Source organism: Stomoxys calcitrans, chromosome 2, assembly GCF_963082655.1.
Source record: "Stomoxys calcitrans chromosome 2, idStoCalc2.1, whole genome shotgun sequence".
NCBI classification, from domain to species: Eukaryota; Metazoa; Arthropoda; class Insecta; order Diptera; family Muscidae; genus Stomoxys; species Stomoxys calcitrans.
Window position 1 is genome coordinate 152,557,183 of NC_081553.1, and position 72,089 is coordinate 152,629,271.

Consider the following 72,089-nt stretch of genomic DNA (forward strand, 5'->3'; position numbering starts at 1 on the left):
AAGCACACATCGTGACCTTTCAAACGATGTATGGTAGTACCTTGTAGAATTCTTAGATGTCCTCCAGGAGCGTTGACCATAATCCTGTCCAGATTTTTTCGAGAAATTTTTTAAAAAAGACAGGAATTTAAAAAAACCAACTGCTCGATTTTCGAATGGAGACATGGTTTGGAAAGCACACATAGTGACCTTTCCAACGATGTATGGTAGTACCTTGTAGAATTCTTAGATGTCCTCCAGGAGCGTTGGCCATAATCCTGTCCAGATTTTTTTTTGAGAAAATCTTTAAAAAAGACAGGAATATGAAAAAACCAACTGCTCGATTTTCGAATAAGGACATGTTTTGGAAAGCACACATCGTGACCTTTCCAACGATGTATGGTAGTACCTTGTAGAATTCTTAGATGTCCTCCAGGACCATTGGTCATAATCCTGCCCAGAATATTTTTTTTATAAATTTGTAATTTTTCTTAGTACTACGGTACTAGATATTTTTAATTTGGTGTTTTTGATTCAAAGCATTGATATTTTACTCCAAATTTTGTTATGGTTTTATTTTTCATTTTACAAATATTTGCAAAAACTGATAAAAAGTAAGAAATTTAATTAATTTCTCTTGTTTTTTGGTTCTGTTAAGTATTTACAGAGCTCTGCTAACCCCTCAGTGGATCTCTGTTAATACTTCTGTTACTCTATCTCGCACTCTGTTAACAAAGCGGTTTGTGTCTCTGCTAGTTAAATTCGGAATTTATCTTCACACACATTTTTCCTTTTCCGGTTTGCAACCAAACTCTTTGCAACTTTGTAGTACTGGCTACTTTATTTTGGCAAAAGGCTAAATTATACCTGTAATTTCGCACATTACAATTAAACTCTGTTGTTTCAATGTTATGCTATTGAGTCATTGTGCCTTAGCTAATGATGTTATCTCCCTTTCTCCGCGACATACATAAAAAATATAAAATAAATAAAATTTCACAGATAAAGCATGAAAAAATAAATGAAATAAATAAATAAACAATAACGCATCATAACATTTATGTTAAAGAGTGAAAAAGGGCACATTTCCAAAACACCTCAACTAGTGTGAACGGTTGAGATGTTTTTCAAAACGACATAAGCAAAACGAATTAATGTAGACATGGCATTACCCTCATATTTTTGAATAAGAGAGCTCAACATGCACTTAATGCAATTTCACGAGCTAAATTTTGAGATATGAAACATACAAATTATTTTTGCAGTTTTTTTTTTCAATTTCCGCTCTTAAGCGACGTCCGGATTGAACAAGAATCCTTTACACGACGTGAAATATGGCGCCATGAAGGCATAAAAAACTGTCCATTCAAATACGTCCCGCCAATTACCTTTCAGCCTGGCCGCCACACGTACGACAGCAAATAGAAATAAAATATTTAATTAATATTGAGTGGATATATTTAATTACCGTAATATAGTGCAAAATAAGTGAAAACATGTGGTTACTTTATTCAATACAATGTACATACATATTCAGCAGTAAATAGAAATAATGACATAGTGGCGAAACTGCATTTAAAAGCAACAAATGATTGGATCGTGTACATTTTAAATTAAAATGGTATCATCAAGCTCGTCGTCCTTTCCTGCGGGATGTACAGCGGCTTTGCGAAGAACTTTAAAAACTACTTCGGATAAGGAGTCTCGAGCACCTGTATCCAGTATCTGGCATACATTGTTAAAAACGGCTTCATCATCTCTTAGTTGTAAAATTGTTATAAGAGCTATTTCAGAGTTGGATTTAACATAACCATTTTTTTCCTTCGTGCCATTTACAAGCATTGGAATCAGGTATTTAATCAGTTCTGGTGGAAGAGTTTTACTTTTTACGGATTTAGCAATATGATTGCAGCTTTTAGCCACCAATTGCTTTATTTCATTACTATTATGGTTCATTGCTCGTGAAAATGCATAGATAAGTTGCGGTGATATAGGTCTGTGCGTTAAAAGGCAATGTTCTATTAGATATGCAGCAGCCCGTATTCCATTACTTGCTATTGGAACTTTGTCGGTCGATATAAGTGATACGACACATGATAATATTTCTGCTTCGTGCCCAGAGCTTAGGACTACTTCTGCACTTTCTTTTAGGGAAACAAATAGAAAAACTGTACAGCCATGTTTTAAAAATGGATCGTCACATTCATACATTAGCATATTATTAAGTACAAGGTCTTGCACTTGATCACAGTGCAAATATTTGAGCAATGATCCCATGCATCCCCCTGCAGCGCTACGTGTCACATCTTCCTGGTGTCCGAGAAAGCTAACTAACGTTGCAGTTACATTTTTTTTTAATATCTCAGACATCTTATTACCAGCTGGTGTAATAACACTGCGAAGAGCATGTAACATTGTTTCTCGAATTGCAGGGTCATCACTCGATTTCAAACTATTGTGAATTTCATTGAAAAGTGGGTCTGCTCTAGTATGAATAACAACGAGCTCAGATAATGCATTTCCAGCTTTCATGCGAACCGTTCGATTTTGATCATACAGAGCTTTCAAAAAAGTAGTTTGAAGTTGGGGTAAAAATTGTTTTAACATTACACCAACTTTGTGCAAAAGTATTGCTAATGTCTCAAGAACAGCAGCTTTTACTCCAGCATTGAAGCGGTCACCCAAAATTCGAATTAGCGGACCTGTTATATGGACAACCGAAGGCTGTAATGATTGGGCACTCGTAAGAACAATTATTTCTCCTAAACCCTGAGCCGCATTTTCTTTTTCTTCAGGGAGACCGTTAAGTATAGCTTCTCGGAAAACTGGTAATAAAGGAGCAATACCCTTAGGCAGACAAAATCCTGGCAGTTCAATGTCCTTAGAATCACTGGCTGCAAAACGTACAGCTTGTCTCACATCCGACACATGCGCAATTTGCTGACAAGAGTCTAAACCTTTCACAACTGCATTCAATGCTTCCCATGATCGCTGCAAAATGTCTCGATCTTCATCTGCAAGTAATCGAAGAAGACATCGTAATAATTGGGGCACATATTGCCCATAGTTTCCAGGTGTGTGTATACAAAATGCAGACAATAAACACGCAGATGACTTTCGTGTGACTAAATGTTCAGATTTTGCGGATTCCATTAAAGTATCCAATATGGTTCGAATTCCAAAATCGTCACTTACTGATAAAACCACAACCTGGCAATATTCTAACTCAAGCGACTCATTTGAACTACCTTGCGCTTCAGACAGTGCTTGCAATAAAGCGTGAAGAATTTTAGGTAAATATTTTGTAAGTGCATCCCCTGCTACAGATACAAGAATTGAAAGTGCCTTAGTGTTAACAGGTGGCGTAGTTAGCTGTGGAACTAAATATGGAAGCACAACGCGAGACTTAATTGTCATAACTTGTCGAAGGCCGTCTAATGTGTATTCAACTATTTCAGGATTAGGATCTGAAAGACCTTCCAACATCGAAGGGAGTATATCATCCAAAGCTTTTGATCCAACTGTTGTGTGAAGTGAATCAAATGTTTTTGCTGCAGCTATTCGAACTTCTGGAAGGGGATCTGATAGTGCTTTTCTTACTGTAGGTACTAAGCTATTAACGAACGATAGCACCATTTCCTTAGACGTTGAAGCCATTATTTCAGACAGGCCAATGCACACACCCTGACGTTGATCCGCATGTTCAGAGTTTAGTCCATTTTCAAGAATAGGAATTATTTCTGGTAATACACGTTCTCCAAGTTTCCTTACTAAATCCCCCAACGTCCGCGCAGCAACTTGCCTTTTATCGTAGCTTGTACTGGCCAAACAACCTAATAACAACCCAAACAATGTAGGGAGAATCTCTCTCAAAGTTCTTGGCGTGTTTGTTACAACGACTTTCCACACATGCAGAGCTGCTTGGCGAACCATAAGTGAAACATCACTACGACCCATATAAAGTCCGGAAAGTACTCTATTGCGCCTTTCATTTCCCAAAAATCTTATAATTGCAGTATGTGATTGCTCAGTTCCAAAGTTATCATCTTCGCTTGCAGTCTCTGTAGTCATTTTTCCTGAAACTCCAGATATTCTGTATAACAAATCACCCAAAAGCTGCACAGAACTAAATCGGATACGCCAGTTGTCATCGAATAGTCCTTTTTCAAGCTCAGGCAATAACAAGGTAACGGCTGTTTCTGCATAAAGATTTACAATTCGTTGGCCAGCTTTTAATGCCGTGTCGCGAACGTACTCATTCTCATCAGCCAGGGCTTTAAGGATTGGATTTATGATTTGCCCGATGTAAGGTGTAAAATCTTGAGGAAATGTATTTGGCATGTATATAAACATCATTATGTAGCCGTCTTTCACGTGAGGAGCAATGTCATTTCTTTCAGCTGTAGCTATGATTTCAGGCATAAGCTTGTGTAATTTCTCTACGCCAAGACCGCCTACAACCTCCGAAAGACCTTGTGCGGCACCACTTCGATCGACACTACTTGATTCAGATGTAAGAGTTTGCATTAACCATGGAAGTAAATCTTCAAATGATGATTCACCCATCCCTCTCACCATAGCACCTAATGCACGGGCAGAAACTGCTCTTACCTCTGGAACTGGATCCAATAACGACATTTTAAGACCCGGAATTATATTAGGAAGATAAGGTGTCAAATCTTTTTGGTCTGTTAAAGAATACATGTTTCCAATAATTTGAGAAGACATTTTTCGAGTTTCCGTGGAACGATCCATGAATGCCCTTTGCACTACCGGCATTATTAAAGCAAGGGATGGGGCATCAATAAAATGAACAAATTTTGTTTGAAGCAAGCTTTGAAGACAAACAGAAGTATTCCTGGAGGGATCTTCTAGAGCTTTTAACAAAACCGGAACTAAAGCTTGTATTTCTGGGTTTTTAATAACTGATCCTATAACCTTAAGAGCATCAGCTCCAGATTCCTGTACTTTTGTATGAGAATCTCCCAACACTTCAATTAATTTAGGCACTATAGATGGTAAGCATGACGAAAGTTGTTTGGGGGCACAATAAGCCATCGCCCCTAATAGCTCCACAGACGCAGTTTTTGTTCTCCAAGAGTCTTCGTCCAATGCTTCAAGTAGTGATGGCAGAACCAATTTTACACCATGCGCTGATAACTTTGCCATTACAACTTTAGCGGTATCATCTGCGGCCTGTCGAACGTATTGTGAAGAATCGCCAAAACATTGTAATAAGTGGGGGAGTACATGGACTATATAAGGTTCAAAGAGCCTTCCAAGAGTAGTACATAAAATTTCAAATGCAAACAAAGCTCCTTCTCTTGATTTGTAATTTTTCTTTTCCTGAATATAGGTTGTAAGCTTGGTCATTATATCAAACTGTTTTAGGGATAGAATACCTAATCCTTTGACAATACCTGCTATACCATATGCAGCACCTCTACGTTCTCCATATTTTTCAGATTTTACTAGCAACTGCAAAAGACGTTTTATCATTATTGGAGCTTCATCTCTTACTGACGGCATTAAGTGTGGAAGGCAGTTTGAGACAGCTTCTTGTACTTGCTGCGATGGTGTCGATAAAGCTGATAATAACCTTTTAACTATTGGTTCAATTCGAGGATCATCCTTCTCCAAATGACGGGCTAAAGAACCCATTAAAATGACAACAGCTTGTCTTATATTGTCATATCTTTCCGATTTTGGTGCCTTATCAAGAAAATCCTCAAAAACTGGCAGCAGATTAATGATGGTTTCCTTACCATGAATATCAACAATAGTAAGAGCAGAAGCCAACATTTCTTTGTGGACGATCTCATCACTATCTCCAAGTCCTGAAGAAACCATGAATTGCATTACGTGGTTCACATCATCAAGTGAAAAATATATTGCAGCTTTTGAGATTGCTATTGCAACTCCTCTTCTTGATTGCCACTGGTCTAATGCAGGTTCAATTTCACGACCAAATTTGTCTAATTTTGGAGGAATTTTTGTAAGTTTTTCATTATATATTTTTAAAAGTCTTTTTAAAACTCCTTTTGTACGCGACGGATCTTTTTGCAACAATGGTTGCAAAGATTCCGAAGCAGCTTTTTGAATGCAAACTTCGGGATGAGTCACATAAGGTAATATTTGGGTATATTCTGGAAGGTCTAAATTAAGATTCTCCCAAAGTTCTATCCCTAGTAATCGGTTGTCTATGAATACATCAAATTTAGCAAGCCAAGCACTATTTTTTAAACGAACTGCAAAATCAACATCATTTTTACATTCATATTCTAACGATTTATGTAAGATTAGTAACACGCGTAGAGCTGCATCCCTAATGCCATCCATACTGTCCTCCAACGCTTTTAAAAATAAGTCGATTTCGGTTTGTCGTGCCGTTGTGCAATAATCGTCGCCCGTGTTGCATTTTGCAACTTCAAGTAGTGCATTCAAGGCTTTACTTCGTATTAGTCCGCAATGTACACGTATAACAAAAAGCAGCAAACTGAACATATCCATAACAGGCATATATTTTGGATGTTGGAAGTCAAGTAAGTCACCAGTAGGTGTAGTTCCTCTTTTTTGAGCATGTTTTTCAATTATTTTGATGCCAGATATTTGTAATGCTTCATTGTTCACAACATATTTATCCCGAAGAGCTCTTTCAATGAATTGGAAAGAATATGTAAATGCAGGACAATCCAAAGTTTTATGATCATCTAAAGTATACATTTTTAATGCAACCAAAGTATCCACAACGGCGTCATTCAAATTTTGAACCAACCAATTTGAATTTAGATCACAGCGAGGTTCGGCCAGACGTATAGTTGTTATTGCAATTTGTTCTCCCAATTTTGAATTAATAAAACATGCTTTGTGTAGATTATAATAAAGATCTACTAAGAGCTCTGCAGATAAGGGTGATTTCATTGCATTCAAAATAACGGGAAGTAGTTTTGGAAAGTGAAGAGAAAATTGTTTAGCATTTCCTTTTGAAGAAGCGCCCATCATTTTAATGGAACATATCAATTGATTATTTAAGGTACTAAGTCGATTTCTAATCAATTGTTCCTTTTCTGTTTGTGCTCTTATCGTTTCTTGTTGTTTTGTTGTTAACTTAATTGGTTTTCCTTTCCCCTCTTTCCGTTTCTTTTCCTCTATTTCTCTTCTTAACTGAAGCTCCTCCAGCTGCTCTTTATAACTATAAGCCTTATTCTCTCTTTTTAGGCCAGTTGTGCAATAGATTTCATCGTGGTTTGGATAGACGCTTTTGTCATACAACTCTCCTTCGGGTGTTAAAAAGGTAAAATATTCATCATCCGTTATATTAATTAAATTTGGCTCAATAAGTTTAGACGAAACTTCCGATATTAGCAGTGATAAAAATTTGTCAGGGCTTAATCGTGTTAAAGTGGCAATTGCATTCTCATATTGGGATGTTGGCTTAAATTTATTTATTGCAATATCGAATATTTTCTTCGGATTCGATGAAATAAATTTTATTGGATTTAGATGGAATTGATTTTTAAGCAAATTCTCCCACAAATCAGGTTCAACGTTTGCTATTAAGGGATGATGACACATAATTATTAACTGAAGTGATAAAGATTCGGCTTCAATGTTGGGTAGATTTGACATGTTGGAAATTAAATAAATTGTTTTAATTAATGATTTTGCGAGTATGTCAGCTTCGTTTGTATCCAGATTCTTTTCATATGTTGTTAAATATTTGTCTAGCTCATCAATAATTGATTTTGCGAACATAATGTTTTGTTTCGATGCTGCAAGTTCAACAACAACGTTATTAACTTGTTGCCTAACCTTTTCAGAACTGTTGAGAATTGATGAGACTATTATTTTATATAGAACATCGTGATTTCCCCTAATATTTTTGTAGTGGTCTACCAGCAGTCGTTCAGCAATTAGAATGATGCAACACAGTATGTCAGGTGAAGCAGAAGCTACAAAACGGTCTGTAAAAAATACAGATTTGTTTAGGTCCAAAATGTTATTCCAAAAACCAGCAAACATATCTCGTTTTTCCGATCCATCAATCTTCAAAAGAATGCATGTGGCAATAACCGCTTCTGACACAAATGCAATTTGTGATGAACTTTGAACTCCTTTCTCAAAAATCTGCAACAAGCATGTAATTAATTTGTCCTCGACAAAAATGTTTCTATTACTAGTCGTTAAAAGCCATTGTAGATATGACAAACGAACAACTTGAGTAGTAGTTTTCATCCCAAGACCTTTTTGAAATACATTGCACATAGAAATATAGAATTCATCTGGAAATTCTGCTGACCACATGCCATACGCTTCCAGGCATTTACATAAAACCTTTTCGTGGACTTCAGAATACAGGATTTTTGAAAAGGATTCTATCACAAGTGGATACATTTTGGAAATTTCGGATATCGGCACGCTGTTATATTTTAGAATTCCCGTACACTGAAAGCAAAAAATAAAATACATTTGTATTAAAATTTTATAAAAGAATCATTGTAGTAATTTTACAGGCTCATTTGATTTTTCAAATACTTGTTTTAGAAATCCCTTTTTGACGCTGATTGTGTTTATCTTAAAAATTCGTGCTACATTCGGTGCTCTTCTATATACACATCTGCGACAGGGAGTAAGTATTTTCCTGTTTCCGTTGTGTTCTCTTATACAACAAACAGATCAAAAATTGCCTTATATTTGTAATGTACCATATTGTAAAAAGGGAGAAATTTGTTAGTTAAATCAGCAACAAAATTTGGTGTAACAACAGAATGCTGGAAAAGTGACAGCAGTAATTTTTTCCAAAAACGGCAAACTACCGCGCCCGTCCACGCGTTGCGGATACTGGAATGCTCCATACAGAGAGGAGCGGATAGTCTCAGAGAGAGCCCGGGTGGTACCGGCTCTTGCACAAATATTGAGTGCCTATGATGCTCGATATGACAAGGCGAGTTATTGGCGCCTTTGAATAACCAATGGCCACCTTGTTCCCGCGGCAATCGGTCTTTTGAACCGGAATGAGCTTGCTCACCTACAAGAGTTTGAAGAGGACCGCCATCTCCACATGAAAATGTGGCTAAAACAACAACGTTATTATTCAATTATTTTTTTGAGTTTCAAAACTTAATTTCCCAATTTTCCTAAGTAAGATATATCTGGGTGACTTGTGGATGTTGGAAACCAATCAACGATTCTGATTGATTTTGACTTGGCAAAATCACCTGTAGAACGATAAAAATATGGGTTGGGGCGTAGGGTTAGTAGCTGATCCGAAAAACTTTAATAAATTACTATGAAAAAAATTAAAAAGATTAAAAACAGATCCCCCTATGTTGACGACCTCAGCAAACGTTTTAAGGACCATTATTTGCGGATCTGCACCTGGAATGTCCACCCTCTCTATAGTGCAGCTTACGCATTAGCAGAGATATTAGAGAAATACAGGGCAATTATTACTGCCATAAATGAAATACGATGGCTCGGGAAGGGCTCTACAACAAAAGGGTGAGGTGACGCCCTATATTATAGTTGCCATGAAACGAGGCATGAATTTGGCTGCGAATTTGTTTGTCTCCACGTTTACTCCGGTGGATGAGAGGCTAACCACAATCCGCATAAAGGTTAAATTCTTCAACATCAGCCTTATTTGCGCCCATGCCTACGAGCGCCTAGAAAAGAATATGACCGCTGCCCCGCCCATCATATTAAAATCGTTCTGGGAGATTTTAATGCGAAATTAGGGAAGGAAAATATTTTTGGCCCAACAGTCGTAAAAATTAGCCTAGACGAAGAAACTTCCGATAACGGATTGAGACTTCGCCGCGGTTAAGAACATGGTGGTTAGCAGCACCAGATTCCAACATTGAAGGATTCACACGGACACATGCTTGTCACCCGATCAAAACACGAGAAACCAAATAAATCATTTGTTATAGATGGAAGTTACTCAACCAGCGTGTAAGATGTACGATCGATCCGAAGGGCGAATATCGATTCGGATCATTACCTTGTTACAGCAAAGATTTGCACACGTCTTAGTATGGCGAGAAACGTACGATCTGACACTGCACGGAAGCTGGACATCGATTTCTTTCTTGCAATTTTATTGAAATCAAGCAATAAATGCGGCTTTCATGGGCTTAAGACCTTGAATCAGAAGATCGGTCTATATGGCGATTATATTAAGATATCGACCTAATCGGACCCTATTCGCCATGGATGTCAAGGATCTCAACGCAACTCACTGTGCTTATTTTCATCAAAATCTGGTACTAAATGCGCCCTTTAAAAGTCCACGAATTTGACTGGGAAGATAGGTATATATGGCAGTTGTATCCAAATATTGTCCGATAAGAACCGGTACGTATTTTGAAAAGCTTAGTACAACTCACTGCTACAAATTAAAGCGAAATCGGTCAAAAAAATATAGATCGATCTATATGGAGGCTATATTAAGATATAGAACTGAACAGCTAAATCGAATAAAAAATTCGGCTTTTATTGGCCTTATACCTCAAATCGGGAGATCAGGGCTATATTAAGATATTGGGGCTATATTAAGATGTTGACCGCTCTGAACCATATTCGACACATATGTCAAGGATCTTAATACCACGGGTTGTGAAAAATTTCAACGAAATCGGATATAAAATGGGGCTTTTATTTGCCTTATAAAAAAATCGTGAGATCGGAGTATATTAGGGCTATATTAAGATGTTGACTGATCTGAACTTTATTCGGCACAGATATCAAGGAGTTTATACAACGGGATTTGGCAAATTTCAGCGAAATCGGATAAAAAAATGGGTCTTCTATTGGCCTTATACCTCATTTCTTATTGGCTATATACCAGGAGATCGGAACTATATTAAGATATAGAATGATCTGAAAAATATTCGGCACGTGGTTAGGTTAAGTTAGGTTTAAGTGGCAGTCCTCCATCAGACTCACTTAGACGTTTTTGTCTATTGTGATACCTCAGGAACAGAAGAATGAAGACGCCTTCACCTTCAGTCTGTCAGCATGTTTTCCGATTAGAGAGTGACCTGTCATGGCGGACACAATGACTGAGACGTTTGTTCTAGCCACTGAGAGCAAGGCAGTAGACCTCTTCAAGTCTAGATTAGGCCACATAGTTTTGGAATGTTCACAGCCCCCTCTTTGTGACCATCTATCATTCGTTGTCCTTTGGGCCTGGTCCTGAAAACTTAGCTTACATGACGCTAGAGGCATACCCACAGATTTCAGTATCCCTGGAATGTGTAAGGTACTTCATAGTCTCGCCATCTCGTCCGCTTTACAATTCCCTGGGATATCTCTGTGGCCCGGCACCCAGAACAAGTGAATTTTGAACTGTTAAGCCATCTCGGTGAGAGATCTGCGCCTGTCGAGGACGGTTTTTGTGTTCAGAAATATGTTCTCCATGGATTTAATGACTGTCTGGTTGTCTGAGAAAATATTTATGCCAATCGCCGTTATGACATTATATCTTAGCAATTCCACAACTTCCTTAATTCCAAGGATCTCCGCATGATACACACTGCATTGATCGGGTAACCTTTTCGGTATGACAAGTTCTAGATCTTTAGAGTAGACCCCAAAGCCCACGGTCGTTTAGTTTGGAACCATCAGCATAGAAGTCTATGTAACTTCCGTTACCAGTGGACTTTTGGAGCGCTGTCCACCAGACCACAACACCATATTGCATTATAGGCTCTCTTGCAGGTATATAGGGCAAGAGTTGCCTTTCTTGTCCTTTCCAAAATTTTGAATCTTTTAGTAACTAAGTTTTAATAAATTATCTTACGGTAGAGTTGAAACTCCAACTCCTTCATGTTTGATTATTGGCAGCACATTCAATGTTCATTCCATGAACCATAAAAAAGCATATTTTAGATATGCACCCAAATTTCGTTTTCTTACACCAAATTATGCCTAAATACAAATTTTGGTAGAAGACGGTCCATAAACATAAAATGCATATATATCCGCTCTCTACTGATGATGGTATAGAATGTGTAGCACCTTGTCAAAACGACGTCCACGTAGCAGTAACCCGGCATGAAAACAATAAGGCAGCAGGACCCGATGGATTGCCGGTTGAACTGTTTAAGACCGGAGGGAACACGCTCTTTATTTCATAATCTCAAAGCGTCACACAGTTGATATTCTTCATGCTAACTTAGATACTTATTAGATCAACAATGCCACGGTTGCATCAATGTGAGGCACAAGAGTGCCACAGTCGCTGTGATCCAGTTCTACTACAGCTCGGCCAATCTGACAATCGTCGTCGTCATATTTGCCCTTCCTACCACCATTAGGAAGGGCAAATATCTGTGTCATCCTCAAAGTTCTTAGGTTTCCAAAGTCTGATATTTCCTGCCTCTATGTTGTTATCTGGCAGTTCTCAATATCCCTAATCACCGATCACCACCTTTCGCACAAAATTTGGGGACAGTAGGCTGATCCATGTGGCTTGAAAGTTGGTCACCTCGAGCATGTCAAATTTTGAATTGCTTGGCAAACCACTTATCATTTCATTTATGGGCCAATCAACTTGATTTTTTAAGAAGGATAGAGGTAGTAAAACCCTACAAATGTCTTGCTGAAATGTTTAGTATATCTCTAACGGTTTAGGAGTTAAATTTTAGACTTAATTTTTTTTTTTTTTTGAAAGTTGTAGTCAATTTATTGGCGGTATTTCTGAAATTGTGGGACCATTTGTGAACCGATTGAAAATTTGTACATCGTTAAAAAGGTTACAAAATTTTACGATTTAAAAAAAATTGTGCAAATTGTCCGTCCCTATTAAAAGTTATTAACCTCAGAATCTATAATTTCCGAAAAAATTAAATTTTTTGTAAAAAATGTAACATCATTATTTCCTTCATTATTTTCATTTTATTTTATTTTACATACAAGATTTAAAACCTTATAATTATAGTATGTGATAAGTATAGTCATTATAACAAAGTGAACTTTAATTTTAATAATAATGTACGCAGCATAAATAAATTAACAAAATAAATTGAGAAGAAAAGAAAAAAGATTTAAACAAATCATTTATAGACATCGGAAGTATTTCAAAAGATCTTTTTTGAAGTTATTGGCCTTGCCGATAAGCTGTATAGGTGGTGGTAGGGAGTTCCATAGACGGGTCGCACTGAAGAAAAATTGCCACTCTGATACTCGCATCGGTACATTCAGCATTCTTCTATTGGTTCTTTTCTCGTAATATACACATTTTTCCGAAATGCGGGAGTACTTCCGAATCGTCTCAGTCCATACCCATATCTTAGAATAGATTTTTATGCTACTTCGAATCGATTAATACCGGTTTTCATAGATTAATACTGGAAATAACATAGGATTTGGCCAAAAGTGCGCTAATGTGAATGAATGTAAAATGTTGGGTCTGGGATAACGTGATCAGCATGTCAAAGACTTTACCCATAACAGCAACAACCTGGCCACTCCATGTTAGTAATTCATTCAGTAAGACACCCAAGTTTTTTGGCTTAGGTAAGGTTAGGTTTAAGCGGCAGTCTGCCATCAGACTAACTTAAACGTTTTCGTCCATTGTGATACCACAGGAACAGAAGAAGGACGGTGCCTTCTAGTTCCTACCGTTGAACCACCCAGATCGCTTTAAAAAGCCCAGCAACTTGCGAATGTTCACTTCCGCTAAATCAGATAGGTTCTCAAAGATATGAGAACGTAAAGTGGAACTCCTTATGACTGCCAGAACCGGACATACACAGTCTATCAGCACGTTTTCCGAGACGCCTGTACTAGCCAGTCACAGCAAAGCGGTAGACCTCTTCAAGTCTACATTAGGCCACATAGTTTTGGAATGCTTATAGCACCCTCTTTGTGACCATCTATCATTCGTTGTCCGTCAGCCCTGGTCCTGAAAACTTAGCTTACACGTCGCTAGAGGCATTCCCACAAACTCCAGTTTCCTTGACAGCGAGAGAACCCTTTATGTAGCCGACAAGGTCGTGAAGGACTGTTTGCCTTTACTACATGCGTGCTGCTGACGCGACAGGCGATCTTCTGCCAATCTCTGAAGAGTCTTCAGCATATCATCAGACAAAATTTCCTCAATAACCTCCGACGAATGCCAGTGACAACCTCTTCTGGCGCCACGTTGTCCATTGGAGAATTTCCCCGGAAATGTGTAGCAACGGGTAGTTCTAGTGTTTCCTCACTAGGCATTATCCACATATTCTCTGACTTCTGAATATACCCCAGCGTAATAGGTCTCAAGGACAGAATCGTCCTTAGCCTAGAAGCCTCAGATGTATGCTCCACAGAGCTGCAGAATTCCACCAAGGATTGGTTCTGAATCTTTCCCAACTCACCCTTATATTTTCTTAGCTCAGCCTTAAAGTTGTCCCAATCGTGTGGTGTTCTTGTGGCTTTCGCTCTTTTGAAGAGCTTTCTGCAGTCTTTCCTTAGACCAACCAGTTCTGGGGTCCACCATGGCCGCTGTTTGCCCCTTGGCTTGGCGTTAGGATATACTGACACAAGGGAGTCAATCAGGGCCTTCGTGATTCGCTTGACCATTAAGTCTATACTCTCCATAACCACCTGTTACGGTAGCCCTAACAATCTTCTGTTTTATTGTAATAATCTGGCAACTTCAGGGCAGCGCAGCTGGCTCACAGTTTTTGTATTTCTGCACACACGCTGAGTCAAGTTGTAACCGTCAACCAATACGCATCTCTTAAAGATAATTTCATCATACTTGCTTAATTACCTTTTATTTTTCATTAATATCATTTAAAGTATTGTTTAAGTAAATAAATTGATTGTTATGTTTTAAACATCGACTTTCTATTGATCGACCATCTCGTAAGAACATAACAATTGTGACGACGAGGATTTGTTGAAAGAACCACTACAACCACAATAATAATTGTGGCGACGAGAATTTGACGAGGAATTTTCCAAAAAAAAAAAAAAAAAAAAAACAACAGGAAGGTGCAAACATACAATCGCACGGACAATAACAATTGTGGTGACTGGAATTGTCAACAGAGGAATTACGTATGGATCAGCACATACACAGTGGCAGTTGTGGTAAACAAATTTCAGTGGATTTTCATCAGGAAAAATTGCAAATTATCAGCAGTCTACCCAAAACAATTTGGTGACAGGTATTTCATCAACCACCAACACACACACACACCATAACAACTGTGGCAAGTCAACATACATATTTGCAGCATTGCAAACACAAGCAAACCCTAGAACAGTCTAGAAATGTCGAAAGATGCAAATATTGTGAAATTACTTTCAAGTCAACAGGATTTGTTAGTTAAACTCACACAACTCATTGCAAACCAAAACACAGATGCGAACACAGTCACGTCATCAATTCCAATTAAGGAATCACCAGTGGCAAAAGCTTAACTCATGGAATCTTTAGCTAACTCCATGATGGAATTTAACTATGAGCCTGATAGTAGTTTATTATTCGATTCTTGGTACAATCATTACAGACACATCTTTGAAAGAGAAGCCAGTGCTCTGGACGATGCAGACAAAGTTGGTCTGTTATGGAGGAAAATGTCTAATCACATTCATGAACGTTTTACAAATTTTGTTTTACCAAGACAACCCCATGAACTTTCTTTGGAAGACACACTCAAGCATCTTTCCAAACTGTTTGGCAGAACCGAAACACAAGTAAGTCAACGTTACATATGCCTTCAAATATCGAAGATGGAAAACGAAGATTTCAAGGAGTACGCAAGTCGAGTTACTCTTCAATGTGAACTTTTTAAATAAGATGAACTAAACGCAGATCAGTTCAAGTGCTTAATTTTTATCCTTGGTCTTAAATCATCCGATGACGGTGAAATCAGAATCCGTTTGTTAAGACACCTCAACGACAGCAATGAAATGGTCAAATTGGAAAAGCTGGTCGATGAGACACAAAGTATATTGGATTTGAAAAGTGACACAGCGTTAATCGAAGAGAAACCGAAACAGTGTAACAGAATTGGTAAGCACAAACAGAAATAGAAAGTACCGAAAACTTCTTGTTGGTATTGTGGAGAGTTGCATTATGCTAAACATTGTCCATACTCCAATAAGAAATATCCAACATGTCAACTGATTGGACACAAAGATGGTTTTTGCAACAGCGCTAACAAAGGCGGCAGAGCAAATCAAAACAAACAAAAGAGCAAAGCCAGTCATGATTCAAACTCAACGACTAACAAAACAAAGCATTAAAATTCCAACAGCAGCAACAACAACAACAATACAAGATTCAGTGCAAAATCAGTGCTTGCTGTAAATCAAGTTCAATTCAAGAAATTAAGAAAATACGTCACAGTGAGTATGAATGCAAAACAAGTAAAGTTACAGGTGGACATTACCTCTGACATAACGATTATTTCAATCTCGACGTGGAAACTTATCGGAGAGCCAGAAGCATTCTCTACGACAGGCACGGCAAATGATGCAAATGCTAATAAAATCAAATTATTGGCAATATTTTTAACGGAAGTCACAATAGGCGAAATATCCAAGATTGTGGACTGCTATATTTCAAATATAGAAAACCTGGATATCCTTGGCATAGACTGGATTGAGAAATTTAATTTGTGGGATATACCAATTTCAGCATGGTGTCATCAAATAAATTTCAATGACGAAATTTCAAATTTAAAAACGACATTCGAGGAAGTGTTTGAGAACAGCTCATTGGGCCTTTGCACTAAGACAAATGTGCACATCAAGTTACTTCCAAATGCAAAAGAGGTTTTTATACCCAAATGTCCAGTTCCATATGCGACACGCAGTGAAATTGAAATGGAACTACAACGTCTGGAGAATGCAGGTATAATTACTCCAGTGGACACATCAAAGTGGGCAGCTCCTATAGTATTTAGTAAACGAAATGGAAAAGTCAGGATTTGTGGAAACTATTCAACCGGTCTAAACAACGCTATAGAATCAAACCAGTATCCACTGCCTACTCCAGAGGATATTTTATCGGAATGTCATAATTGTACAATTTTCACACATTTGAACTTATCAGACGCTTATCTCCAAGCAGAGATTGATGATGAGATTAAGGAGATACTAACCGTAAACACCCACAAGGGACTAGTCAAGTTCAACAGGTTAACTCCAGGTGTAAAATGTGCACCAGGAGCATTTCAACGTATTATGGATCAAGTCTTCGCAGGCATAGATGGAGTTAAAGCATATATATATATCATCGATATATGCTTTAACTCCATTGCCAGTTCAAATATTGCTCAACATAAGTACAGCTTAAACACATTACTGGAATGTATCAAGGAGTTCGGATTTCGTCTAAAATTTGAAAATTTTCAGTTTTTCAAGAACCAGATCAAGTACTTGGGACAGATAATTGATAAAAGCGGTATACGTCCAGATCCAGAAAAGATCAGAGCAGTCCAGCAGCTCAAAGCTCCGGAAAACATATCTGAGGTAAGGTCCTTATTAGGTTCAATAAATCACTACGGGAAATATGTTCCTAATATGAGAAACTTAAGAAAACCTTTAGATGATCTTTTAAGGAAGGAAGCTCATTTTAAGTGGACAACCGAATGTCAGTCAGTCCTGGACAAATTCAAAAGCATTCTTGCATCAGAATTGCTTCTTACACATTATGATCCGAATTTACCCATTCCTATAGCGGCTAATGCCTCAAGCCATGGCATTGGCACAATTATTTATCATACATTTCCGAACAAAAGTATGAAAGCAATATATCATATTTCGAGGTCATTGACTCCCGCGGAAAATAATTAAAGTCAAATCGAAAAAGAGGGTATCGCCCTAATATTCGCAGTTCAGAAATTTCACCGTATGATATTTGGTCGCAAATTCACACTCCACACAGACCATAAACCATTGTTAGCCATATTTGGGTCTAAGAAGGGCATCCCTGTTTATACAGCGATTAGACTACAAAGATGGGCGTTAGTTCTACTAGGATACGATTTCGATATCAAGTATACGAATACACAGGATTTCGGTCATGCCGACGTGCTTTCAAGATTAATAAACTCGCATAAAAAACCCGCGGATGATTTCATAATTGCATCCATAAGTTTTGAAAAGGACATTGAACATGATTTAAACGAATCAATATCATCACTTCCCGTCACTCACAACATGATTTAGAAAGCGACAAAAACAGATAAAACTTTTCAGCAAATTTTATCATATATGGCAAATGGATGGCCAGAAAAGCAAAGTGAAGTTGAACCTCAGGTGCTACCATTCTTCAAAAGGAAGGATTCACTTTCGTATGTGGACGAATGTTTGCTTTTCAACGCCAAAGTAGTTATTCCACGAATCTACAGGAAGAAAATCTTGAAACAACTTCATAGCGTACACTTTGCGATTGAAAAATGCAAGACGCTCGCAAGGAGTTACGTCTCCTGGCCAAACATAGACAAAGATATTGAGGACTGGGTAAAAAGATGTCAAAATCGCCAGCTAGTTGTTAAAAATCCAGTAAAGACGGACTTGTCTTCATGGCCATTGATGACTAGACCTTTGGAAAGAGTCCATATCGACTACGCAGGTCCAGTGAAGGGACACTACTACCTCATAATAGTTGATGCATTTTCAAAGTATCCAGAAATTTACCAAACATCTAATATCACCGCTACATCTACGATCAAGCTAATGAACGAGTATTGCTCACATTTCGGAAACCCCGAGCAACTGGTATTAGATAATGGTACTCAGTTTTGTTCCAGTGTTTTTGAACAATGGTGTAATGAAAGAGCCATAACACATACTCGAACTGTTCGTTTCCACCCCAGCTCGAACGGTCAAGCCGAAAGGTTTGTCGACACTTTTAAACGAGCACTCAAGAAAATGGAAAAGGAAGGAACGACAGCGGAAATTCTTCAAAGATTCTTAGAGGTATACAAATCCATACCAAACTCAAATTCGCCAAAAGGTGCATCGCCAGCGGAAGCTTTTTTGGGGCTCAAGATGAGAACCATATTTGACGCTCTTAAACAGCCTTCAACATCGCTTCTAGAAAGGAACCTGAAAATGGAGAATCAGTACAACTGCAAACATGAAACTAAGTCAAAATCGTTCGAGCATGGAGATCTTGTTTATGCAAAGTTCAAAGGAAATAAGTCATTTTGGGTACCTGGAGAAATTCTAAGCAGAATATGCAACGTCACCTACAAAACATTGATATGAATAGGGAATCGGAAGAAGATAATTAAAGCACATTCAGATCAGCTTCGAACAAGGATAGCAGATGTGCAACCATCACCAGACAACACATTATCTCTGGATATTCTACTTCATGATTTCGAGATTCGACTAACATCAGAAAAAACTCACCTCTTGTATTACCTTCTAATGTTTCGACATCATCACCGCAGCCAACGGATGAGTTCATTACTCCTCCAACTTCACCAATCAAAAACCAACCAAAAAGGATCACCCAAAAAAGACAACCTGTAGAACCAATCTGCAGGAGCCCGGTTCAAACTTAAAAGGGGAGATGTTAAGGTAACCCTAACAATCTTCTGTTATATTGTAATAATCTGGCAACTTCATGGCAGCGCAGCTGGCTCAACAGTTTTTGTATTTCTGCACACACGCTGAGTCAAGTTGTAACCGTCAACCAATACACATCCCTTAAAGACAATTTCATCATACTTGCTTAATTACCTTTTATTTTTCATTAATATCATTTAAAGTATTGTTTAAATAAATAAATTGATTGTTATGTTTTAAACATCGACTTTCTATTAATCGACCATCTCGTAAGAACATAACACCACCATTTCCTACAATGAGGCTCTTCTTTCCTGCAGAAGCGGATTCAACCAGCAACTTAAGGTTTAAAGGCGGCATCTTTGAATCATGTGCCATACATAGGAAAGCTACTACTGAATCTTCAGTGCTTAGCGACGGAAGAAGAGAAACATTTAGACTACTCTTTGCAAGAATAAAGACGTTATGTCTCCCATTGCACGTACCCTTAAATAATTTAAATCCCGGAATTCTTAGTCCACAAACCATTCTTGCACACACCCATGGTTCCTAGATAAGAACCACGTCAAAATCCCCCTACCACCCGGAAGACCTTAAGTGCCGCCGAAGCGGCCTTACAATGGTGGAGATTTATCTGCAGAAACCGGACCATAGTCAGGATTCAGAACTTCCACCACTATTGCGTTAGTCTTGTCTTCTGATTCCACCAGAAGTTCATCCTCACAAGATTCGTTCAGATCTTGTCATGATGAGCTTCCGTACACATCCAGGGGCAGGTGAGAAAGCTGTGTAACCACTCTTCCTCAGGACACTTGCGGTATAGACGATTCCTCCGTAGATGCTTCACCAGCTGCTGCTGTCGAAGTACTTTTTGAGTTCCGTGCTTCCCCGATGGCGCGCACCTTGAACCCAGTCCAACTGGATTACCCACCCACACAGGGCTTGTCAGGCCCCATTTAGATGTCTCCTGTCCTGATTGTGGCAGGGGATTTTTCAGTCTCCTGCAATCCGCTGAACTTTAGAGATGCGGTCGATAGTTCCTCAGGCAAGTCTTCAGCAAAAACTGCTGAGTTGTCTCCTGATTCCCCAACCCCACCGCTTCTATAGACCTTCAGTTACAACTTGGTGAATCCGTAGCATACAACCCCATCAGACTTGTTGAAGTCTGCGAGACAGCCGGAGTTAAGTACGAATACTGCATGTCTCCGGTCACCATCATCCTCATCCAATCTTCCAGTCGGTGGTTGAAGGATTGGGATTACATTCCCTTAGTCTTCCAAGCATGGATTCAAGATATGAGGGAATCCTTGATATCCAAGCATGCGCTATTAGTCGAGAAATAATATCTTCCTTCTTGACCAAATCGAGTGCTGTGCCTGGCTAAATCTCACCAATCTTGTTTAGGCCGCAACGATACATTTCAATTGAGCGTTTATCCCCGAAAGCAATCAGTCTCTATCGTCCCCGATACCAGCCTGCACCGTCACAAACTGGTGGAGACCAAGGAAATTCCGCAAGGACATCGAAGTATACTGATGACAGTCCATTGACAATCACGCTGCCTTTTGGCTGACTGGAGAGTCTATTTCCGTATTAGTCAGAGTCTCAGGATCATTCGCACAAAGCCTCTCAATAAGCCTGAGAGCGATGCACCTTCTATTATTTCAACCTCTTAAAGAGCGTGTTGGTTTGCCGGGGAAGATCGATGGCCCAGGCAAATTATAGACAAGCGAAGATAGAATAGGTTTGGCCTTGTCTTTAAGACTCGAACTAGGTGTCTTCATTAAAAGCCCCTGCTGTACAGTCGTATTTTGGCTAGTGGAGCCTGGAGCTGCCGCTCCATTAGTTAGTAATTCAGTAGCAAACGACATGCTACGGCCTGATAGCACCACCGCAGCTTTTTGGTCTTTGGAGTCCATTCTAAGCCTACCCCGGGGCTCTAGATCCGCCGCTCCATTGGAAACAGACGCAGATCACCGACCGCCTGTCGTATAATGGCCTATTACGAGTTACAGAAAAATTATTGTGTAATTTTTTTAACTACCAATCATTACCAAGTTATCGGCAATGGTTCGGCTATTTATCAGCAAGAAGTTTGATTTTTTAGGGTTAATGCTAAGGTGATTTGATGTGCCCCGTGTGTGGATTACTTGTAGATCCGTATTAAGCTTCCGGTAGATGAGATTTGGGACAGATTAAATATAAATATAGCATTAAATGTATTTCTTTATTTAATCGTTTATTTTATATACAAGCAAAATAAAAGCGGCCCTAAAATAGATCCTTGAGGGACGCCAACTTTTACCCGCAACGGTTTGGTAGTAGTTCTTTTTATAACCATAGAATGAGTTCGATAGTTTAGGTAGTTTAATATCAGTCTCACAGCCGTAAACATCAATACTCGATCGTATGTTTTCAGAAGCATCAACTAAGGTCATGACACAGGTGTGTTTAGAACGAAATCCAGATTGATGTACAGTGAGTAATTTATGTCGCTGAAATATTCTCCTATTTCTATATGTATTGGGTTGCCCAAAAAGTAATTGTCGGTAATATAGTAGTAATATAATCGTCGTTGACAAATTTTTTCAACCGCTTGTGACTCTGTAATTGCATTCTTTCTTCTGTCAGTTATCAGCTGTTACTTTTAGCTTGCTTTAGAAAAAAATGTTTGTTTACATTGTTTACATTTGTTTGTTTGGCGTCAATTTTAATATGGGTACCACATGTATTGAAAGAAATTCATTTAAAAAACCGAATCAACGCTTGTGATATGCACCTTAAACGCAATGAATTCGATCCGTTATTAAAACGAATCATAACTGGAGATGAAAAAAGGGTTGTTTACAACAACGTTAGTCGAAAACGATCATGGTCCAAGTATGGTGAACCAGCTCAAACCACTTCAAAGGCTGATATCCACCAAAAGAAGGTTATGCTGTCTGTTTGGTGGGATTGGAAGAGTGTGGTATATTTTGAGCTGCTTCCAAGGTACCAAACGATTAATTCGGATGTTTGCTGTCAACAATTGGACAAATTGAATACAGCCATCAAGGAGAAGCGACCAGAATTGGTCAATCGTAAAGGTGTCATATTCCACCAGGACAACGCTAGACCGCACACATCTTTGGTCACTCGCCAAAAACTGAGTGAGCTTGGCTGGGAACTTTTGATGCATCCACCATATAGCCCTGACCTTGCACCATCAGACTACCATTTATTTCGATCTTTGCAGAACTCCTTAAATGGTAAAACGTTCGATAATGATGAGGCTATAAAATCGCACTTGGTTCAGTTTTTTGCAGATAAAGGCCAGACGTTCTATGAGCGTGGAATACTAAATTTTCCAGGAAGATGGCAAAAGGTTATCGAACAAAATTATATATTTGATTAAAGTTCATTCTAAGATTTATTAAAAATGCATTTACTTTCTTTTAAAAAATCCGCAATTACTTTTTAGGCAACCCAATATAATGCGTTCAAGCGCTGTTAAAAGGTACAGCAAAATGACTATTGGACGATAATCATTGCTTGAGTTTTGATTTTGGAATAGGGAGTATTTTAGCGTGTTTCCATGCCGTAGAATATTGTGTCGTTGTTATAATAATGTTGAAGAGGTGGGTAATATAGGGCACTATGCTTGGCAAGACGATTTTTACAAATTGAGTATACATGTTATCAAATCCAACAGCATTTGATTTAAAGGACAGACAGGTGCTAATGACATCACAAGGATACACACATGAAAATTCGAAGCTAGAAAAGGGTAGTTTTTGATATGGAATAGAATTGATAGTTTGAGAATGGGAGTTATGTTCGTTATTAGTGAGAGTAGATACGAATTTTTGATTAATTTCCATTGCTGTACGAAGTCTGTTCTCATAGTACGCTGCTTTTGATTTTTTTTATTGCTTTATTAACATCTATTCTAACGGTTCGGAATCATCAAAAAGTTATGAAGTTTTAAACCTTTTCCAACGTTTGTATATCATTTTGTTTTATAGGGAGGGGTTGTTATATGTAACGCATTGCATATATTGTTGAACAACCCATCTAATCTCTCCGCTTCATTGTGGGGAATTCCATTAATTCTAGGATGCATCTTTAAGTTTTCTATTTTAGTTTGCATGCATTCAGTATCTTCTCTTCACTTTCCATCAAAGTTTGAAATTGTACTGTCCTTATTTAGCCTCTCACAGATGTTGTCAACAGTATTCTTTACTTATTGTATTCGAGAGTTTAATGTGAGTAGTTTTGCTTCTAAATCTTCCTATCACCTACATATGTGAGAGAACTTCTCTTCAAAACCTTCTTTTATCGGCTAAAAACACTCTTCTCTATCTCCTTTTGCCGATGTCGTAAGCTTCTCCACAAATTCATTTTCCAAGAGATGGTTGGCGTGTATGAAGTCTGCCAGCAGATCCTCATGACGTTCCTCTGTTGTTGTTTTGATTGACATGTTTTATTTATTATTTCTTTTCTCTGTGAGAATGATAAATATGTGTGTGGCTTGGTTTGTAGTTTTGTTATTACCCTATAGGAAGTCTGTCACCCAAGTCACCACTTCAGTCTACAATGTTTGTTACATTGTCATCAAATTGTCTACAATCTTGTCTACATTGTTTTTATTGACAGTTGACAAACTAAAATTTATATTATTTTTACTAGTTTTCTTGAAATTGTTGTTTGAAAATAATTTTGCCGGATCATAAGCCCCGGTAGCCGATTTGGTAACGTGCTTGGATTACCAGTGCAGGGGTCGTGGGTTCGGTTCCCGCCAGAAGCCCTGGTCTGTCGCTACTGTGGTATCACAATGGACTTACAATTGTCTAAGGAGGCCACCGTAGCGCAGAGATTAGCATGTCCGCCTATGACGCTGAACGCCTGGGTTCGAATCCTGGCGAGACCATCAGAAAAAATTTTCAGCGGTGTTTTTCCCCTCCTAATGCTGGCAACATTTGTGAGGTACCATGCCATGTAAAACTTCTCTCCAAAGAGGTGTCGCACTGCGGCGCGCCGTTCGGATTCGGCTATAGAAAGGAGGCCCCTTATCATTGAGCTTGAACTTGCATCGGACTGCACTCATTGATATGTGAGAAGTTTGCCCCTGTTCCTTAGTGGAATGTTCATGGGCAAAATTTGTATTTGTGAGTCTATAAAGGACTGCCACTTTTACCTAATCCAACCTAATTTAAGTCTTTTCCAAAAAAAAACAATGAAAAAATTGCAAATTTTGCAAGTGATACTAATTAGCGAAATAAGCTAACCCATCTGTAAGTTTACAACTTTAGGACAAATATTGGTCATAATGCTGAACGCAACTGACATCAGTTATTTGGACACGACAATTTGACGGATCATTTGACAGCTATCCAAAGATTTACCTTTTTATAAAAGTTTTTTCTTTACAATATTTATTTTAAACAAATAAATATATGTTTAAGATAATTTGAATGCCTTATTTAGCTAGTTTCAAAATTAAGTGAAATGTTCGAAAATTACGGACTAAGTAATTTAAAAGGTCTGTATAATGTCAATGCTGACATACTATTGACAATGCTCCATATATCCGCAATGTCTGCAATGTAAAATGTCTATAGCAAAAAGCGTGGGTCAATAGTAAGTCAGAATAGATTTACTATTGACATTTCCTACAGGGTAGTTACAAAGTTCGCCTTTGAAAATTGATGAATCACAGTTATATTTCTGTAGCTTAATGTGTTTATTTGGAATTCACTGGGTGACACTGATTATGAACAAAATTATGTATGAATCTGTGACAAGATTTGTGAGACAAACAATACAGATCAGTTTAGAACAAGCAAAATTGGTTAGGTAAGAGTGGCAGTCCTTTACAGACTCACTTAGACAATTTTAAGTCAATTGTGATACCACAGTAGGGACAGACCAAAGCTTATGGCGGGAATCGAACCCACGACCCCTGCACTGGTAATCCAAGCACGTTACCAACTCGGCTACCAGGGCGCCCAAAAGCAAAAATAAGCGGAGCACAAAAAAAAAACGTCCGCTTTTGAAAGATATTTTGGTACCTGTTATTTTTTGTTTTATTTCCTTTTTTATATTTTAAAGAGGACTAAATGTACCTCTAATTGGGGCGATATCTAGGAATCGGCAGTACGTTCTGTTAAACTACATTTGAAACGCGTCATTGGTAACACTATCTAACTAATAATAACGACAATCGTCTTGATTATTGGCAACACATTGAATCACCATGTAGGCAACCACTCAACCCAACATTGAAATTGACAACATTGTTCTCGTGAAGGAAGACAACAGCCCTCCAACCACATGGATCAAAGGTCGAGTTGTTGAGACATTTCCCAGTAAGAATGGCCTAATCCGAACAGTCAAGCTGAAAGCGGCCTATGGTGAGATGACCCGACCCCTGGCCAAGATCGTAAGACTTCCTCAGTGCTGAAACATTGTTTTAGGGTGTTCGGGCATGTTGATGAATATACATTTTACTACTACGTTTTTGTATCATTTTATAATCTTGTTATTTGCAACTCATATTTAATAGAACTCTATAATCGTATGTTCGGCCAACAATTCTTTTACTCGTATTGAACTTTGGTCAATAAAATTTGTTGTTTGCTTAGTTTTTTTAGCATCCTAGTGATCTATCGGGCAACAAGTGAATTATCTGATATATCCTATTCTACATCATTTTGGTCCATTAATTGATTATTGTGTCAAATATGTGTGAAGATATCGTTTTACATAAAATATTTTGCTCGAACTCGAAAAATTAGGATACAGTCCATGGAAAAAATAAATATATGAAACATAGGAAAATTTTGTGTAGACAATTGGTGTTTCGCATTTTTTGTGCATACGTTTTTGGAAAACGTAACGGTACTCTGTTCGCCTGCCCGTGTGCAAGAAATTTCGTTTTTTGCTTGATATTCATTGAAAATACACATGTACGTACAGTAGCAAGACACGGTTCGGTGTTTGTGTGTACATTTGCTGCTGTATGCGAAACTGAAGCGACTAGAGTTTTTGTTTTTTTTTTTACAGTTACTGTCCAGCTGTCTCATTTTGTGTTGTTCCAAAACAAGCACTCAATTTGCTGTGATCGCTGCGCGTGTATGTGTACAATAATTCTCTGGAATGCAACACGCTTTTTAAGAGTTTGGAATATTAGAAGGCGCATCGCTCTCAGGTTTATTGAAAGGCATGATGCGAATGGTCCTAAGACTCTCACTAATAGTGAGACTCCCTAAATTGGGCTTGGGGATTCGCTGCACATGCTATCCCAAAGACTACACGTCTAAATTCGGAAACTGCACCGCAGTCAGCCAAAAGGCTGCGGTCACATGGAGGGCGTCCCATGCCTAAAAGAACTAGGGCGAACAGTAGTAAGATGGGTTCAAGAACCTTTGCTAATGTCGCTAGGGACAGTTTGGTAATGGCAATTGTCGACAAGGGAAAGATCAGGGCTGCATACATAGGAATAATTGGAGTGGAGCAAGCACACCGATGTTCTTTCGCAATATCCTGGTTCTCCTCTTGTTTGGGACGATGTAGGCTGCTATCGGGGCCGATACAGGACAATTCCCTTCGGAGATCCACGTATTGAGTGCGACTCTTTGTTTTACCCCAATTGTTTGCCAATTTTTTTCGTTGTGTAGTTAATGTGTTTTTTGAAATTTAGTTTTTGGTCGATAACGAAGCCGATATATTTAATATTATCCACATTTTCTATTACTTCTCCGTAAATTTCAAAATTTATCACACTTGTCATATTGATTTGCATACTTTTCGTCTTTTTTTAGTTCAGTTTAAGCCTATTCATTCTTAGCTTAAGGTACTCTTCGCATTGTTTCGTTGATTCTGCTTCTGCGAACAGAAGCGTATCGTCTGCATATAGAACTATTTCACACTTATTTAATATTTTTAGCACAAAATATTGGTGAGGTCGGGCCTGGTGCAGCTCTAGATTTAGTCAAGGAGGAAGATATTCCTTTTCGACCAATGGCGCATGCTTGGAAACCGTGTTTCACAGTGAAAATTAATATTTGTACGATTTCTTTTTTTAGATAATAGATTTTGATAGAACATTAGGGCATTCCCATTAGATCTGATAAAATTTTAATAAAATTATTATGTTATTAGTAATATTTTGCAGTTTTTCGTGAATTGACTCGTCGAATTTCATTAAATATTTTCGTACATAACACATAAAGAAATCGATATTTTTCATTGTAAAAAGACTTTCTTGAAAGAAAATCAAAAATTCAAAAAGTAAATTTTAAAATATTTTATATATTTCACTGTGCTCAAATCTACGACCAAAACCAACAGAACTAACTAATTTCTTCCAGAATTTTCGTCCCTTAAACGCTATAAGCTCCGTATTGCCTTAAATAATGTATTGTGAATTATAGAATTCCAAGAAAAAAACGAAATGGTTTTATTAAAAATAATTATTTTAAAATGTAAATTTATCTGGGTGATCATTTTGTGGTTTTAAAATTGTGTTTCCGAGTCCTTAAAATCATTTCATTGCTGATGTAATTCAAATAGTTCGTAATTAAATATTTCTTACTAGCTGGACAGGGCCCGCTGCTTCTTTTTCCTTGGAATATTTATTTTCGACAATTAAAAATCTTTTAGGGAAATACCATGCTACGAAAATAGTATATCGCTTGACAAACAGTTTAACAATATAAGTGCCTTTATCTGAATCCCATATGATCTTTATTGGTCTACGAATTTAAGTTTGGATTTAAGATGTACTCCATTCTTAAAATACTTTATTTCAGCCCGATATTCTCATAATATCTGATTTAAATATGCCTGATTTAGGGTGTTTTTGGGGATTGGGGTGGTCCCCCAAACACAAACCCCGGAAAATATATCAGAAACGTGCTCTATTCTCATATATATATATATATCATTTATTTTTTTTTTAATTAGTCTATAGATATTATAATCCTTACAGACTAGACTATATACAATATATACAAACTAAGCTTAATAACTACGAATTCAGCAAAATAATAATCTTTTTCTTTAAAGAATATTTGTTTACGCACAGATCTATATTATTGTAAAATTTATTAAATTCAACACATAAACGCCTAAATGGGTCATTGTTCGCAAAATTCGTACGATAGTATTCAACATGAAGAAGATTAAAATTTCGTGAAGGTCTCAGCGGCACGTTCAAGTAGATGTGGTCCAACAGAAACTCCGACTTCAAGTTTCCGTTTAGTATATTTAACATGAAATTCAGATTCAGCATTGTACGCCGACTTTCCAACGAAGGCAAATTGATCAAATTTAATCTTTCATTATAAGATGGTAAAGTATTAAATGTCCAGTTACGTCTACGTTAGCAGAATAACACGAACTGTTTTTGCACAGACTCAATTGAATTGCAGTGGATTTTATAATTTGGGCACCATATTATAGAACCATACTCCAGTATCGGTCGAACAAGGGATGTGTATAGATTTCTTGTGACGATTGGATCAACAAACTCTTTGCTCCAACGCTTAACAAATCCTAAAGAACCATAGGCTTTATTGATCGTCAAAGATATATGTGATCTATAGTTTAACCTTTGATCTAACAAGAAGCCAAGATCCATGATTGATTCCACAGTTTCTAGGGGCGAACCGTTTATAGAGTAAATTGTTGTTAGATGATTTAATCTGTAAAACGATATATGTTTACATTTTTTTATGTTCAATTCCATTAGATTCAGTTGACACCAATCGTATAATCGGTCAAGGTCGGATTGTAGTTTCAGTTGATCTGTGTCATTTTGAATGGTTTTGAAAAGTTTAACATCGTCTGCATACATAAGTACTCGAGAGAAAGCGGCAGTGGATGGTAGATCATTAATAAATAATGAAAACAAAATAGGCCCAAGATGACTACCTTGTGGGACTCCAGATAAAACATCAATAGTTTTAGAAACAGAATCATTAAATTTTACAGTTTGAGTGCGATTAGACAGGTAATTTGATATCCATGCTAGCAACGAGTCTGAAAACCCCAGGAGGTCTAGCTTGTGTAATAGAAGACTATGATTTACCTTATCAAAAGCCTTGCTAAAATCAGTATATATAACGTCAGTTTGCAAACGATTTCTAAATCCTTCGTTTACAATTGTAGTTAATTCCAAAACATTTGTTACAGTTGAGTACGATTTACGAAATCCATGCTGATATCGTGATAACAGTGAAGAAACTTGATGAGACAGTGAGTCAGTGATGATTTTTTCAAGAAGTTTCGGGATAGCGCTAAGCTTTGCGATTCCTCTGTAGTTGGTGACTTCAGATTTACATCCACTTTTAAACAGGGGTATAATAAAAGAATTTTTCCATAATGGAGGGAAATATTGTTTCCGTAAAGATTCATTAAACAATATTGAGAGAACACCGGACAGGGAATTTGCGCAGTGCTTAAGAATATTGCTAGGGATACCATCTGGACCTGGATTGTAGGAACATTTCATATTCCTCAAATAATGCTGTACAGTATCAGATGTTGTTAGTGGAACAGATATCGTGCTATTTCCGTAGAAGCTTTGGGAGGGCTCATTAGTTTTATTATATGTTTTCCGGGAATAAGTAGTGGCAAAGAAGTCTGCAAACATATTGCTGATGGAAAGGTCATCATCCGCTTCGATGGCTCCAAATTTCAAAACTTTTGGAAAAGTATTCGACCGACGTTTAGAGTTTACAAATTTATAAAAAGACTTAGGGTTTACTTGTAGTTGACTTTTTATATTCGACAAATAAGTGTTGTATGAGATCTTATTGCAGATGTTATATTCAGAACGAACAACAGAGTATTTGGAAAAGTCCATCGCAGTACCAGTTTTCTTATACTTTTTATATAGTTTATTTTTTCTATTCTTCAAGTTGCGCAGTTTGTTATTATTCCAAGGTGGCCCATTACCAATGAAATTACATTTAACAGGAACGGATTTCTGGATACAACCTTTAAGAATATCATAAAATATAACAAACGACTCATCCAAATCATTTAATGGAAGTGATTCTTGCCAATCAACTTCGGATATAAGAGTACTAAGTTTTCGGTAATCAGTTTTCGAAAAAGCATAAATACTATCAATATTAGACAATCGTGTTTTGCGAAGGAAAGAGGTAGAAAGGTTGACATCAACGTGAATAGTAGGATGAAATACATCCTCTGGACTTGTAATAGCGTTTGTTCTTTGTAGCGAAGATTGCATAGGTTCAGTGGTAAATAGTAAATCCAACATCTTATCATTAGCGTTGAAAATTCTATTAATTTGGCATAAACCAGTATTCAAAATTGTTTCAATAAATTTCACAACATGACCATTTTTTGTGACGGGTAATAAATAGTTTGTATCAGTATTTTCCTTCCAATGAATAGATGGTAAATTGAAATCTCCAGTTACAATCAGTGAGTCCATTGGTTTAGAAAGACTTAGCACAGATTCCAGGAGGAATATATGAACAAGTCAAAAATAAAAATTTATTTCCATATTTTAATTTAACAGCCAGGAATTCGATGGATGGATCAATAATTACATCTATGATAAATGCACTGTATTCAGTCGAGACAGCAATTAGGACGCCTCCACCAGATTTTTTTATACCAATTGTACGATCACGTCTAAAAACTTGATATCTATCACACAAAATTTCAGTATTTAAAATGTTTCCATGAAGCCAGGTTTCAGTGAAAATTATTACATCGTATTCGAATCCAAAACTATCAGTATACAGACCAGATAACTTGGTATTTAGTCCCCTAACATTCTGATAAACCAGAAACAGTTGTTTATCAGAAGATGAGCTCCTTAGTTTTTTGGTAAATCTTCAGAACGTGCAGGCAAATGCGCAATATTTGTACGAATCCTTTCTTTGTATATATATTCCTGTACTAAAGCCCTCGGTGGCCAAAAGTCAGGACTAACCACGGTTTCAAAAACAGAGTCAGGTACCATAATTCGAAATGATGCCGTGTTGCGTGTGTCTCTGTACTGAAACTTAAATATTTTCAAATTCACATCTAAGTTCAGCTTGGACTTTATATAATATCTCATATCGTCTTCAGATGTGTCTGCAGCAAAACGAGCAGCAAAAACAGTTTTCATAGGAGGTATAACCCTCAAAGGCCTTGGAGAATTAAGCGATGCAGTTGTCGCACTAACGAAGTTTTGTGGAGAAGGAGAATTCAAAGGTGAAAAGAACTTATTGGGACCAGAAGGTGTATTCAAACCAGAAAAAATGTTTGAACCAGACGGTGTGACAACAATTGGTGGCACTGTCTTAGTTCCAATGTTGTTCGTATCAGTAGTCATTTCGGTATTTTTTAAATTAGAATTTCCAACTTGAGTATCAGAAATCAGTTCAGTTTTCCTAAAATTTTATTTTTTTTCTGCTTGAGTCACATCAGAATCTGTATTCGGAATTGGCACAGTTGAATTATTTTCATTAGCAGTATTTCCAGTATTAATACTCAAAGGTGCTTGATCAGTTGTTTTGTTTGTCTTTGTTTTCTTCCTTTTACGTGAATTATCATTTGAATCCTATATTGCCATTGCCCTCAAAATAGGATATCAAATTCGTTTTCTAATCTCATTTAAACTCCTTATTGTAAAAGTTAGCAAATATGTACGGTTTGGGGTATTGGCCCTAAAAACTATGAATATTTAGTTCCACTCTCTTTAAGACCCAAATCGTCTTGGTGAGCAAATACGTCCTATTTGGGGGTTGTTATGGTGGTGAGACGTCTGCTAGACAGTAAGCCCCTAATGTTGATATCAGATACGTGGTCTACTCCCAAATACCTTTAATTTGAGGCCCATATTTCCATAGTCGGCAAACATAATAAAACAAAACATAACATGTTTTTATTTAAGCCCCATATTCCCAGGGTCAGTAAATAAGTCCTGTTTGAGGGGTGTTTTGTGAAAGGGATGGACCCCCAGAAACGTGGTCCCACATTTGGATATCAGATTCGTATTCTACTCGCAAACAAATTTCATTTGAGTCCCATATTGCCCTGGTCGGTAAATATGTTCGATTTAGGGGTGTTTTGGGGCTTGGGGTGTATCCCCTAGCACTTGGTCCGACAATTGGATATCAGATACGTTTGCTTATCCTAAATACCTTTCATTTGAGTCCCATATTGCAGTGATTGGTCTAAATATATGTTTGGTAGGTTTTAGGGTGGGGCAATCCCAATAGGTACCCCATCCGAAATTTGGATAACAAATTTTTATTTTTAGGGTACTATATGAAAGCACACAAAATTTCGCTTAAATTGCACTACTCATCTCCGAGATCTGGCGTTTCTGAAAATTAGGGTAAGGGGGACGGTCCGACCCCCCTTCAGATATCAAAAAATTTAGAAACCTATTTTCACCACGGGGTCATTATGCACCATCTGTGAAAATTTTAAGAAAATCGGTTTAGCCGTTTCTGAGTCTATAAGGAACACACAAACAAACAAACCTACAAACAAACACACATTGATTTTTATATATAAGATCTGCCGTTTCTGAAAATTAGGGTAAGGGGATGGTCCGCTTCCCTTCAGATATCAAAAAGTGTAGTACCCTATTTTCAACACGGGACCATTATGCACCATCAGTGAAAATTTCAAGAAAATCGGTTCAGCCGTTTTCTGGGTCTATAAGGAACACACAAACAAACCTAGAAACAAACACAAATTGATTTTTATATATAAGATTATTCTTTGGAAATTTTTTTCAGATTAACAGGCAAAATATTTAAGAAATTTTTTAAATAATATTTTTTCTACCGACAAAATTTTAATTAAAATTATAAAACGAGAATCAAGAGAAAATACATATAAATTTGTTTTAGTTTTTATAAAAAAAAATTTTGGCAAGAAAATTTCATGTAGATTTGGCTTAGTTTTAGTCTTGCTTCGATTTTAGGCCAAAATCAATATCCAGCTTTCTTTGCCATAAAATATTGGGTTGCTCAAAAAGTAATTGCGGATTTTTCATATAGTCGGCGTTGACAAAATTTTTCACAGCTTGTGACTCTGTAATTGCATTCTTTCTTCTGTCAGTTATCACTTTTAGCTTGTTTTAGAAAAAAAGTGTAAAAAAAGTATATTTGATTAAAGTTCATTCTAAGTTTTATTAAAAATGCATTTACTTTCTTTTAAAAAATCCGCAATTACTTTTTGGGCAACCCAATATTAAAAAAAATATTTTTTTTTTGTTTTGGGGGTTTAGGAAATAAAAAACAAAATTCGAACATTTTTAAATTCAAAATATTTAAAAAATTGCCACGTCAATATAAATTCCCTAAATTATGAATATATAAGATTTCATCAAAATCGGACATCGAAATCGAGGGTCAGACGTAACAGTATAAAATTTTGTCTTTAAAAATATTTATTGAAATTGTCTACAAAAAATTATAGGAAAAAGTTGTTTGGGACAGATAAGCATAATAAACAAACTAAAAATGTGTATGCGAAATGTAGTGTCGAGTGCAAAAAGACTAAGAATATCATTGCAAACTTTGTACATAAGAAAAATAATTTTAAGTCATCCCTGGCCATAGCAAAATGTTGTCATAATAGAATATTATAACTACGAAATTTTGTCATTTGAAAAAATGTTACTGAAATTTTTTATTTAGACGAATTTAATTTAATATTTTTCTCTTGAAAAAATTATTTTTGTAGGGGGTCCGTCCCGAGGGCCTCCCCCCACACTATGCCTACGTCCCTGGTATGGACTGTTCCTATCTTCCATTCATTCTTCCATCGCCTTAAGTCACCTAGCGGCAGTGGCTGCCTCACACTTAACCTGTATGTCAACGGGCCGGATATCTAGAATAGTAGGCATGGTCCTCATCGCTCCGCCTATGCCAAGACTACTTGTTCTCTGATCGTGTTGTGTTATCTTTATGTTGCACTTATTTTTCATCGCAGTCCACCAAACTACGGAGCCGTATGTAAGTATTGGTCTAGTCACGCCCCTGTAGAACCAGTGTCATTTGAAAAAATGTTACTGAAATTTTTTATTTAGACGAATTTAATTTAATATTTTTCTCTTGAAAAAATTATTTTTGTAGGGGGTCCGTCCCGAGGGCCTCCCCCCACACTATGCCTACGTCCCTGGTATGGACTGTTCCTATCTTCCATTCATTCTTCCATCGCCTTAAGTCACCTAGCGGCAGTGGCTGCCTCACACTTAACCTGTATGTCAACGGGCCGGATATCTAGAATAGTAGGCATGGTCCTCATCGCTCCGCCTATGCCAAGACTACTTGTTCTCTGATCGTGTTGTGTTATCTTTATGTTGCACTTATTTTTCATCGCAGTCCACCAAACTACGGAGCCGTATGTAAGTATTGGTCTAGTCACGCCCCTGTAGAACCAGTGGACTATCCCTGAATTCAAGCCCCATTTCGAACCTACGGCCTGTCTATTGGGTTGCCCAAAAAGTAAATGCGGATTTTTTAAAAGAAAGTAAATGCATTTTTAATAAAACTTAGAATGAACTTTAATCAAATATACGTTTTTTACACTTTTTTTCTAAAGCAAGCCAAAAGTAACAGCTGATAACTGACAGAAGAAAGAATGCAATTACAGAGTCACAAGCTGTGAAAAAATTTGTCAACGCCGACTATATGAAAAATCCGCAATTACTTTTTGGGCAACCCAATACATAGTACCCAAAACCTGTGAGCCTTCTAGGTACACTTCCAATTCAGTTTCTTGTCCAAGATCACTCCTAAGTATTTGACCTAGTCAGATATTGAAATCTATCTATTGAGGAAACGAGGTGAGTCAAAGTGGCCTCCTTCGTCTTCCTCGTAAACAAGCAGATTTCAGTCTTCTGCGGGTTAACCCATTGGTCTAGCCCAGTCGCATGCCATCTGCAAAACCCTTTCGGATCCTTACCCCTTAGAAGTATTGTAAAATCGTATGCGTAACAGACGGGTCCAAATCCCTTCTCAGGCAGCATCCGTAATAGGTAATTTATGGTGGCCACCCATAGAGTGGTGTTAAAATGCCCCACTGTGAAGTGCCCTGTACCACTTTCTCCCTTTTATTTATGTCATGGGACTCAAAAGTTGTCCATCTGTTCCTTAGCATATGGTTTATCCAGTCTCTTAAAGACCCGGTCAACCCGGTGCTGGTCTAAGGATTGGATGTCGGTCCGCCCATTGTTAAAAGCCCCCACAATGTCAATGCATACCGCCAATGTGTACGTCTTAGCATCGAAGGATTTTTTACAACCTCGTGCAGGGCAATCTTTACCGAACTTCCCTTGACAAAGGCATGCTGTTTGTATTTGAGCAGTTGGCTGAATGTCTCTCTCCTTATCATGATATTCACAATACGTTTCATGGTTTTGAATAGGAATGACGTAAGGCTTATAGGTCTGTTGGGCTTGGTGTCGCATAACTTGCCTTGCCGGGCTTGAGTATAAATACCACCCTTGCGTCCTGCCAGGCTTTCGGAGAATAGCCTATGCACGCCGTGAAAATAGTGGCCAGATGAGGCGCCAGATAGTCGGCCTCCTTTTGTAGTAATACTGGAAATATACCATCAGGTCCGGGTGACTTAAATGGTTTGAAGCTTCTCAAGGTTTCCTTTACCATTAATTCCATAATGAGTGAGTCCTCTCGTATCCTAGGGAAAATGCGTGTTCACCAAAAGCCTCAACATGTCATCCATTGTTGTTGTTGTAGCCACATTTTCATGTGGAGGTGGCGATCCACGTCAAGCTCCTGTAGGTGAGCAAGCTCGTTCCGGTCCAAAGAACCGATCGCCACGCCAATAACTCGCCTTGTCATATCGAGCATCATCGGCACTCAGTATTTGTGCAAGAGTCGGTGCCGCCCGGCCTCTCACTCCGCTCGATACCGCTGATTGCCCGCAACTGCCTTTGTAGCTACTTGATTGGAGCATTCCCCTATCCGTGTCATTTATAATTATATCTGGCACGAATATAGTTTGATGTGCCTGATCCAATTTGATATAATTTTATCTGCTGCTAGATATAGAAATATCTGACAATATTTTTTTACTCTAATTAAAAAATATTGGAATACATTTGTTAACCGAATTTTGGTGTACGATGTCGTCAACCTAAAAATGAGCCCATAGAATTACTCCGTAACAAGGTACGTGTTTGTTTTTAAAACAGGATGGACACACTAACACAGTTGAAAATAATAAATTGTATTTAATGAGGGGCAGTAAATCCCGTACAACCATACAAGTGCAAAATAACAAGCATGCTATGTAAAATAAGAGCAATGTGTAGACCGTACGAAGCCACACGAGTACACGAGTTTCTAAAACTATCCGGGTACTGCCAATCGTTTTTATGCCCTCGGGCATAGGAATTTATGTTAGTTACCTATATATTTTAAAACATATATATAAAAAAATCGGCTTACGTTTAAAGAAAGCCAATGTGATTTAGAACTCACCTGTAATACATTAATGCGGATTTCAGCAACGGTATTTTTTCCTTCTGGTCCATTCAGTATTCCAAAAAAGGTTTCGAATATTTCCGAAATTATGTCTACTTTTGAACATTTTACTGCAAGATATTTAATTGTGTCAATAGCGTCATTCCAAATGGCAAAATCTTTTGAAACAAGGCTTGGTACGATCACTTTTGCTAACTTTAGCGCATGTGGGCTTAAGTCGAAATTCACTTCATTTATTATTAATCCAACAACTTGTAGTACATTTTCTGGATTTCGTAGCAAAGCCCGTTGTATTGGAGGCAATAGTTGATTCTCAAATTCGCTACTTGTAATATTTTTAAGAAAAGCACCGCAATGATGCACTGCAGAAAGATTTGGTTTATTTTTGGCAGAAATTATTCCTTTGATAAAGAAGCTTATCAAATCACTCTTGTACTCCGAAATACTATCCGAGCTCTTATATGTCAAAAGTAAAAGTAGTATAATAAGGGATTGACTTGTTGGTTCTTTTCTCAGTAACGCTTTTCTGTAATAATCGTAGAAGAATTCTTCCGAAAATACTTCAAAAAGAACTTCGTTAGCTAATATTTTGAGGCGATCATTGGAAGCCAAAAGTACGATTTGATATATCAGAGCTTGGTAATCAATAAGTCGAAGAAGCTCATCCTTAAATATATTTGATTCTTTGTTTCCATTTTTATTTAAAAGAACAGTCCAACCAAGAGCTATTAAAGCAGCTTTTGAAGCCTTTCCCGGCGGAGCATTCGGAAGTTCTTTCAAAGCCAATACTTTAAACACCATCATCATACCTTCAATAGAAGCATCATGATGAAACTTTAACATATCTACTATCAGGTTCCTTACAAGTTGTTGCGACGCGTTGTCCTTGTACTTTGTTAATGTAGTTGCTAACATTTTACAAATACCTTTTATATCAATGGAACCAGTTTCTAAAAACATGCCACACATTAATACAAAAATTATTCGTAAGCAGATATACATACCAGAACTTGAAATAAAGTCTGATAAACTTTTAAACAATCCTGGCCTTTCTTCTTCGGGCACGCTCAAAGCTTGACTTCCAAGACTCCGTAAGAAGTTTGACATCTTAATTAAAAATTAAAACCATGACTTTTCTACCCTTTTTAAATTTTCTTTATATCTTACTTCTTTGACGGCACTCATGATTTTCCACTAGGTTTGTTAACCTAACTTATTGACCTGCGTGAAGTTAGCGACGTCGCTGACTTCCGATAACAAAAAATTTTCTAAACTCACTGGGTGCCACAAAGTAATAATCACAAAAAAGTACTGTTTTTTGTTTCGGTCGCCAGAGTTGGGCAATTACCACTACCAGCTGAATAAAATTTTTTCTCACGAGTGCACTATTTGCCAACGAGTTTTGGTTGCGTGTGAGTATTATGGTTAAGAAACATAACACACAAACGAAAAATTACATGAACTAGTAAATACACAAAATCAGGGTTGCACTCATCACTGATTTTGACAGACAGAGCAACTGGCACTGCCAGAGGAGTTTGGCACTTAAGGAGTTTGACAGTTGTTCACGTGTTCAATGTAAGCAAATCTACTTATTTGAAGAAATTTGCAGCAAATCTCCTTCCAAATTCAAATGCAACACAGCGTTTGCATTGAATACCGGTTATTATTGGGATTTTTGGGCAGCACTTTTTGTTAACCTCTGACAATTTTTTATTGAAATTATAAAATTTAGTAGTAATTTAATAAAATCGTTTCAAAAACTTAATTGCCGGAATTTATACGCTGAATACAATAAAAATGCTAATCACAATAAAAACGCTTTCACTTCCAAGACTTCATAAGAAGTTTGACATCTTAATTAAAAATCAAAACCATGACTTTTCTATCCTTTCTCAAATTTTCTTTATTTCTTACTCTTTAACAGCACGCATGACTTTCCACTAGATTTGTTAACCTAACTTCGCGAGAAAGAAGATAACAACAAAGAGAATCCAAACAATCTGACATCTTAATACCATCAAACCTGGCCGGCTGTTAACGGTTGTTCTCGTAAGACCATCTTTTTAAATCCGGCTTGGGTCGCCAGCGGGATTCGCTAATAAAAAGTTAGGTCACTTGCAAAACATACAGTCGATAGGCCCCATGAACATCATAAAGGAAATCGAATCTGCCGATTAAAAATCTCATTAAATAGGAGAAATCGTAAACAAAGAATAATTGTGAAAAGGGAACAAGTTGACATCCTCAATGCCAAGTACTGACAAAAATTTAAAAATTGTATGTCGGATTATCGCTGGGATTAACCTTATTCAATGAATCCTTGGTCGCCAGATAATTAATTTGTGAGTTTTCTACTTCCAGCTTAGAGGCCAGGAACGGACTTCGTTGATAAACCAAATTAAAGGGGAGATCAACACGTTTAATTTTATACCGCAGAGCCAAGATATATTCATTTACAGGTAGTGGCAGTTGCCCAATAACAAAATATTGAGTGCACTATCTCTCGAAATCAGTGGTTAGTGCAACTCTTATTTTGAGTTTGTTACTAGTTCGCGCAATTTTTCGTTGGTTTTTGTGTTATGGTTCTTAACAATAATACACACACAACTAAAACTCGTTGATAGATAGTGTACTTCGCGAGAAAAAATTGTACTCAGCTGTTTACGGTAGTAGTTTCTGTTTTTCGTAGAACAATCCTTCCAGATTTCATATGCGTGAAGTTAACGACGTCGCTAACTTTCGATAACAAAACTATTTCTTAAATCACAAGGTGACACAAAGTAACAAAAACCCAATATGTACACAAATTATCAACCGTTTTTAGCTGCCATCGCCAGAAAATAGAGCTGTAAGTTAACTATACTTCCAGTCTGGTGGGCAGGAATAGATTTCGTACAAAAAACTGTTTTGCGATAAGATAACTGTTTTGGCATAAAATCCACTCGGGAGTCCACAAATAAACTTCGTAGTTAGTGTTTTCTTATAAAGCTGGGTATGCACCTCCTGCGAAATTTTCGGTAGCAGTCAAGACATTTGTCTCCACTGAAAAATAGTTGTGAGTAAAGCAAGATCGCAACATACATTAATTTATAATTTTGGCTAAATTTTATTAATTTTTGGCTAATAAAGTACATATGTGCTGTATTTAATCGTTTTTATTTGCAAATAACTTTATTTCATGTTGCCTGGAGCAATAAAAACATATATTGGGTTGCCCAAAAAGTAATTGCGGATTTTTTAAAAGAAAGTAAATGCATTTTTAATAAAACTTAGAATGAACTTTAATCAAATATACTTTTTTACACTTTTTTTCTAAAGCAAGCTAAAAGTTACAGCTGATAACTGACAGAAAAAAGAATGCAATTACAGATTCACAAGCTGTGAAAAAATTTGTCAACGCCGACTATATTAAAAATCCGCAATTACTTTTTGGGCAACCCAATATTTTAATTCGTTGTTGCAAGACAAATTCACCAATGCCTATTATGTCACCCTGTTACGCTAAGAAAATTTCATTTGAGCCGCGTACCAAGGCGGATTTAATAAGATGGTCTCAAGATACATGACATAATTACAAGGTAGTGTACCGTTAACAGCTGAGTACAATTTTTTCTCACGAGTGCACTATCTGTCAAAGAGTTTTGGTTGCGTGGGCGTATTATAGTTAAGAAACATAACACAAGCAACGAAAAATGGCGCGAACTAGTAAATATACAAAATTAGGGTTGCACTCATCACTGACTTTGACAGACAGTGCAAACTATATTTTGTTGTAGGCCGACTACCACTACCAGAGCATTCAATATTTTGTTGTTGGGCAACTGCCACTACTTGTAAATTAATATATCTTGTCAAGATATATAACACATAATGCACTTCACCAGAAAAAATTGTACTCAGCTGCTTACGGTACACTACCTGGTAATTATATCATAAGTGGTCTAACGCGAACAACTGTTAACAGCCGGCCAGGTTTCATGGTATTAAGATGTCAGATTGTTTGGATTCTCTTTGTTGTTATCTTCTTTCTCGCATATTCTCTGCTCATTTGCACACACTTATACACCCACGCACACAAATTTCTTAGTTTGTGTTGGCAAAACGTCGATCAGCTTGATGGCAAGAAGGCGGATTGCACCATATGACTTGTGTTTGTTGTACAAATGAGACCACCTGTAATTGTTTCGCCATGGCTGCGTACCAGCAAACGAATTTTCGGCAACGGTACCGGTAACGAAAATTTTGTTTAGTATTTGTCAATACATTTCTTATGGCAATACATTACAGAAACTTTGCCAGAGGAGTTTGACAGTTTATTTGAGATTTGCAGCAAATCTCCTTCCAAAGTCAAATGCAACACAGCGTTTGCATTGAATACCGGTTATTATTGAGATTTTTGGGCAATTTTTGTTAACCTCTGACAATCTCTCATTGAAATTATAAAATTTAGTAGTAATTTAATAAAATCGTTTCAAAAACTTAATTGCCGCAATGTATACGCTGACCACAATAAAAATGCTAATCACAATAAAAACGCTGTCACAAACGTTACTGTTGACAAATAAAAACCTCATAAATCGTAGTGGAAACGGGTTTTCGAGATTATCTCAAATCAAGTGGATTTGGGCTCTGGTGGAAACATGGTTTAATATATATAAATGGCAACATTTTGGCCAAAATAGCACAAAAAATCCAATGTGGTAACCTTGTCAAACCACTGGAAGAACGATTTTGGGAAATTTTTCCCAAAAAAGCGTAGTACCAGAATTAAGAGTAAACGACTACGGTATATATCCTGGCCTTCAGTTAGGAAGCTGTAAGTGCCATGTACCAAAGTAAAGGCAGTGACCTCTACTTTCATTTGATGTGCGATGTTCATTTGTGGACTCCAGATTGGAGTTCGTGTCTTGCCCTCCAGTTTGAAACGGAAATCTGGAAGGTTTGTTCAACAAAAAACCGTTCTGCAATGTGTCCTTTATACCAAAATGAAGGTAGTGACCTCCACGTTCATTTGGTGTGCGCACTTTTTTGTACGAAATTCATTTGAGAACTCCAGATTGGATTTTGTGTCCTGCCCTTCAGTTTGAAACGGAAATCTGGAAGGTTTGTTCAACAAAAAACAGTTCTGGGATATGTGCGATATGCCAAAGTGAAGGCAGTGGCAGTATGATGTCGATTTTAATATACAGATAGCACAATCTAGAGATGGAAGGTTTCAGAGGTTACGGGAGGCATTAGAAAGGGGCGAACTTGAGGGTATGTTTTGGAGAACAAATTGGTCTTTCGTCAGGATGCCAAAGGAGAAAATATTATGTGTATGACTCATGAGAAGTATGGTCATGTGGGTATGCCATGAACAATACGGTGCATTGCACGACTGGACAGTCTCCTAGTAGGCTGTTTTTTTGGTGTAGACCAGAGAGGGGATGTAGTAGACGAATTGACGGAGAACCTGAAGGAGACCTAGGTAGGGATGACGGCGGTTTGAGAACGATTAGAGGGAAGGCGTCGGAGGCTATTAGGTGATCGCAGTCCTACAATCTTGAGTATTTTAGGAATCACCAGGACTTTCAAGTCGAGTAGATATTAGATTTCGGACGTCGAAAACTGTCAGATCACACAGATGCCATATATCGGCGTATTAGACTCAAGTCGATTGAAAATCTGGCTGGAACATGAAAATTTTCAACGCTTGAAACCGAACGCCATTCGGTGTTGTCACACTTAAAGTAGTACCTTTGGTCGTCGAAGTTAAAAATTGTTTAATTTTTGCGAGTTGTTTTTGTAACATTTGTTTGCAGAGTTGCATTTTCCAACGCAACGCTCCTCAATGCGTCCATTATGTTTTGGCCTTTAGTGATTGTAATGAAAATGATACGAGTGGATATGAAGATTATGAATTTCTATGATTTAAGTTAAAATCGAAGTCGATTGTATGACCAGGTGGGCCGAAATGTAATAGGTACGGCTTTGTATAATAGTTTGTAACAATATGGTAATGTAACATACAGCGGTCAAAAAAAGTATTCATCATTAGCAAAATTGATAATAAATTCACTTATTTTGGGTAATTGAAGAAAATTTTAAGTAAACAAATAATGCAGTTTTATGCAATAGTTTATTTTTCGTAATATGTTTTAAAATAAATTCAAAAAATAAATTTAATTAGCGCAAAAAATGCAATTTTATATAATAACACCAAAAACAGAACAAAAAAAGTATTCATCATTGATGTGCTATCATCAAAGTCAAATTCAAATATTATTTGGGAATCCGCCTTTTCTGTTTTATTTAGTAAAGGAGGCTTTGCCCTTGACAGCAAATATTTAGTTTCATTGAAAATATAGTTTTTGTCAAAATGGGTCGTAAGCAAAACGAGGTTTCTGATGAGGTAAAAGTTTTGATAATAAAACACCACAGGAATGGTTTAACTCAAAAAACTATCAGTGAAATATTAAATAGACCACGATCTACTATACAATCCATCATCAGAAAGTGGACAGAAACGAAAACTGTTGACAATAAACCAAGATCTGGTCGACCAAAAGCACTTTCAGTTGGAGATGTGCGTTGGCTAGTGCGGCAAGTTCAGAAAACTCCGAAGACAAATGCGACCATTCTTCGTAAAAACACTATGGAATATTTAGGGAAGGAAGTTACTACACAAACAATTCGAAATACACTCAAAAGGCATAGTTACAGAGGAAGACCTGCACGTAAGAAGCCCTTTATAAATAAAATAAACCGAGTGAAAAGGCAAAACTTCGCAAAAATGTATGTAAAACAGCCCGAATCATTTTGGAAAACAGTCATTTTTGCAGACGAGAGCAAGTTTAATCTTTTTGGGTGCGATGGAAAGGTCATAGTGTACAGAAAACCAGATACAGAGCTTGAAGAACGAAACGCAGTTGCTACTGCAAAACATGGTGGAGGTGGTTTAATGGTTTGGGGGTGTATGGCGGCTTCAGGAGCGGGAAATCTTGAAATTATTAATGGAGTAATGGATCATAAGTATTACATTGACATTTTAAAGAGGAATTTAAAAGATAGTGCTGTAAAACTTGGGCTTGGTAATAACTTTCAATATTATCAAGATAATGACCCCAAACATTCTGCTTTAAATACCAAGATGTGGATGCTGTATAACTGCCCCAAAGTCATTAAAACTCTTCCTCAAAGTCCCGACTTGAACCCAATTGAACATCTTTGGGAACATCTCGAACGCAAATTGAGAACGCGCAATTTTTCGAGCAAGAGTCAAATGCAACAGGTGATAATGGAGGAATGGACTAATATAGACCAAAATATAACCGCTAAATTAGTCCAATCGATGTCAAACCGTTTAAAAGAAGTTATAAGACGCGGTGGTCGAATAACAAAGTATTAATTTTTTTAAATTATGTTATTTATTTTTTTGTTTTTTTGCAATGATGAATACTTTTTTTGTTTAATTTTTTGTGTTCAGCTGTAAAATGGCCCTTTTTGTTCCAATAAATACTATTTTTTTCTTTAAAAACAAGAAATTGTGTACATATATATCACACAAGCACTACTGCATCATTAGTTTAATATGTTTTTATTCCAATTGTCTTTTGTAGACTTATTAAAAAAAAACATTGAATGATGAATACTTTTTTTGACCGCTGTAGATCTGTATATAGTATGACAGCTCTAAGTTGTCGAACCAATGCTGTTCCGCTGATAAATAAATTGATTGTAATTTTGTATTAAAAAATTGAACAAAGGCGATTTACTTTAGAAATGTTACATATTTTTGACACCCCCACAAACGAACGCATGAACTTTAAGAAAAACAGACAATTGTGCACAGATTTACAGGAATTTGGAACAAAAATAAGAGAGCTTTAATCAAACTTGCTTGTTGCGAGACACCCCAATATGCCGATGTTTATGAAGAAAAAAAAATTGGCGTGGAGGTCCCCTGTATAGAGGCCTTTACGCCTGCGTGGCGGCCACGTTATACTCCCTACTCCTAATGCCTTCCTGCGACAGGAGGAGTTGGGATTAACTTGGGCACACCGTTCGGCAGACCAGCGACAACAATGTCGTACGTGTGGTCTGCCATGCGCAAGTTCTTTTTTATTTTTAGGTTGATTATTTTAATTGTCCCTCGTTGGAATGGTCAATCACTGGATCCCATTCTTACAGGCTGGAGGAAGCGGTTTTATTTCACGGCGGCTGCCCCGGTCGGACGTTGGAGGCTGCCTCTTTAGATGTGGCTGATGGCTAACCCCCAGCTCCGCGAGGGAACCTGCTGAAAGATTGCAGACCTGATGCAAGTGATTGCAAGATTTATGAAAAACATCCATACCCAAGAGGATGTGTTTCATACACCCGCAGTCACAGCATCAGACAGGTCACCGCAGCAAAGTTCCCGGTACCTAGAAAAAGAAAAAAAAGAATAAATGTTAAGAAATTATTAGAAAAAAAATACTGGAACGATTACCTTTAGTCACGATCTAAACAAATGTTTTTTTTTTGCTCAGCTGACGCTTGGAGTTGCCAGTGTGTATGTTATTTGCCATTGCGTAGGGCGAATTACTACACTGGTTGAGATTGTTATTGGGCGGCTGTACGACGATAAAGCGGTTTTCATTCATATAAACTAACCGCTCCAAATACAAATAATTGAAGAGAATTGGAATGTTATCTAAAGGTTACGAATGTATTAAAACCAGAGCTAACGCAATAAAATCAATATGGCTATTGACTCAAGATGGCTAAGTTTTATGATTGAGTGAACGGTGATTCCCGCAAACGCCACCATTTTCATCTGGCTTTTAAAAGGTAGGCCGCTTTTTATTTTATTGTGCCCATAAAGAGACGGGATAGAAAATCTGGTCCCATTGCATCCAGACCGAACAGTTTGGTTGGATGAAAAATCGTTGGTCGATGCTAATCCAGAGTTGGACAATTGTTGCCACTAAGTTACCCAAATTAGGGGGAATCTCCCAATTGGTTTTGGAAAGCGGAAACTACGCCTGAATACGGCAATAGATTTTGTTTTGGTGATAGCAAAGACACCACCACATGAGTACCTCCAACAATTTTAAATGTAGTCTTTGAAAAAAAGAAGTCACGCACACATACTAACCTTTACCTTGAGAAATAACCCAAGTGATAACGTAAACGTTTGCTTTATTTTTTTTTATCCATGTAGACATAGACATTATTATTATATTTTTTTTACTATGTATTAATTTTTCTTTTACCTTTATTTTTATTATAAAACTTAATAGGATTTGCAAAGGGTTCATGTATACGCGTTTGTAGGGTGTTTATTTCCAATAGTGTGTCTCTTCTAAGAGAGCTCCCTTAGGTAGGCCAGGTTTAACCGTTTTTTTTTTGTTGTATTTGATTTGATTATCTTTGCAAGTTCTAGTGTGTAGTTTCATGTAACATAAAAATTAAGGATCAGCAGATTAAGAAAATTGTTTTAATATTATAGTTTGTTAAAAGCACATGTAGACTCAGCTCTTGTCAGTTATTTTAAGTAAAGACAGAAATAATGAAACGAATTTTGTGTTAGTGTTAGGCCTTTATATATTAAATAAAATGTATTATGTTATGACTTGTTTAAGGAAAATAATGTTGTGCTAAATTGCGGAAAAAAGGGCGATACGACCCCAGGGCGAAAAATAATGGGATGGGACCTCCCTGGAAAAGGCGACAAAGGCTAGCCAGTGCCCGCAAATAGGGGCCTCGTAACAATCTTTGTTTCAAAATGTAATTATTCTCTAATATATAAATGATTTTATATTTTTAATTTTTTGTAAAATTATTTGTTTGTTAAATTTATAGTTTAAACCCTGAAAAAAATGGTCGGAATATTGGTAAAAATTACAAATAAAACAATTAAATAAAACACCAACACCTGTTTTTGTAAATTGTTTGATGATTTCGAGCCAAACCAAGAAGACAAATTCCCTCAGACGGGCTACCTACTTTACTTCGTTTAAATTTTCATAGGTACTAGGCTTAAGCCTCATCGTTGAATTAAGAAGGTTGGCTTACTTGCCCAACAACAACGAAATCAATGATAAAACCCTGTGGCGATTGTGGGGCAAATTCTAGGCTGTCAAATTTCTGGACATTTCCTAATTGATATTCTAGTTTTTATTTTCATTATCATGTGTAGCAGCCACGAGATCAAAAGATTTTTAATTATAAACTTGTAGATTATAAATTAAAACAATTAAAATATGAAAAAAGGAACAAAATGGGAAAAAATTGAAATCCATACCAAGCATTTGACGTTCTAGTGGGATTTGGATACGTCTCTGGATTTGTATGTGGACCCTGTGGGTATGGTGGCGCAAACTCCCACTAAACTGTTAAACTTCTGTATACCGTCAAATTGACATTCTAGTAGCATGTGTAGCAGCCATGATATAATTACCAGGTAGTGTACCGTAAACGGCTGAGTACAATTTTGTCTTGCGAGTGCACTATCTGTCAACGAGGTTTGGTTGTGTGTGTGTATTATAGTTAAGAGCCATAGCACACAAACAATGAAAAATGCCACGAACTAGTAACATACACAAAATCAGAGTTGCACTAATCACTGATTATGACAGATACTACACTCAATATTTTGTTTTTGGGCAACTGCCACTACCTGTAAATGAATATATCTTGGTAGCAGCCACAAGATCAAAAAATTTATGATTAAAAACTTGTGAATTATAAATTAAAACAATTAAAATGTGAAAAGTAACAAAATGTAAAAAAATTTTAAAATCCAAACCATTGCGAAACATATGGTGCAATCTGCCATCTTGTCATCAAGCTGATCGTACTTTTGCCAACACACACAAAGAAATTTATGTGCGTGTGTATTTACATATGCGTACATGAGCAGAGAATATGTGAGAAAGAAGATAACAACAAAGAGAATGCAACAAAAATCTGTCATCTAAGACCACCTTTTTAAATCCGCTTTGGATCCAAACCAAGCATTTTAAGTACTAGTGGGATTTGGAAACAACTCTGGAGTTTGACAATTCCATCAGCTGGGCAAGTGAGCCAACCTTGTTAATTCAACCATGGACTTTACTTCTAATTGTACCAAGGGTACAAGCGACCAAATATTGCTGGCAACACTGGTCATAGATGATTGTACAAATCGTGTCAAAGATAGAGTGCATTTTTTAATAAGAATTTTAAGATATTAAACAAATATGGCCTATACATACCAATCACAGATGCCTGACCAGCAATTCTTATGGGACGTATTTTCACGGTATTAAAGGCAACTATTTGTATGTACTTAGAACACATTTATTTTAATGAAATTTTCAGTGTTGACAAAGATCGTAGCGGGTTCATATCAGCGGACGAGCTTCAAGTTGCTCTATCAAATGGAACATGGAGTCCTTTTAACCCAGAGACTGTTCGTCTAATGATAGGCATGTTTGACCGTGAAAATCGGGGCACCGTATCATTTCAAGACTTTGGATCTCTATGGAAATATGTAACAGATTGGCAAAACTGCTTCAGATCGTTTGATCGAGACAATTCGGGAAATATAGATCAAGTGGAATTGAAAACAGCTCTCACATCCTTTGGTTATCGTTTATCGGATAACCTTATTGAAATGCTAATAAGAAAATTTGACCGTTTCGGTAGAGGTACAATTCTGTTCGATGACTTTATCCAATGCTGCATTGTTCTTTATGTGAGTAATAATTTTCCTTAATCATAGAAATGATTTCGTATACAAAACTACAATCTTTTGATTAAAATGTGTGAAAGCAAATATTCAGTTGCGGGTAAAACGACCACTTTAAATTTTCCCCTCAAATCAATTTTTATTATCACGAAAAAGTAATAAAGTGTAGCACAATTTCATACATTTTTATTAAGATTTCTCAAAACCAAAGTGATATTTTACCACAACAATTATTTTTTTTTCTTTACGATAAAATACAAAATTGATTTGAAGAAACAAAAATGAAACGTAGAGTTTCATTGATGGAAATTTTGAGTACCGACAATTGCTGACTGTCGCTACTGTTGTATCACAATGGTGTAATGGCCGATGCCGCCCGGCCCCTAACTGAAACTCCGCTCAATACACGGCAAACTGTGGTCTACTGTTAAGTCACCTTGAACCCCGGAATAAGAGATGACAGAACTCAGTTACTTTTGGCAATGCAACTGTGATTGACCCGAAGAAATATGCCAGGTTGTTCAACAGTCGGTTTATTGAGAATCCCGAGAGTTACAATATTAGAAGATCTATTGATTGACCCGAAGAAATATGCCAGGTTGTTCAACAGTCGGTTTATTGAGAATCCCGAGAGTTACAATATTAGAAGATCTATTCTTCGTATCGTTAAATGCCATCACATTTTACCATGTGCCATCGGCAAGGGCTGCCGCCTCAGTGTACGTGTTTGTCCTTTTTTCGTGACAGGATTGAAAAGAACTCCGGACCCTGGTTCGTTTTGCCAGGACCGCAATCATCATCGGTCGGTGTCGGTAAAGTGTAATCGGTGCATGGAGTGGGTACATTTCCGATCTTGCATTTCTTATGAGTCGGAAGAGCATATTGGTCGCAGCGATCCAGGAGACAAAGCTGACCAACACAGCTTGCACAGTTGTCACGGTTACAATCGCTCAAGGAATGGATGTGGAAGACTGGCCTTCTTAATACACCATTCCGTGCAATATAGACCTATCTCGTCTGCGCATAGTGCTAGTGATCCCTACATGGAATGCTTGGGGATAGCAGTCAGGCCCGGTATTGCCGAGATAGAGCTTTACAACGTGTACATACCGCCGGTTGGTAGCTGTGTCCCGATTAGTGGCCAGGCATACAACCCCGACATAAGTGGGTTGGCACTGGCCATAATCGTCTGGTTCTAGGGGACTTTAATGCCCAACACACGTCATGGCATTCCCCCCTTGGTAACGACCAGCGTGGCATAGCTTTTGGCAGAGCAGATTGAAAGGTCCACGTTTTGCACGGTGAATGAGGATGCCCCACTAGGATTACAAGGGGGTGCAGCAGCTCTCTGAGCGCCGGACGTTTATCAATCATAAGGCCGATTGGACTGGCTTCAGAGCGTATACCAATCGCCGCTTCAGTGACTGATCCGAAGAGATGCGCCAGGTTGTTCAATCGTCAACTTATTGTGCATCCCGAGAGAGACAGGGCAAGGAGGAGAGCCATTCGCCGGTCTCCGAGCTGATGAACAGTCATCACAATTTACCGTGGGCGAAGTTACGAATGCCATACGTGGCGCCAAATCATCTAAGGCGTTGGGCCCCGACGGAATCTGTACATTGATGTTGAAGTATCTGGATTCACCACTGTCCTCAAACTGTTCTTGAACACTCTTATAGTTCCCGATGTCTGGAAAATGGGCAAGAGTGATCCCGCTACTGAAGCCTGGAAAGAACCCGAATTTGGTGGAGACCGATCTTCCTTCTCTCACGAGTAGCAAAGACGCTTGCGGTATTATACCTCCCGAGCCACGTAGGAGAATTTCCATTCGCAGAGCATCAACATGGATTTCGAAGGCTGCATAGCACAACAACTGTTTTGCATGCCAACACCGCACACATTTGCCGTGGCTTCAATCAGCCCAGGCCATGTGATAGGACGGTCCTCATGGCACTGGACCTATCGAAAGCATTCGACAGCCATGTCAAAATATTTGAGGACATCGCCAACACGTCGCTCCAGCCAGGCCTGAAACGCTGGGTCGGAAATTATCTGTGTGGTCGCCAGTCATTTGTGGAATTTAGGGATAGGAAGTCGAAGCACCGTAGAGTGGAACAGGGAGTTCCCGAAGGTGGGGTGATATCTCCGGCACTATTTAACCTCTATCTATCCTCCATTCCAGCCCCTCCAGACGGCATAGAGATCGTATCAAATACGGACGATTGTACGATCATGGGATCAGGCCCCCACCCAATGTTGACATCTGCGATAGGTTAAACGTCTACCTCAAAGAACGAACCAGATTCCTGTGGACGCACCTCATCTTAGTCGCAGAGTTCCTGAGTCTTGACACTCAACAGAATCAAGACAAAAGATAGAACACAATAAACTGCTACAACAACAAAAACAAAGAAACCTTGTTGACCACGTAGAAAGCAATTGGCCGATCTGTAGTAAGTTATGCAGCGCCAGTGTGGTCTCGTCAGTTCTGTGACACGCATTGGATTAAAATTCAGATCTGCCAGAATGCCGCCCTCCGAACTACGACGGGCTGTCTTCTCAGTTCTCATGTGGACCACCTCCATCAGGAGACAAAGATCCTACCAGTGCGAAGACATATATACATGCTGTCTAAGCAATACCTTTTGGTCTGTTATCTCAGAGACAATCCAAATCATCATCTTGTGGATAGAGATCTACCGCCCAGAAGCCTTAAGGTAGATCTACATGATCTAAAGCGTGAGGTTCAGCGCTAGAAGAGAGAACCTCTAGATCATGCGGCATATCAGCGGGTCTAGACAACACTCATGCAGACACGGTAGCAGATGCGGTAAATTGCTACCGGGTGAATGTAGTCCTTGAAAAATGACCGCCTCCCATTGCATCTGAAGAAATTGACCTCCCTCGGCAAATCAGAGTTGTTCTGGCTCAATTACGTTCCGGCAGATGAAGCCTCCTCAACTCCTACAGAACAAGGATTTATGCCTACATGCAAGATGTATGTCCCGTTTGTGATCAGGGACCACATGATACGCGTCACCTGTTTAATTGCCCAGCCAGACCCACTCGACTCAGACCCAGATCCCTCTGGACGCACCCCATCTTAGTCGCAGAGTTCCTGGATCTTGACACTCAAAAGAATCAACCAAACGAAAGATATACGTACCGGATTAACACGAGGAAGTCCTTCATCGGGAAAGGCTGCCACCTCAGTGTACAACACACTTCTACAACAACAACCATGTGTGTGTACCGACACGGGATAAATATGAGCACCACACAAGCTGGAACTGTCCGCTCCGCTCCGCTCTGTGTGGTGTTCATCGTTATCACGAGAAGCTTAGCTGTGAGCTATCGGGCGCGTCCACATGTTGCGGATAGTGGAATACTCCATTCGGATTAACTGCAATTGCAGTCGCAGACAATCAGCGGCATCAAGCGGAGAGTCCCAGTGAGAGACCGGGAGGCATCGGGTCTGAGTGCCTATGATGCTCGATATGACAAGGCGAGTTTTGGCACATTTAAGTAATCAATGGTCATCACGTTCCCGTGGCAATCGTTCCTTTGGAACGGAACGACTTCCTCATGTATAGGAACTAGACGAGGATGTTGTGGCTACAACAACAACCATGTGTGGATTATACACACATGGTTGTTGTTGTTGGATAACTATAGGCATCACACAATCCTGAAATTTGAGCTCCAATCTGTGTGGTGTTCTTCGTTAGCATGAAAAGCTTAGCTGGGAGCAACCGGGTGCGTCCACAGGTTGCGTACAGTGGAATTCTCCAGCGGGATCGAGCGCAGAGTCTCAGTGAGAGGCCGGGTGGCACCGGCTTTTGCTTTAATACTGAGTGCCTATAATGCTCGATACGACAACGCGAGTTATTGGCGCCTTTAAATAACCTATGTCCATCATGTTCCCATAACGATCTGTTGTTTAGACCGGAACGAGCTTGCTCGGTTATAAAAGCTTGACGAGGATCGCCACCTCCATATGCAAATGTGGCTAAAACAACAACAACCATGTTACCAGTTACGAATCCGTTGCGCCAAGGCATCCAAGGCTTTGAGCCCCGACGGAATGTCAACACGTCAACACGCCCCTCCAGGCAGGTCTGAAATGCTGGGTCAAGAATTATCTGTAGTCAGTCATTTGTGGAATTTAGGGATTAAAAGTCGAAACACCGTAGAGTGAAACAGAGATTTTCCAAAGGCTGGGTAACATCTCCCGCACTATTTAACCTCCTTTCCACTTCTTTAGAATGGCATAGAGATCGTATCATATGCGGATCATGGCATCAAGGCTCCCACCCATTGTTGACAACTGCAATAGGTTTACCTTAGTTTACTGCAAGAGATCTGAAGACATCTGCTGCCAATTTTTCAGACAGTTTGTTCAATACATACACGCATGAGGTGGGTAAGGAGCTGAATGTGATAGGCTATGGAGTAACGATTCCGACCATCAAGTGTGCTACAATACTTGTTGAGATATTTAAAAGCTCTTACAAATTATCCTCACATGCCACTGCCATTTGTCGGATAAGGTTTAATAAGGTCAGAAATACAAACAAGTTCCTTAAGTCACTTGCCGTCAGCACTAGGGGTGCTGATAAAGAAACCTTGTTGACCACGTACAATGTAATTGGCCATTTTGTGGTAAGTTATGCAGCGTCAGTGTGATCTCGTCAGCTATGTGACATGCAATGAAATAATATTTAGATCTGTCAAAATGCCGCTTTTCGAACCGCGTTGGGCTGTCCCCCCAGATTTCAAAAGCATACTTGATTAATTTAAAAACGTTAAAACGGAGTATCAAACTCCTCACCAGGGGTTGTAAGGTTCATGAATAAGTTGAGTTTTCTCATTGACATATTTAGGTAAGGACAATTTAGGCTCCATTGGAGAATTTGCATTTTGTGGTTTTACATTACAATCTTCTTTACCAGATTCACTATGAAACCTTTTTGAGTCATTTCAATTGTTGATTCTACAATACTTCTTCTTATTACACTTATTCCCAAATAGACGTCAATATCTCCCATATCTTTCATTTCAAATTCTGATTGAAGCTGTACCTCTAAGTCTTGAATTCCTTTTATATGGTTGTCAAAAATAAGAAGGTCTTCTACATAAAGCAATATACCTATACTGCTCTCAGTGATATCCATTGGAAACCGGGTCTTGACATCTATTTGCTGTATGAAATATTTCATTTTATTTGCGACTGCTAATAGAATACAGAATGTACCAATTCTAGCCACAGGAGAATAGGTCTAATTGAAGTCAAAACCTTGACACTGAGTGAATCTTCTGCAACAACTTGAGCTTTGATTCCTTGTCTTTCTCGCCTTTAAACGGCAACCTGTGTTGGTTTCCGAAAACACATGATTCGCAAAACGTTATTATATATCGTCCATCCTATTTACCATTGCTTTAAACTTTTTCATATCTTGCTTATTTAAATGGCAAAGTCGTGTTGTCATAAATCTGTGATTTGCTGATGGGTATTTAATTTGACATTTCCATTTTCATAATTTAGTTGATATTTATATCCCTTTTTTCTATAACTTTCCAACAGCAAACTTTTAAAATTTTACACGCTTTTGTTTTCAAATACGGCTTTCATCGCTGCTTCTTTAATGCGTCATATAGAAAACATGTTGCATCTCAGATCCTTGCAAAGTAAAACGTTTTTAATGAACACCTTGAAAACTTCCCATTCACTTTGATGTATCCAACAATTGTTCCAGATCTTTCCGCAACAATAATTACACCATCCTTTGCAACACCAATAATTACTGGATTATATAGCTTGTGTAACTCGAAGAAACATCTTTCATCATTGGCCATGTGATCGCTGGGTCCGGAATCCACTGTCCATTTATTCATCAGCAATAAGGCACAAATCCGTGTTGCCCATGTTTCCAGATTTCTCAGATTGTTCGCATTAATAGAGGGTGCAGATATTAATCCGCCCCATGCCACTATAGACATACACCTAAGCCAGTAATCGGCTTGTTGTGCGCTCTAAAAACTATAAAGTAACCTCTAAAAATAAATTTTTAAGTTAGGAATTCCGTCTACTTACAAAATCCTTAATTGTTTTTAATGCCACTCCCCTAAGTTGGTTCATGTCTGATATTGTGTTACCACCTTAGTACCGGTATCTGTTGGACGCGAAAGCCGGGCAATGACAAAGGAAATGCTCCAACGTCTCATCATCTCCCCGCATGCCCTACACATGCTATCACTTGCCGCACCGATTTTACATAAGTGAGCTCGTAGTCCTATGTGTCCCGTTATGATACCAATAGCTATACTGACCTCTTTCTTGCTTCCTTTCAGTAATAGCCTCGTCTTCTAACGATCTTGATCCCCCCATAGGATTTTCGCCGTCCTACCGACCGTTTCGCTGTTCAACAATGTTGCATGCGCATTCGTCGCCCACTCACTTAACTCGGACTGCGTCGACACGAAAGGCTTCAGGTTAACCAAGTTTATTGACGGCAGTACTCTGGCCTTCACCGCCAAATCGTCTGCCCTTTCATTTGCCCTTACACCGTTATGGCCCGACATCCAAACGATGCGGATTTTGCCATCTTCAGAGAAGGCGTTAATCTCCTTACCCTGCAAGACTGTTCGCGACTTTACCGTCCTGGTTGTTATTGCCCTTATGGCAATTTTACTGTCGGTAAAGATGTTCAGATTCGACGTTCTCGCGTTAGCACCACACCACTTCACGCATTCCGTGATCGCGCGGATCTCCGCCTGCAGGACCGTATTATGGTCAGGCAGTCTAAAACAGATCTCAGTCCCTGGGCTTTCAATGTAAACCTTCAGGCCCACTCTGTCCTCTAGCTTTGATCCATCCGTGTAACATGATGTTCCAGATGACAATACTAGGATTCCGTCAATCCAAGACTGTGCCGATGGCAGCAGTGCGTCGCACTCGACTTCAAGGTTCATCTCAGGTATTCGATCGTATAACTTTCCACTTCCTTTCAGGTTTCCTATCGTCGCCTCGATTATACCGCGATGGTATGAGCTGCTCCCATCCTCAAACCATTCTTCCATCGCCTTAAGTTTCATAGCCGTAGTGACTGCCTCACACTTAATCTGTATGTCAATGGGTCGGATATCTAAGATAGTCTCCAGTGCCCTAGTGGGCGTGGTCCTCATCGCTCCGCCTATGCCAAGACAAGATGTTCTCTGAACCTGTTGTATGGTCCTTGTGTTGCACTTTTTCCCCATAGCAGTTCACCAAACTACTGAGGCGTAAGTAAGTATTGGTCTAATCGAGCTCCTGTAGAGCCAGTGGACTATCTTAGGATTCAGGCCCCATTTCGAGCCTACGGCCCTTCTACATAATGTCCAACATCTGTGAGCCTTCTCAGTACGCTCCTGAATGTGACACTTCCAATTCAGTTTCCTGTCCAAGATCACACCTAGGTATTTGACCTTGTCGGATATCGAAATAGTCATATGGAGGAAACGTGGTGCGTTAAATTTGCCCACCTTCGTCTTCCTCGGGAACAGGCATATTTCAGCCTTTTCTGGGTTAACATTGAGACCTCTGGGTCTAGCCCAGTCATATGCCAAACGAAATACCCTTTCGGCCCTTCGGCATAGCTCGTTCGGATCCTTACCTCTTAGAAATATTATAACAGACGGGTTCAAATCCCTCCTCAGTCAGCATCCGTAATAGGTCATTTATGGTGGTCACCCATAGGAGTGGCGATAAAATGCCCCCCTCTGGCGTGCCCTGTGCCACTTTCTCCCCTATATTTATGGCATTGGACACACAATTTATCCACCTGTTCCTTAGCATATGGTTTATCCAGTCTCTAAGGACCGGGTCCACCCGGTACTGGTCTAAGGATTTGATCAGTGTGTCGCTCCGCACATTGTTAAAAGCCCCCTCGATGTCAATGCATACCGCCAGTGTGTACGTTTTGGCATCGAACGACCTTCCCTTGACATAGGCATGCTGTTTTGTATTTGAACAGTTCGCTGGATGTCATACTCTTTATCATGGTGTCCACAATACGTTCCAAGGTTTTGAGTAGAAAGGACGTAAGGCTTATGGGTCTGTAGGCCTTTGGTGTCGCATAACTTGCCTTGCCGGGCTTAGATATAAACACCACCCTTGCCTCCTGTAAGGTTTTCGGAGTATATGAAAGTCCTAGGTACGCTGTGAAAATTTTGGCCAGACGAGGCGCCAGATAGTCTGCCTCCTTCTATAGTAACGCCGGAAATATCCCATCAGGTCCGGGTGACTTAAATGGTTTAAAGCTCCTCAAGGATTCCTTCACCATAAATTCCGTTATTATAAACCTTCGATCAACTGCATTATTCCGAGATTCCGGTGTCTCCGTGAGTCCTGTCGTATCCTGTGGAAAATGGGTTTTCATCGAAAGCCTCAACATGTCCTCCGTTGTCTCTGCTCTCACTTCCATATCGTCTACTAAAGTTTCAGTTTGGACATGGGTTTTTGAGAGAAACTTTTTTATCTTGGCGGCGTCTTAACGCTATCGACCTGTTCGCAGAAAAGCTTCCAGGAGGCACGTTTTGCCGCCCTGGTTATCTTATTTTATTCCTTGAGTCGTGTAAAATACATATCCCAAAAAACTTCCGCTTTTTTACGACGAGCTCTGTTAAAAAGTGCGAACCTCTTTCCCAATATTGCGAACCTCCCGGTCATCCAGGATTTTTCTTGGGCTGATTTCCTTTCCCGAAGAAGACAACTCGCTTTGAAAGACTCCACCTGTTGACATTTTCGTCAATGTCTTCTATGCTTGGAAAATCTAAATTATTTTGCCCAAGTCTTCTTCTGTGTAGCCTTCCGAATTTGCTCCAGTTGGTTTTAAACTTATTCCGGAGGCTTATCGGATTCGGCGTTGGCCGTGCTATTCTAAACCTAATGTAGCGATGGTCACTAACTGCTGCTGTCGAAGTACTTTCTGAGTTCCGTGCTTCCCAGCTGGCGCGCACTTTGAACCCAGTCCAACTTTGTGACACGCCCACACAGGGATTGTCGTTTCGATGCCATCCCCTTCTGACTCGATTGTGGCAGGGGGATATTTAGTCTCCTGCAATCCGCCAGACTTTAGCGGTGTGGTCGATAGATCGTCAGGCGATTGTTCGGCAACAACTGTTGAGTCGTCTCGTGATTCCCCAACCCCACCGCTTCTATAGATCTTCAGTTTCAACTTACCCTAGCGATATTAGCAAAGGTTCTTGGACCCATCTTACTGTTGTTCGCCCTAGTTCTTTTAGGTATGAGATGCCCTCCAAGTGACCGCAGCCTTTTGGCTGACGGCGGTGCAGTTTCCGAATCTAGACGTGTAGTCTTTGGGGTAGCCTGTGCAGCGAATTCCCGAGCCCAATTCAGGGAATCTCTCTCCCTATTAGTGAGAGTCTTAGGATCATTCGCACCAAGCCTCTCAATAAACCTGAGAGCGATGCGTCTTCTATTACTCCAACCTCTTAAAGAGCGTGTTGGTTTGCCGGGGAAGGCTGATGGCCTATGCGAAGATAGAATAGATTCGGCCTTGTCCTTAAAACTCGAACCAGGTGCCTTCGTTAAAAGCCCCTGCTGACCAGTCGTCTGTCGGCTAGTAGAGCTTGAAGCAGCCGCTTCACCAGTCAAGGTTTCAGTAGCAGACAACATGCTACGGCCTGGTACCACCACCGCAGCTGTTGGGTCTTTGGAGTCCATTCTAAGCCTACTCCCGGGCTCTAGATCTGCCGCTCCACTGGAAACAGACGCTAATAGATACCTCTATCAGCTATCTTTGAGTGACTTAAATTTTTCTTCCAAAAATAATGGCCTATCACGTGTTATAGGAAAATTTTTGCGGAGTGAAATAACAATACATCCGCTCCACTCAACGGTTCAAACAAGAATCAGCGCTGCCTAATGTTTCAATATTAGGATTTTTGCCTATCCAGGTATTCCTGTGGGAGACCTCCCACTTCTCTGAGACCAAACCTTGGTTTTGCTCGCCCAAGAATCCCAACATGCGTTCCGTCGCAAATTTACTGCCCCATCCCTTGATTAAGACCGTCGCATTTGCGAGCTGGGGGATATCCATCTCTCTCACCAGGTCGAGATTTGCGCCCTCCCAGGGAGCGTGAATATCTCTGACGAGCTGTTTGACGATATCAATACATTCCGCCGACTCACAACGCAGCGTAAAGATGTCCCCTCTATACTCGCAGCTCATCATTTGTTGGGTGGACCCTCTACCACACATGTTCGAAAATCCGATCGTTAACCCGATCTTCCACTTGGGACCGATGATCTGGTGGGATCCTACCTGATGTACAGCCGATATTGATGACTGCATAAGTCAGCTCATCTCTGTTGTGCTTCCTTGCCACTTTGGGGTAAGAGGGCGGCTCCTTACCATTCTAAGCGACCATCTTCCCCTTTCGTGATGGCAGTGGCCTCAGTTTGGAAGTCACAGTTCTCCATGAAGACTCAGGCCGTGCGCGCTTTCTTCGTTCCTGTTCCGACTTTGTCTACCACTGCAGGACACTGTCTGGAGTCTCCATTGCGGGATAGCTGGCTTGGTTTTCCTAGAGTACTTGAAAGCGGGGAGCTCTTTTTCTTCTGCAGCATTTTAGCAGTGTTTTGCTCTTCGGGATATCTGATTCTTTTCCAGCTTCTGTAGAAGTGTTTGGAATGTCAGTTCTATACCTTCCAGCATCCTGCACTTTCGCTCGATTGCGCTGCCGGTACATACTCCACTGACTCCTTCGTTAGCAAAGCCATCGATCACTTCTGCCGTCATCCTGCTGCCCTCATCTCTCGATTCGGCTGCGATGGCTGTTTCATTGACACCGTTGCCGTCTGATTCCGAGTCGGAAACACCACCTTTACTTAAAGGCTGGGGACGAACTGAAGGGAGAGAAGATAAAGTCCCCGAGTAAAAGTCTCGTTCTTGTCTTGGCTAAACTACTTATACAAAAAGTTAAAGTCTCGTATAACTGTTATAAAAGACTAACTATGAAAACAAAGTCCTCGCTTAAAGTCTTGTTAGAAGTGTTATAAAAATAATTTTGTACACGGGCTGTTTGGCCAGAAACTTTTATAAAAATTAATCCTAAAGCTGATTTGTTAGAAAAAGGCAATAAATAAAAAAGGTAATTAAAAAAAACATATGAAATAAAAAGTAATAAAAAAATAACATAATGATACAAAATACAAATTCAAACACCAAGCTGTTGTGGTGCAAAGGATAAAGCGATGGCTTGTCTGGCAACTGACATCGGTTCGATTCCTGTGCGGGTTGAAATTATTTTTTTTCTTTTGTTTTTTTTTAAGTGTCTTTGACAAATAACAATTTTAAAATCAGTAAACTTTTTGTCTCAACCAAATAATTAATACAAATTTTATTTCCAATATTATTGAATATAATATGTTTGGTAAATTTTGATACAAAATAAAATTTTAATTTTCCAAAGACTTCCTTGTCTTCGGAAAACTAAAATTGAAAATAAATTTTAAAAATATATTACGCCTTATTCACTTAAACAAAAAAAAAATAGGAAAAAACAAATTTAGTCTAGTCTTCGTCTCTTCTCACTACACCACATCACCATTTGGCGACAATCCCATGGCAGCCGGTTGTATATACCGGATTGACCCGATGAACTCCTTCATCGGCAAGGGCTGCCGCCTCAGTGTACCACACACTGCTACTACAACAACAACCATTTGGCGAAAGTAAATAATTTGCCTTTTTGTGGTTGTGATTTAAGGTGTGAACTATTATCACATCCTTTTATTTAACTCTTTCTTTGGACATGACTCGAAATGAAACAAAAAGAAAACTGACATCACAAGATGTGATAAGAGTTGCCAGATCAAAAAATTAAATCAAGAATAAAAAAAAATGAGAAGAAAGTAGGAACAAATTCAAATAGATGGGGATGCATTTTGAAAACAATAAAACATATCCCCAAATTTGAAAAAAGTTTTAAAAAATTTAAAAATATAAAAAATTTTAAAAATTTAGAAAATATTTATAAATAATTAAAAAAAAAGTGTACATTTAAAAGAAAAAAAAACATGTTATGGAAGTTATTGAAAATTTTCATCAAATTTGGGAAACAAATTTCACAGAAACAATAAAAATAAATTGAAAATTTTTTTGAAAAATAAAAGAAATGAGGAAAACGGAAAAAGTAAAAAAAGAAATTAGATGAATAGAAATAAAATGAAATGAAATAAAATGAACCAATAAATAGAGAAAAATTGTGGAAAATAATTAAGTTTAATAAAAATTAAAGAAAATAATATTAAATATATTTTTAAAAAAGTAAAATAATGGAAATGAAATACAACTGAATGCTAATATGTGTAAATAAATTGAAATGAAAAAAGTTTATGTACAATAAAATGAAATAAATTAAAATAAAATGAATAAATAAATTAAAAAGAAAAATTAATGAAATGAAAAGGAGTAAGTTTAAATGAAATGAAAATAATTTGCATTACTACTAAAATACAAATTCATTAATTTTTATTCCGAAGCATAAATATGATTGAAGTAGTTATTTTGTTTGTTGTTTTTAAAAAGTTATAATTTTATAAAATCGTAGAATATTGCAAAAAAGTGTACGCCATATATGTATATGCGTTTTATGTATGTTCCCAGTTATAACATATGGGATTATTAATGGAAAATAATATATTTGTCATATAATTTTAATAATATGTACATTGTTCAAAATGAAAATCCTTGTTCTATTTATATAGTCAGCTCTATAATATATAATCGTGCAACGGTTACCCTGGATGCTAAAAGGTAGCAGCGCGCGCCGAAATGGGTAAAATAAAAACAACCATTGCGTGCGCGTGCGCCAATGCGTTTTGATTATGATATGAATTTTAGTATTTAGAAAAAAATAAATTTCTTTTCTAAATTTTTGGAATTTATGTGAAAAGCACGTATGTATGCAAAAAATACTAATAGAGATATCTTAATAACAGTTGTTGAAATTTACTGTGAAAACTACAAAAGAAAGGAGTTTTGAGGAATTTGCGTTATGAGAACTCGAGGGGTTTTTCAAGTTATGTAAACATATAGGAATCGTATAAGTAGACATATCCTGATCAAATTTCACTTAAATCGCACCTACATATGTCATACTTAAAAAAAGAAAAAAAAAAATGTTTTTTCAACAAAGTCTAATCAATGGGAATTCTTTTATTTACCATTTTTATACCCTACACCACTACTGTGGTACAGGTTTTTATAACTTAGTAAATTTGTTTGTAACACCAAGAAGAAGGGAGATAGACCCGTCGATAAGTATACCGATCGACTCAGAATCACTTTATGATTCGATTTAGCTATGTGTTTCCTTCTGTCCATGTTAATTTGTGTACAAAGTACAGGTCGCAATTTTCATCTGATCGTCTTCGAATTTAACACAAGCATTTTCTTGGGTCTAGAGACGGAGTCTATTGGAATTGAAAAAAATCGGTTTAGATTGGATATATATCCCATATCCAATCTGCACTAAATTTGCATTTATACCTAACTTATTTTACTAATAAAAAATAAATTTGCCATAGAGCTCCTATATGCCGGAAATCAAACTCTTGTGGAGCCCCAACGACCTAGCGGAAAAAATTAGTATTTATGGTTTTATTTTTGTGACGATATACTTCCTAAAAATGTATATTAGGTCTTTTCACAAGACCTTATTTCACCAATGAAAAATAAATTCGGGATAGAGCTCTTATATTCGGGAAATCGGCCTCTTGTGGTGCCCCTACGGCCTAGCGGAAAAAATTTGTATTTTTGTTTTTTTTTTTTGTGACGATATACTTCCTTAAAATGTATGTTAGGTCTTTTCGCAAGACCTTATTTTACCAACAAAAAATAAATTTGGCATAAATTTGGCTCTTACAATGAGCTCTTATATGCCAGAATTCGGCCTCTTTTGGGGCCCCTACGACCTAGCGGAAAAAATTAGAAATTTTGGTTTTTTTGGTGTCGATATACTTGCTAAAAATGTATGTTAGGTCTTTTCACAAGACATTATTCCGCCAATAAAAAATAAATTTGGCATAGAGCACTTAAAATGAGCTTTTATATGCCAGAAATCGGCCTCTTGTGGGGCCCCTACGACCTAGTGGAACAAATTAGTACTTTTGGTTTTTTCTTAAGTTTAAATACTTGCTAAAAATGTATATTAGGTGTTTTCACAAGACCTTATTTGCGAAAAAAATAAATTTGGTATAGCGGTCTTACACTCAGATCTTATATGCCCTACGACCTAGCGGACAAAATGAGTATTTTTGTTTTTTTCTTGCGTCTATATACTTCCTAAAAAGCTCTCGAAATTGGCAGGATGTGGGCTCCTTTATGCCCAACTCACCAAATTGGTGTTTTTCATTTTTTTTTAAATCCAAATGAGTTCTGCAAATGTTTACTTGTTTCACATTACCTTATTTCGAAAATAGAAAATAAATCCGAAAAAAATTTTTTGTAATTTTTTCTGTATTTTATTTTCTTATTACCTTTTATTTCATATTTTTTTTTTATTTATTGCATTTTTCTAATAAATCAGCTTAAGCATTAATATTTATGAAAGTTTCCGGCCAAACAGCCCGTGTACAAAATTATTTTTATAACACTTTTTAACAAGACTTTAGGCGAGGACTTTGTCTTCACAGGTAGTCTTTTTTATAACAGTTATGCGAGACTTTAACTTTCTGTATTAGTAGTTTAGCCAAGACAAGAACGAGACTCCAACTCGGGGACTTTATCTTCACTTCTTTTAATACGTTCAAACCTGGCCTGCTGCTATCAGCTGTTCGCGTGAGACCACCATTTTAAATCCGCCTCGCTAATTGCTAAACAAAGCGATTCGGGGTTGGCCATGATGTAACATTGTTTTTTTGTAAAGATTTTACATACACATACGAAATAAAATTAAATTTAAATTATTTTAATTTTTTTTTTGTTTTATTTCATTAGGAGGTGGAACGTTCAAGTGATAGCGAGAATAGTATGAAAACATTCTCGGATTGGCACAAAGAGAATAAAGAAACAATACATTTTTGGCAATAAAAGTAGCACCAAACAGTACTTACAGTTTTATCAAAGTAAATAGAACTAAATGCTGAACAGATCGATTCAAGGTTTCCATGATGTAACATTGTTTTTTTTTAATGATTTAACATACACATACGAAGTAAAATGATTAAATTATTTTCAATTTTATTTCACTAGGAAGTGGAATGTTCAAGTGATAGCGAGAATAGTATTAAAACATTCTCGGATTGGTACTAAAGAAAATAAAGAGACAATACATTTTTGGCAATAAATATAGCACCAAACAGTACTTACTTTTTTATATTTTATCGTATTGTATTAATAACATGCGGGATTGCTACATCGTATCAAAATAAACCCGTTTTGTATCAATCTTTCTATCATTGTAGTCAAATTAGATTTTATTTCAAGAATCTAGCATATTTTTGGAAATTGAAATAACTTGGACGTATTTTGTTGTTAGGTTTTTCAATTTAGATAAATATTTCTTTATAATGTATAAAATTCTTTTATTTTTTAGACATTAACGTCGGCATTTCGGCAACATGATACAGATATGGACGGGGTCATTACTATACACTATGAACAATTTTTGAGCATGGTTTTCGCTTTAAAAATTTAAAGGAGGCTACCACAAGCTCTTTTTAAATTGTGCCAACACCATGCATCCAATGAAATACGGAATTAATACTATAACATGTAAAACAAATTTAATTTTTTACTTTTTTGTAAATATGTAAATTTGTACTAATAAAGCTCAAGTTCTAATGGTTTTGCTTCTTTTTTTATTTATTTACCAACACTTTTATGGCTTACGCACATTAAACTACTTCAACTTGCGAAAATATGTCAACAAATACAATTAAAGAAACATTATTAAATCATCATCGCATTAAAAAAAATCGCCTATCACGGTCTTTTCGCGATGGCATAAATTCATCTAATGAAATATGGATTCAGCAAAGTTAGATTGTAGAAAAATTTGGAAAAAATTTTGGATTCGCTTGATAACTCCTTGCGGAAACGTAAAAAATTCTAATAATGTCGAACATTGCTCACAAATTCTACGTTATCAATTTCATCGATCAATGTTGCAATGTTGCACCACCAGCGTTACCCTTGTGTCACTTTAGTATCAAATTTTACACTTGCTACTTTTTTGATTGTCTTCTAACAAATCGCATATTAATGTAAAATTTTTCGAAAAATTTAAAATTTTTGAGCTGAACGAGAGTAACTGGACAAAACAAAAAAAAAGTTTGTTTATGGTTATGGAATATTTCACTTTAGTATTTAAAAACCCATCACCGCAACTCGTCAAAACATTTATTCTAAATCCTACAAATACATGTTCTGTAGATCGTAGATCGATTTCGCGAGGTCCGCCCGTCCGTCCAAATTTGAGTTTGGCTATTTGGTTCGGCCGAAAATCTAGGATTTATTTACGGTGGTGGGAATCTAAGATTCGGATTTGGCTATTTGGTTCGGCCGGAAACCTGGGATTGATTTACTGTGGTGGAATTCCAAGATTCGGATTGACCAAACTTATATTTTATAAATCTTTATGTTATTTTTTTATGAAAAATATTGTGCCAAATTTTGGACCAATTTCAACAATTTTTTTTATGTTATTTATGTAAAAAGCTAAAGGTTTATTGTATGCTTTTGTTTTTGGTTACTCCTTGCTTTTTTGTTTGTTTTAAATAATAACGAAAAAAATGTGACATTTTTGTGCCACTTTTCACAAAAAAAACATTTTTTTTACAAACACCTTTTGTGCCACTATTTGAAATTTTCCAATGGTAACGCTGTGCACCATAATCATCCATCTACTTCAACTCCTTCAAACCCGCCTACAACAAATCGTTCTATTGTTACGGCTTCCATCATTACAACCCCTTTGCGGTAGTAACAAATACCATACTCCTTTAACCTCGCCTGTAACTCCAAAAAAGCTACAGGTTATTGCACCCAAAAAGACGGTGTTTACGGCTAGGTTAGCGGCTGAAACAACCGTTGAAGATATCTCTTTCTATATAAAAACTAAAATAAATGCGGAAGAAATACCGGGACAGACGAAGCAAATCATCATATAGATTTATTGCTCCTGAGGAAATTTTGACACTGCAGTAAATCCAAATCTGTGAGTATCATACAGGTTGCAACATTGAGGTTCGATATGTGTAGTGTTCGTTGCTGTCACGAGAAGCTTAGCTATGAGCGTCCACAGGCTCTTCCACAAATACTGAGTGCCTATGATGCTCAATACGACAAGGCGAGTTATTGGCGCCTTTGTGGCTCTTCCACAAGTACTGAGTGCCTATGATGCTTGATACGACAAGGCGAGTTGTTGGCGCCTTTAAATAACCAATGCCCACCTTGTTCTCATCGTGATCGGTCCTTTGGACCGGAACGAGCTTGCTCGCACAGGAGTTTGACGAGGATCGCCACCTCCACATGAAAATGTGGCTATAAATACAACAACAAATTGTTGGCCACCTAAATACATCTATAACGATATTCCCCGTAATATTTTTTTTGCTACTCTTTTAAATGTTTATGCCAAACTACCATTAACAAATTGTCATACCTAAATCCCTAAAACTTCGTTCAAACATCCAATTACAATTCAAATACAATCTAATGTATCTAAGACGTTGCCACAAGTTTATGCTACAACGGCGGTAGCAAAAACTTAACGAATAATTTTGACAATCATACTAAGATGACTTCCGATAGAATTTCGTTAGCATACCTTCTTGTTCACTTACAACTGTTGTACTGGTAAGACTACGAAAATAAATCCTCTTAAATCAATCCAATCCTAATTCGTTTCAATTTTCCTATTTCTTGTCTTCCATCTTGCACTTGCTCCAGTGCAAGATGGAAGACAAAGTCTCATCTACTCTAACCATCTGAGATTTGAATTGTTTTTGGCTCATGTGATGTCTCATTACTCCTCCAAGTAGACTTCAGCTGTTCCATCTCAATATTTGGTCCTTCGAACCGGATTGCTGCGTATACTTGGAGACATTTGCTCTTGGAAGACACTCATTGGGAATTCTTACTCCAATCGAAATCTCTACACTACTCATCATCTCATCAGGTTAGTTTACATTTCTTTTTGTACTCCCACTCAGTTGCGAATATAGTGCGAAGGTGATCTACAACAAGTGTTTTTTTACGGCAAAATCATTTTCGTGAATTTATCGCACCAAAAATATTACAAGATACCAACATACATTTCTGTCCAGAAATGAAAATCCAATTCCATTTGGTCTAAGCTAAATTGTGAGCTCATGTAGAAGCGACCAAGAAAATATAAATAAATTTGCCATCCGTCCTATACTTGGATTATAAAATTGAAGGAGAACTACCTATCGGAAAAAGGGCATATTGAGACAAGTTGATATTTGATGGAGAAAATTTGCAGTGAGTTCTCTATTTTTGTTAAATTTGATTGTTTTTAAAAAAACCACGTGTCATCAAACAGTCAAAGACTTCCCTTAGAAATCACCGTTAAGTGCTTACATAGTGTTGGATAATCTTAACACTGTCCGTCCGTCCATTACATGCGGTTTTCGTTCTTTTTTTCTTTGCCATACATGTGTTATCCACCAAAAGTGAGGAGATCGATGTTAAAGCATCCCAGCACAATAGATTGTTATTGTAATGCTTCCCACTCGTACATTGTGATTCTATGAGAATTAACCTTCTCTTTGAATGTAATCGAAAGCACACATCTTCTACCTTTTACTTACACGTTCTCTTGAGTGATCATAGCAGTGGGAGTTTTGGAACAAGTTCCTTAGTTACAAGTGTGTAAGCGGCTCTTTTATGTCTCCCCATTTTTTGTCAACATAACCTCGCCCCACACACTTCGGCTGTTCTGTTGATTTTTTGTATGCGGTATTCTGATAGAGTTGCCGAATTATCTTACTGACACCTATTAATTTACCGTCTTGAGGAATATTCAAGGTTATTTTTATGCGAGGCTGTGAAGTTTTCTTTGGGCCCATTGCTAAGACACCCGCTGATATTTACGTGTGCTGTTTTTAGAGTATTTTTGAGAGATTGACATCAGAACTGTACTATTCCGTGGAAATATCCTGAAACAAGCATAGAACTGTAGAAAACCGCGAAATACAATTTGCCATTTGCATTGTTATTTGAATTGTTAAACTCAACGAAAATTAATCATTTCCCATCGGACCCTGACTTTTTTGCATGCGAGTGGCCTCACTCAATTTCGTATTCATCTCTTGCTATCTATTTTTGTTGACGCCCCCACCTTATTGAGCTAACTCTCTGTTTACCGCAGAAGTCTACCTTACCGAGAGAGAGTCTGGTATTCCATTTAGTCCCATTTTATTTCCCTGGTTCTCTGAATAGGGAAGAAAAGAAAAGATAGGTCAACGACCTCATCAGCTGTTTGTTTACTTTCACCTCAATTGGAATTTTATGAACTTAGCACACAATCCCAGCAAACTCTGTAGAAGTATATTGTACAAATATACGAATATACCTAAAATTTCTCGAAATCCGAGTCTTTCTGATTGATTTTTCAAATATATACGAGTATTTTATATTTCTTATAATTTTTTAAATATTTAATTTTTTTTCGTTTCGTGACTATTTTCATTCCTTACTATTTTTTAATTTTTAAATGTATGAATCTAAATTGGTACTTTGGCGCTTCTTATGTCATATTTTTTTTTATTAAAATAGACAAATTTTAAAAACTTTTATTTTTTAAATATTTTTCCGTTTTATTTTTTTTTTGGTTAAAATAGATATATCATTTTCTCAATAAGTGACAATTATTTGCCGCGCTTTTCAATAAGTTTTCAAATTACATTTTCCCCAAATTCTTTTTTTCTACTGTTTTTCTAATAATTTTTTTTCTTACATTTTTGCTTCCAATATTAACCCTAATTTCCATTATATTTCCATCCTGTTTCAAAATCAGATATTTGTTTATTTCATGCTTCGTTTGTTGATTAAATTATTTAATTTTTTTTTATATATGGCAGAACATCAACAACTATAAGTATTTTGAGGAATTTGCAAAATTTATAGCTTTGTGGCAGTTTTCGCTAAGGAGTTAAATTTCCATAATTGATTCTGTCCGATAATTACACTTTCCAGATTTGCATACGCAGTTCGCTTTCAATATGTCATTGCACAAATTTATCCGGTTGGCTGATAACCTTGTCGTCTTCGAGGCGAGCTTTAATGACAAAGACTTCCCTATGGCATCTGTTCATTCGCTAGAGATTCACAAGGAAGAGTTGACCTCAATTTGGGAGAGGCTCAAGTTCTCGTATGATCAATGTCCGTCTGATATAGCTAGTGAGGAACAGGGAGACGATGAGGGTAAGACGGACAATTTGGAACTGATAACCGTGTAACACAAATATACTAGTGCCTATGTCACTTACTGTCGTTGCAACACACGACTCCGTGAGCTTATCCAAGAGCTCTCTGCCCAAATTCAGGTTCCTAGATCGGATACGACGTCAGGTTTTGGTTTCAGGCTGCCGCCGTGTGAGATTCCCACTTTCGACGGTGATTACTCATCGTGGCCCACTTTCCGGGACATATTAGAGGCGGTTTGTATTAGGAACCCGAGGTTAAGTTCAGTGGAGAAACTTTTCCACTTGAGCCAGAAGCGAAGGGCGAGGCAAATGACATTGTGGGTAAAGTGCCTCTAACGAATGAGAATTTCAAGGTGGCATGGGCAAACCTCTGCTCGCGATACGAGAACATAAGGGTCCTAATTAATATTCAATTAAAGAGACTATTCGGACTTAATGCCATTACCAATGAGACGGCTGTGGCACTCAAGACATTGCAGAGGGATGTTAATTCTTGCATCGAATTGTTGAAGCTCTACGAGGTAGAGGAGGAACAGTGGGACGCAATTTTCATTTTCATATGTTCCAACTGCTTACCTAACTCAACACTCACATTATGGGAACAAACCTTATGTGATAAGACAATTATTCCGAAGTGGTCAAATTTGGATAAGTTTCTGGCGGACCGACATAGGACACTTGAATCCGTGTCTGAGATAAGACGACAATCTGATTCGGTTGCTTCTACTTCTAAGCAGAATATGAAAGGTCCTTCGAAGCCCACCAGTAGGCGAAATGGTAGTAATATCTGCGCATTCCAGACTAAAGTGGGTACTATCAAATGTCATCTTTGCCCCAAGGAGTCCCACGTTATTCGCAAATTCCGAAATTCTTGCAGATGTCTCAGGGTCAAAGATACGATGTCATAAAGAAAAATAATTTGTGCATAAACTGCTCTAGCAAATTCTCCTGCTACAAATGCAATAAGAAGCACAACACACTCCTCCATAAAGAGGATGTGCCTTCGATCCCATCCACACCTAGCCCAGCTCCACCTCCAAGTCCCAGTAACTCATCTCAACCAAACACTCCGAATTTAATACAGTCCACTGAAGTTCCTTCGAATAATATTATCCAATCATGTTTTTCATCAGATTCTAGGGGCGTTTTATTGGGCACGGCCCTGGTTGCTGTATGCCATAAGGGTTTGAACTTTGCCGCGAGGGCTTTAGTCGATTCGGGTTCTGAGGGCACTCTTATATTCGATAGGCTATGTAATGTTATGGGACTTCCGTTCAGACGCACTAGTGCCCAGATTTTTGGCTTGAATAACTCCATTTCGGCGTCCGTTCGAAAAGAATGTACATTCACTCTACGTTCTAGCATGGACGGTGAGTTCGAGTTATCAACGTCGGCTTTAGTAGTGCCTCACCTAGCGGGTGGTTTACCATCAAGGACGTTGGCACCGGGATTACTGTCTTCCCTTCCTGATATACCTCTTGCAGACCCACATTTCTTCCAGTGTTCTAAGATAGATTTGTTATTGGGTGGAGATCTGCTTCCTTCGATAATGTTATCAGGGATTCGGAATCCAGTTTGTGGCTCCCTGTTGGCCCAGGAGACAGTGTTTGGCTGGATCCTAACAGGTCCGATACCCGTCCAGCAAACAAGCTCCTTTTCCACTATAGTCTTATACTTCTGTGAAATCTCTTTAGATAAAGAGATTTCACGTTTTTGGGAGATGGAGGAACTTCCTAGGAAGAGATTCTTATCCCCATCGGATCAATTTTGCGAGGATCTATTCCTTCGTACCACCAGACGTTCTGATGGTGGTCGATACGTGGTTTCTCTTCCATTTAAGGAAGATTTTCCGAGTAAGGTGTGCATTGGAGAGTCCAGGAATCGTTCCATGGCACAATTTTATAGAAATGAAGCCCGTCTTCTTCGAACTCCCGAGTTCAATGAGGAATATGACGCTGTTCTTAAGGAATATGTCCACCTTGGTCATATTAGGAAAGTTCCCCCACCCTGTTCCAGAGATTCCACAAGGTATTACTATCTACCGCACCATGCGGTTATAAAACCAGAAAGTACGACTACGAAGGTTAGAGTCGTCTTTAATGCTTCTTCCCCCATTTCCTATGGAACGAGTCTTAATGACATTCTCTATACTGGGCCGGTTCTACAGAACGACCTTACTATCCTGATTTTGAAATGGAGATTTTTTCAATTTGTATTCAATGGCGACATCTCAAAGATGTATCGCCAGATTCTTGTGAATCCACCGCACGCTTCATTTCAACGTATTCTCTTCCGAGAGAGTCCAGATCTGCCTGTCCAGGATTATGAACTTAGGACAGTTACAATCGGCGTTAACTGTGCCCCTTACTTGGCAATCCGAACGCTTCTGCAATTAGCGGAAGACGTTCGATCCATTTATCCTCTTGCAAGCGATATACTACGTAATTCAATGTACGTTGATGATGCTTTAGTAGGGGCACACTCGGTTTCAGATGCTATTAGAGCACGGCTTCAACTTGTTCAAGCTTTGAAATCAGCAGGATTTCAGATGCGAAAGTGGACCTCGAATTCCAGGGATATTTTATCCGACATTCCTTCCGAAGATCTGCTGTGTGATGACTTCCTTCAGTTTGATATTCGAAGTACCGCAAAGACGTTAGGTATTCGCTGGAATGCGATGTCTGACTGTTTTTATTTTTCCATACAACCATTTCAGATCCAAACTTTTCGATCCGGCAGGATGGCTTTCGCCATGCATTATTATTGCAAAAATAATTATGCAGCAAATCTAGATGGAAAAGACAAACTGGGACGACTCTATTTCTCCGTTGACCCTGTCCCAATGGAAAATGTTTCAGGACAACTATCTGTCAATTAACCAGATAAAAATTCATCGGTGGTTCCAATATATTCCAATATCCAGTTCCATGGATTCTGCGATGCCTCTGAAAAG

At 38.1% G+C, this 72,089-nt stretch overlaps 2 protein-coding genes and 1 long non-coding RNA gene across 4 annotated transcripts; 1 reads left to right on the top strand and 2 right to left on the bottom strand.

Annotated features, from left to right (window-relative positions):
* Positions 1-1,454: 1,454 nt before the first annotated feature.
* On the bottom strand, positions 1,455-38,304 carry LOC106092964 (stalled ribosome sensor GCN1). 2 transcript variants are annotated; one of them, XM_059362145.1, is made up of 4 exons: positions 38,148-38,304; positions 37,985-38,087; positions 36,978-37,930; positions 1,455-8,424 (listed from the first exon to the last, which is right to left on the bottom strand). In XM_059362145.1, exons 1-4 carry the CDS (start codon positions 38,163-38,165, stop codon positions 1,588-1,590), a joined length of 7,911 nt encoding a protein of 2,636 aa, XP_059218128.1. In that variant the 5' UTR covers positions 38,166-38,304; the 3' UTR covers positions 1,455-1,587. The 2 variants fall into 2 exon arrangements, with proteins under 2 accessions (XP_059218128.1, XP_059218129.1); XM_059362146.1 differs by lacking the exons at positions 37,985-38,087; positions 38,148-38,304 and having other exon boundaries at positions 36,978-37,789; positions 37,845-37,915.
* A 6,399-nt stretch (positions 38,305-44,703) lies between these two features.
* Positions 44,704-45,503, bottom strand: LOC106092965 (uncharacterized). Its single transcript, XR_001222269.2, has 2 exons — positions 45,451-45,503; positions 44,704-45,385 (listed from the first exon to the last, which is right to left on the bottom strand). It is a non-coding gene; the product is annotated as an uncharacterized LOC106092965 (long non-coding RNA).
* Positions 45,504-48,092: 2,589 nt separating this feature from the next.
* LOC106092968 (programmed cell death protein 6) lies at positions 48,093-64,531 on the top strand. Its single transcript, XM_013259924.2, has 3 exons — positions 48,093-48,246; positions 48,306-48,681; positions 64,279-64,531. The coding sequence occupies exons 1-3, from the start codon at positions 48,185-48,187 to the stop codon at positions 64,378-64,380; spliced, it is 540 nt and encodes a 179-aa protein (XP_013115378.1). The 5' UTR covers positions 48,093-48,184; the 3' UTR covers positions 64,381-64,531.
* The last annotated feature ends 7,558 nt before the right edge of the window (positions 64,532-72,089 follow it).

What these genes read in the sequence shown, in the direction of transcription:
- LOC106092964 (XM_059362145.1), bottom strand. An exon ending in AGACTTTATTTCAAGTTCTG is followed by an intron (nt 37,931 to 37,984) that starts GTATGTATATCT and finishes GCATGTTTTTAG; the next exon opens with AAACTGGTTCCATTGATATA. An exon ending in TCCGCATTAATGTATTACAG is followed by an intron (nt 8,425 to 36,977) that starts GTGAGTTCTAAA and finishes TTTTGCTTTCAG; the next exon opens with TGTACGGGAATTCTAAAATA.
- LOC106092968 (XM_013259924.2), top strand. Translation starts at nt 48,185, where the DNA reads ATGGCCTATACATACCAATCACAGATGCCTGACCAGCAATTCTTATGG. An exon ending in TTATGGGACGTATTTTCACG is followed by an intron (nt 48,247 to 48,305) that starts GTATTAAAGGCA and finishes TGAAATTTTCAG; the next exon opens with TGTTGACAAAGATCGTAGCG. An exon ending in AATGCTGCATTGTTCTTTAT is followed by an intron (nt 48,682 to 64,278) that starts GTGAGTAATAAT and finishes TTTATTTTTTAG; the next exon opens with ACATTAACGTCGGCATTTCG.